We start from the raw sequence: 72089 nt of genomic DNA on the forward strand, positions 1-72089 counted from the left end.
CCTGAAGAAGGGCTCATGCCCGAAATGTTGATTCTCCTGCTCCTTGGATGCTGCCTGACCTGCTGCGCTTTTCCAGCAACACATTTTCAGCCCTGTTCCCTGTAAAAACACCACCCCATACTCCCAATTCCTTCATCTCCGCTGCATCTGCTCCCAGGAGGACCAGTTCCAATACCGTACAACCCAGATGGACTCCTTTTTCAAAGAACGCAATTTCCCCCCAGGCGTGATCGACGATGCCCTTCACCACTTCTCCTCCACTTCCCGCTCCTCCGCCCTTGAGCCCCACCCCTCCAATCATCACCAGGACAGAACCCCACTCGTCCTCACCTACCACCTCACCAACCTCCATATACAGCATATCATCCACCGTCATTTCTGTCACCTCCAAATGGACGCCACCACCAGGGATATATTTCCCTCCCCTCCCTTATCAGCGTTCCGGAAAGACCACTCCCTCTGTGACTTCCTCGTCAGGTCCACATGCCCCACCAACCCAACCTCCACTCCCGGCACCTTCCCCTGCAACCGCAAGAAATGCAAAACTTGCGCCCACACCTCCCCCCTTACTTCCCTCCAAGGCCCCAAGGGATCCTTCCATATCCGCCACAAATTCACCTGCACCTCCACACACATCATTTACTGCATCCGCTGCACCCGATGTGGCCTCCTCTATATTGGGGAGACAGGCCACTTACTTGCGAAACGTTTCAGTGAACACCTCTGGGATACCCGGACCAACCAACCCAACCACCCCGTGGCTCAACACTTCAACTCCCCCTCCCACTCCACCAAGGACATGCAGGTCCTTGGACTCGTCCATCGCCAGACCATAGCAACACGACAGTTGGAGGAAGAACGCCTCATCTTCCGCCTAGGAACCCTCCAACCACAAGGGATGAACTCAGATTTCTCCAGTTTCCTCATTTCCCCTCCCCCCACCTTGTCTCAGTCAAATCCCTCGAACTCAGCACCGCCTTCCTCACCTGCAATCTTCTTCCTGACCTCTCCACCCCCACCTCCACTCCGGCCTATCACCCGCACCTTGACCTCCTTCCACCTATCGTATTTCCAACGCCCCTCCCCCAAGTCCCTCCTCCCTACTTTTTATCTTAGCCTGCTGGACACACTTTCCTCATTCCTGAAGAAGGGCTCATGCTCCTTGGATGCTGCCTGACCTGCTGCGCTTTTCCAGCTACATATTTTCAGCTATATACAGGTCTGTACAATTACTATCCACATATTTAGCTGAAGGGTAAGCAGAGCCCAAATGACTGCGTGGGCCGCCTGTTCTTAGGCAGGCAGACATAACACAGTAGCCTTTCCCCATCAAACCTTGGCAGCAGCTACTCCAAGCTTCAGCCTATTCCTCAACACGTAGTGCTGGACTGTGAAATGTGCCAGTCTCCAACACTCAGTCGGGGTCAACTCCTTCAGCTGGAAGATCAACAGGTCCTTCACTGAGCTGATGTTCCTCCAGGCACAGTTGATGTTCGTCTCGGTGTGTGTCCCAGGGAACAGGCCATAGAGCACGGAGTCCCGTGTCACTGCATTCCTTTCCAGACTTCTTCTGAATAGGCACATTCCAGAAGGAGGTGTGTGACAGTCTCGTCCCCCCCGCAGCCGCTTTGAGGGCAGTGTGCGGTGCGGGAGAGAGTCCGGGCGCGCATAAAGGATCTCACAGGCAGAGCCCTTCTCACCACCAGCCAAGCCAAGTCTTGGTGCTTGTTGGAAAGTTCTGGCGATGAGGCATTCTGCCAAATGACTTTGACAGTCTGCGCAGGGAACCGCTCGATAGGATCCGCCCTCTCCTTTTCCTGAAGGATCTCAAGAACACGACATACTGACCACTTCCTGATGGACTTGTGGTCAAAGGTGTTTTTCTTCATAAACTTCTCCATGAAGGACAAGTGGTATGGAACAGTCCAACTACTCGGAGCGTTCCGCGGCAGCGAGGCCAGGCCCATCCTTCGCAACACCAGGGACAGGTTGAACCTCAGTACATAGTGACGCTTGGTGTTTGCGTACCAGGATTCCACGCCCAGCTTGATGCAGCCACACACGAAGGTGGCCATCAGGGTGAGGGTGGCATTCGGCATGTTTTTTTCCCCATTGCCCAGGTCTTTGAACATTGTGTCTGTACGGACCCGTTCCATCTTTGATCTCCACATGAAGTGGAAGATGGCCCAGGGACTGCGGCGGAACAGGTTCTGGGGATAGGCCAGACCTGTGCCACATATAACAATACTGAGAGTACCTCACACCTGATGACCAGGTTTTTCCCGGCGATGGAGAGCGACCGTTGCTCCCATCTGCCCAGTTTCTGCCTCATCTTCCTGATCCGCTCCTCCCAGGTCTTGGCGCACGCCCCAGCCCCCCCGAACCAAATACCCAGCACCTTCAGGTGGTCGGTCCTGACGGAGAAGGGGATCGAGGATTGGTCAGTCCAGTTCCTGAAGAGCATTGCCTCGCTCTTGCCTCGGTTTACCTTGGCCCCCGAGGCCCGTTCGAACTGGTCACAAATGCACATGAGTGTGCGCGGACAGCGGATCTGAGCAGAAAACGGCGACGTCATCCATATACAGGGAGGCCTTAACCTGCAAGTTCCCGCTGCCAGGAATAGTCACCCTCTCAGACTCACATCCTTTCTGATGGACTCAGCAAATGGCTCTATGCAACACACAAACAAGGCAGGAGAAAGAGGACAGCCCTGCCTGACTCTAGATCTGACTGGGAAGCTATCTGATTCCCACCCATTGATTGAGACTGCACTGACAATGTTGGCGTAGAGCAGTCTGATCCAATTTCCAATTCCCTCCCCAAAGCCCATTTTGGAGAGGACATCCCTCATATATGTATGCAATATCCTGTCAAAGGCTTTCTCCTGGTCCAGGCTGATCAGGCAGGTGTCCAACCCTCTGTCCTGCACGTAGGCGATCGTATCCCTGAGGAGTGCGAGACTCTCAGCGATCCTCCTGCCCAGTACAGCACAGGTTTGATCGGGGTGGATCACCAATCCCAGAGCAGTCCTGACCCGGTTGGCGATGACCTTTGACAAGATTTTGTCGTCTGTTTTTAACAGTGAGATTGGTCTCCAATTTCTAATTTCCTCCCTCTCCCCCTTCCGCTTGTAGATGAGGGTGATGATGCCTTTTCTCACTCATGGTACCTGCCCGAAGCATACTGACATACACCTCCAGCAGGTCCTGGCCAATCAAGTCCCAAAGAAGAGAATAGAGCTCGACCGGTAAGCCGTCACTTCCGGGAGTTTTATTCTTTTTGAAGAAATCGAGGGTCTTGGTCAGCTCATCCAGAGATAGCGGCTGGTCCAGCCTCTCCCGTGTTCTGTCGTCTAAGACCTCCGTGATAGAGAACAGGAACGACTGGGAAGCTGCACTGTCAGTTAGCTTCACGTCATACAGACTGGCATAGAAGGATTTGCTGATCCTCATGACATCAGCCTGAGATGACGTCATCAAACCATCTTCTACCATCAGGCTGCTGAGCACTGAGCTCTCTTTGTGCACCTTCTGGAAGAAGAAACGTGAGCACGTCTTGTCCTGCTCCACCGAGCGGACTCTGCACTAGAAGATTATCTTGGAGGCCTCCGAGGAAAGAGGGAGGTTTACTGGCCCTTCACCTCCTTGAGGTCCTCTGTGACATCCACCCCCATCGTCTGCAGAAGGAACAGGTTCTGATACTTTCCTAGAGCTGAGACCGCCTCTGTCTCACCTCCTGAACACCTTTGAGGATGAAGAACCTCTTGATGTTCCCTTTTACTGTTTCCCACCAGTCCGCTGGGGACTCAAAGAGGGGCTTCACAGTTCTCCAACCTGTGTAGTCCCTCTTCAGCTCTTCAATGTTTCCCGGGGTCAACGGCTTTGTGTTCAGCTTCCCCCTTCCCTTACCCGCCCGCTGCTCGTCCTGTAGGTGACAGTCAGCCAGCAGGAGGCAGTGCTCAGAGAAGAACACCGGCTTGACGTCGGTGGATCTGACCGAGAGTGTTCGGGACACAAACAGGTAATCTATCCTTGAGCGGATAGACCCGCCTGCTTGTGACCTGGTGTATCTTATGCTGCGCTCCATCTGCAGGGGCGCTGAAGACGTCGTGCAGCTTTTCATCTTTTACCGTGTCCATCGGGGCTCTGGACGTGGCGTCCAGTTTACTGTCCCCCCCGCTGGATCGTCCATCTGCATCAATGATACAGTTGAAGTCTCCAGCCAGAATGACCAGCCTGGACATAGCCAGTAACAGTGGAAGCTGCTGCAGGACGGCCAACCGTTCATTCTTACCTGCTGGGGCATACATGTTGATTAGTCTTGCGGGAGTGTTTCTGTATGTAGGAAGGCCAACGTGGAAACAGATTGCGCAGCAGATTTTATGCTGTGCACATTAATGTTTGCAATTCTTATCCCCATTTTTAACAGGTTGTGAGGTTACCCATGTCCATTCGCCGCTGGTCCTGCCCATCTGCAGTAGCTGTCTGCATCCCCATGGTGAACACGAACTGCTGGACCCTCGCAGGGCTGAGGTCACTGTCCAGCTCCTCACTGGGGCCCATTTGCCCACTCCGGTGTCATCGGGCCGGGACCAGGGTCCACGCAGTCCAGTACTATATCTGACAGCGGGGCTGTCAGAGAGTCACTGTTCCCAGTAACCTGGAGCTGTGTGGTGGTGGGGCCCTCCTGGCTTTCACCTGGTGAGGGGTGGTCATTTCCCATTGCCTCAGGAGGTTCGTCCTTTCTTGTTTGGCAGGTGCTGCCCTCCTTTCTCCCCGCAGTGCTCTGTCTCTTCTTTTGGTGATGACCCTCCTTGCGCCCGTCCTTACCCTCCGAAGAGCTGTCTGTGTCTTCCCCATGCAGCTGCCGTTTCCCCCTTTTCTGGTCGGTTTTGGCGGCCTGGCGGGTTTTCTTCCTCCTGTTTTGTACAGGAATCCATTCCTCTGCCTCCTTCGTTCCCTCCTCCTCCTCCCTCCTCCTCCTCCGTCTGTCCTGTAGGAGCTTTGATCGGCAGCTGTATCTCTCTGGTGACTGTCATCTGCTCCACTCCTGCCTGTCCTTCCTTTTGCGTGCCCCCAGACACCATTTCCGTTCACCCCCGGCCATCTGCGCATCGGTAGCGGCCCCCCCTGTCTTGGGCAGGCCTTGTACATGTGGCCCACATCCCCGCACAGACTACAGTTCTTGGCCTCCTTGCATTCTTTGGTCGGGTGACCTCCTTCTTGCAGTTTCAACAGATCGTGACCTTGCAGTCCGCTGCCATGTGGCCTCACCCCCCGCAGGTTTGGCACACTTTAGGCTGCCCTGCGTACGTCAGATACCCTCTGCTCCCTCCGATAGCAAAGCTGGAGTGTGGGTGGAGGATGTTCCCACTGACATCAACTCTCAGGGTTACCCTGACCTGTCATTTGTTGGTCCAGATCCTGAAAGTGTCAACCACTTCGGTGCTTTCTCCCTCAACCTGCACGTATCTTCTCAGGAACGCCAGGACATCGGTTGCTGGAACATTTGGGTTGTTCATATGGAGCGTAACAACCTGACTCCTCTGTGCAGGAAGCACACACAACGAGACCTCTGACAAGATGGAGAACAGCGGCTCCCCTTCCTTCTCCTTGAAGACCTTCAGGAGCTGCCCGCATTGCTTCACGCTCCTGAATGTGACGTCAAAGTAGCCTGCCCGAGGGAAATCCTGCAGCTGTACACATCCGCTGCAGCAAACCTACAGCACTCGAGCAACATCTCCTTGATGAACACCGTCCGATCGACTGGTGTACGCTCCTCCACCTTCTTGACAGTCACCCTGACTGTGCTGCGAATGCCCTGGATGAGGGGTGGGCAGCTGCTGAGGCCATCGCTCTGAGGTTGGCTGGTCCCTGAATTGGCGTTAGGCGAAAGCCAGCATGAAGATCCACCAAGGGCAGGTCAGCACAACCAGACGATCTTCCAACATCTGATCACAATCTGGTGATGATCTCCACTAGCTCTGATGACTCGCAACTCGACCTCTGTCCTGATAAGAACAGACACTTGATCTTAGCCAAAAGGCCGAGAAGTCAACACTCCATCTACAATGGCTCCAGGTAGCATGGTCACTCAGTTGTTAACACCGCTGCCTCACAGAGCCAGGGATCCGGATTCAATTCCACTCTTAGGTGATTGTGTGAATGAAGTTTGAACATTGATCTGTGTCTGCGTGGGTTCCCTCCAGGTACTCCAGCGTTCTCCCAAATCTAAAGACATGCAAGTTATGTGGATTGGCCGTGCTCAATTATACATAGTGCCCGTGGTGTGCAGGCTAGGTGGATTAGCATGAGAAATGTAGGCTTAGAGGGATGGGATTGGTCTGGGCAGGATGCTCTTCAGAGGGTCAGTGTGAAATCGATGGGCCAAATGGCCTTCTTCCAAACTGTAGGGATTCTATGATCTATGACCTTCCTCGTCTTTTGCTATCGTTGTGTCTAACTTTGTGATTCATGTCCCAGGACACTCAGATCCCTCTGCGCCTGCATAGAGAAAGGGGATAAAAATAAAATGCTTGCTCAGGGTCTTTGTGCTGGTCAGGGGTTAGGACTTGACAAGAGGACACTTGCTAAAGGGAGCTCTTGCTGGGAGAGAAAGTCAGGAGAAAGCAGTTTCCAGTGAGTTACTCATCAACAGGTAGTTGTGGTTAGTGAAGGATTTGCGCTATGAAAATGCAGAAATAGGTACAGGCCTCAAGAGGAAGGGACACGAAAACGTGGTTGCTCAGAAACTGCTTTGAGCAGAGAGCAGTCAGCAGGTACTGTGCTCACAGCAGCTAAGGCAGACTGGGAATGTTCAACTCGAATGTCTCAAAGCTACAAAAGTATCACCTGAATGTGAGACTGAAGATGAAACCTCAGAGTGTGTCATCAGTGACAGGAAACCAGGAAGTCGGGCCCCAGCAAGGTGCAGCTGCTCTAGGATGGTCACTCACTGACATTAAGAAAGGAATGAGAGACAAACCCCACACTCAAACCCTGAAACACCCAGCCACCCGATGCACCATTCGGTTCAACCCAATCTGCTCAGTGTCCATCTCCCAGGAAGTAGGCAGCAGGTCACGGTGTCTGTATCTGTCTGTGTTCTGAAATGATGGCACTTGATCTGCAGACTTCACATTCCGCTTCCTCTAACTCCCTGTGAGAAACCTCCCTAATCTACAACAGTGGGAAAGCAAACTCAGAACGAGAGGCTCAACAGCATCAAACAATAACCACACGGACCATACCACTACCTCCCCCCTCCACCCCCCCAGGGTAAGCGTGTCCTCCCCCACCTCTCCTTGCCCTCTCACTCCCTGAGTTGACTCCTCCTCCTCCAGTCTCCTTTTCCCATCTTCAGTCCCCACAAGCCTCTGTTTGGTTTGGAGGAGCTCATTGGTGAGGACATCAGCCTTTTCCTCAACCAGAGTGGGCAAGATGGACACAGTGTGAGGGACCGCCTGGATCTCCCCCTCACTCCCCAGTCACAGAACCTGGGCCCTGGGTCTCCCCTCACTCTCCAGTCACAGAACCTGGGCTCTGGGTCTCCCCTCACTCCCCAGTCACTGAGCCAGGTCCCTCGGTCTCCCCCTCGCTCCCCAGTCACGGAGCCTGTGCCTGGGTCTCCCCCTCACTCCCCAGTCACGGAGCCTGTGCCTGGGTCTCCCCTCACTCCCCAGTCATGGAGCCTGGGCCTGGATCTCCTCCTCACTCCCCAATCACGGAGCCTGGATCTTCCTCTGTTCCCACCCCCTCCTCCTGTCACAGAGTCTGGGAGCGAGTCATGAAGTAACTCTCTCTCTCGAGTGTGCCATCACTGGACAACAAGGCAAATCCTGGTTGAAGGAGGGGATGACATGCTGGGCTACGTTGTCTCGAGGAAGCTGTTCAATATTGAATGGAACCAGCAGGAAAGGGCTGGACAACCAAGTCTCTGGGCTGTAAGCAAATGGGAATGGGACATGGTACAGGCAGATACACAGAGACAGACAATTACGAAAAGAAGACCAAACAGAAATAAGACAGCACTCATACACAGCAGATGGAGTTTAAATTTGGAAAGTATAAGGTCATGCACTTTGGTCGTAATAATCAAATGGCAGATTATTATTAAAATGGAGACAGATTCCAACAAAGTGCAATGCAGAGGGATCTGGATGTTATTGTGTATGAAACATAGAAAGTTAGTGCAGGTGCAGCTAGTAATTGTGAAGGCGAATTGAATAGGAGCCTTTATTGCTGGGAGTTGGAATGTTAACGTAGAGAAATACTGTTATAACTGTAGAGGATGTTAGTGAGTCTGCACGTGGAGTACAGTGTGCAGTATTAATCCCTGTGTTTAACAAAGAATGTACTGGCATTGGAGTCCTCCTCCTGCTTCTATTTTCCATGTCCTTGTGTTCTCCAGTCTCGTTCTCTCACAGCCGAACTGGTTTGGAGCCTGCCTGCAGTAACAGCCTCCAGCCTCTGGGTGGTGCCTTGCCCAGCCTCCCAATTCCTCTCCCCAGTCTCCTGCTGCAGCAGGTGGGGAGGTGATATAATGGACCACTCGGTTATCCTCAATCCCTCCCCCATCTCCCAAACTCTCCAACCTAGCCTTCCCCCTCATGCCTTCAGTCGCCCAGCCCTCAGCACAGGGATTTCCTCCACAAACCCCTCTCACTTCTTTGTCTCCTTCTCGTCATCATCACAAAAACTGTGTGATGGTTCCTACATTAAAAATGCTAGATCAATACAAGTTGTTGTTGTTGCTGTTACTGACCAGGAGTTAATCATCGACACGTTTCACTGATATAAAAGGAAAGGGAATGACCACTGACTGTGGAGAGGTGATCATTTTTAGCCAGCTGTACCACCACTACCTGCTGTACCATCACTACCTGCTGTACCATCACTACCCGCTGTACCATCACTACCAACTCACCAAGGTTCCTTAAGGTATTACCTTTCAAACCAATGACCACTACCATCTAGAAGGACAAGGGCAACAGATACGTGGGACACCATCCTCTGCAAGTGTCCATCCAGGCCACTCCCCATCCTGACTTGGAAATACATCACAGCTCCTTCACTGTCGCTGGGTCAAAATTCTGGAATTTCCTCCCTTAGTATTATGTGGGGAGGCCTACAGCACATGGAATGCAGCGGTTCAAGAAGGCAGTTCACCACCAACTTCAGCACGGCAACAAGTGACAGGTAATAAATTCTGGCCGAGGCAGTGACCCCCCACATACCATGAAAGAATTTTAAGAAGTCCCTTTACTTTGGCTTCTCCATCCCACCCAGCCCAATACTCAGGCCTCACTGGTTACTTGGGGTTTATTTGCCAGCCTGTCCCATTCTCCACTCCGGTGTCCTACCCCCCGATATCCTGGTCAATGACTTGCTGTTATTGTGGGAGCCTGCTGAGCGTAAATGAGCTGTCACAGCTCCCACATTACAACAATGTCTAGACTTTGAAAATATTCCATTGTTTGGAAAACATCTTTGAATATTCTCAGCTCATGAACGGTGTAACAGAAATACAATTCACTCTCCTTTTTGTTTCCCTTCCATGTCTTCCCATCTGTTTCCTCACAACATCCCTCTCTTGTTTAAAATCTAGAATGAATTATGAATCTCTGGGAAAACTTATCCTGTGGCAACATTTGAGACTAACAACCACATCCTCGATGGGCTTTGAGTGTGAAGGTCAATAACACTCTCATTGGGACTTGATCTGGGTTATCTCCAGTCAGTCAGTGTTATTGTTCTGGGGCCAGACAGTACTGACCAACCTTAGACCCTGTGATCTGATTGAGATGAAGAGTGAGCTGTGCCGGGTATTAACACATGGATCAGTATAGTGAAGCAGGGATTACCCATTTCACAAGAGAGTAAATTGAACTAACAAACTGGGTGGCTGTGACGCCCTCATGCCGATACCGAGAGTGTTTTTTTTAGATTAGATTACTTACAGTGTGGAAACAGGCCCTTCGGCCCAACAGGTCCACACCGACCCGCCGAAGCGAAACCCACCCATACCCCTACATTTACCCCTCACCTAACACTACGGGCAATTTAGCACGGCCAATTCACCTGACCCGCACATCTTTGGACTGTGGGAGGAAACCGGAGCACCCGGAGGAAACCCACGCAGACACGGGGAGAACGTGCAAACTCCACACAGTCAGTCGCCTGAGTCGGGAATTGAACCCGGGTCTCAGGCGCTGTGAGGCAGCAGTGCTAACCACTGTGCCACCGTGCCGCCCACAGAGAGACAGGAATAGTAACATCCTCAGACAGAAAGGATGGTCAAAAAGGTATGGCCCCCAATGAGGGAGGGGACAGGAACAGCTACACTCCCCTGAGAGAGAGGGGACAGTTACAGTGACACTCGTGAGAGACAGGGGACAGTCACTGCCTGTTCTCCATTTTCTTCCTGTGTTGTGATGTATGACCTGGGAAATTGGTTTGGTTTATATATTCTCAGTTGTAATTGGGTTTGATGAGTTGATTCAGTAATAAGTATTCCAATTCTACATTTCCTGTAGCAGCAGATCCACTGAAGGTCATCCTTTCATTTGGAGGTTGCCCAGGTTTCTGTCCAGGCTGATACAGCATGATCTCCCAGTGCTGCTCCTATTGGGCTAAACCATCACAGACCAGGGAATCTGATGGTCACTTTCTCTTTGTGCTGGCAAAGGGAGAGATTTGCTTTTGCTGCAATGGCGGCCAAAGAGATGGGTCAGTGGAGGTAGTTTTCCTTGAAAGTTGGAGATAGTAGGATGAGAATTCAAACACCCACCACTCCATCACATGGTGTTGAAGACACACTTTCCTCATCAAAACATGTTTGCAAAGCTCTTCGTAACACGTAAGGGGAGGGAAACATTGCAAACTGTGTTATCACGTGTGAGGGTCCACGAAAAACTAGGACCAAGATGTTAAATGATCCCAGCCATAAACAACACTGATGGATTTACATCATTAGCTTGTCAAACAAAATTAGAAAGTCTGTGATCAGAAAGAGGAAAAGGACAATGTGCAGATTGTTGAACAGGCCCCTACACCTGGGCCTGAAGCAGAAATCCAAGCTCCAACACACTGGCCTCACTTGACACCAACCTTCACACAGTGCGGGGTCATGAACTCTGGCCATCAATTCCTCTGGGATCGGGATGGAGTGAGGGAACAGGGACAATTATAGAAGAGTCAATGAGGAGTAAAGCAAGATGAAGAGGGTGTTTTAGAAAGGGTTTAGAGGAGAAAATATACTTTGCGTCACTCAATACTGACATAGTCTACATGAATCACAGAATGAACAAAACTGCACACTGTGAAGACAATCATATCCCAGGGGACATTTTCACTGCTGTGTGATAAGTATCCCGGTTCAAAAGCTGTTCTCCCTCTCTCTCTCCACATTTCTACAGATTGAACTGGTTTGACCCGAGCAGGGCCCCAGTTCATTTGTTCTGTTCAGGGACAGTGAAACAGCTGCCCTCTAGTGGCTATAGAGTGCTGGTACTGCTGCTGAGAACCACGCGTCAAGTCCCGGGCCATGAGCATCTGAACGAAACAGCGGCCATTCCAGTGGATTCCGGTGGGAATGAGTTATCAGTTGTTTCGGTCTGGTTCACCAGTCAGTCAATCAGCCCATGGCTGACCTATGTAAATATATATGTGAAAAACTTACCTGGAAACTAAATTGTCGAGTCTGAGGGGCGTGTCCTCGATGCTCGGAGGTCACGTGGTCCTCTGATGCACGCGCAGAGGATGATCACGTGATGCTCCGAGATGCGGGCGCGGTCACGTGGTCTCCCTGTTTCGCGCTCCGGGAGGTCACGTGATCGGCCGTTTCGCGCCCCGGAAGTGGGCGAGACTGCCGTTTCGCGCTCGAAAGGAGGCCACATGGTGGTCCTTTGTCTCCGAAAAGGGAAGGTCACGTGAGGTCGGACAGCCGGAAATGCGAGGAGGCGGGGAATGGAGTCGGAGCAACAGCCAATTAGAAGACAACTTCACTTGAGTGATGGTATGATGTTTTCTATGGTATAAAAGACTGTGTCAGGGACAGATATAGGTTTTTTTGTTCTTTCTGAACTGACTGACTGAGTAGTTTGTCAGGGACAGGAAGGTTTAGACCCAGAGCTCTGTATACTTTATCCACTTACTGATAGAATAAAACTAAAACTGTAAGATTAGATATTTTTCATATTGCTTTATTTAAAGAGCACGCAGGACTTGGCTCACACATAAAAGATAATAAATTTGTAGATTGAGCCTAAAGTCCGTCACCTAGAACACATTCCCGCTTAATTCTGTAACCCTTACCTTGTTGAGCGAATGAACATTGAACCCCGACCTTGACAGTTTTGTCAGACCTAGAGTTCCAGATTTCCACCACTCTTTGTCACAAAGACTTCTTCCTGAAATCATTCCCAATTCTAATTTTATCAATCCCCTTGTTTTGGACTCGACAATGGAAAAAATATGGACATTAACATTGTTAATTATTTTCCGTGGAAATGCCTCGCTTTTGCAACCTGTTCTCTCTCATTAACAGTTTCTGATCTGAAGGTGACATGACAGGCTGGATACTGAGAGGGTGGATCCTGTTATAGGGCAGACGAGAACTGGAGGGACAGTTTAACACAAAACAGTCTCCCGTTTAAAAGGAAGGAGGGGTTTTCATGCTGAGGTTTGACAGTCTGTGGAATTCTCTTCTCTACGTGGGAATGGAGGTTGGGTAATTAAGTATACTCAAGGTTGAGGTAGACAGGTTTTTGATGAATAAGGCAGTTTAGGATAACTGCAGAAAGTGCAGGTGAGACCATAACCAGATGAGCAGTGATCTTCTCCATTGGCACAGCAGCTCCCAAAAGGCCTGCTCCTGCTCCTGGGTCCGATGTTCTGGCAGAGGCTGCAGCAACCCTGGACCCCCATCTTTCCTTTGTCACTCACTGACAGAAATACAATTTCAAAACAAACATTATTTTCTTTAACAAGACCAAGTCAATTATGGTTGATGTCGTTTTCTCAGCTCTCTTTTCATCTCAACAGGGTTTTAGAAACATGTTTTTTGTGTTACGTTGGAGAGGAGACAGATACAAGACAGAGTGAGGCCTCAGAGAACACAGGGAGCTCTCACTCTGCACAGCGAGGCTGTCACGGGAAACATCTGGAGAAAGGCTTGGAGGGAGGTGGAGAGGAGAGAGGCGTGGGAAAAGAGACCTGACAGTTCAAAACAAAAACACTTCACATGTTGCTATCATCTAGTTAATAAAGTTGAGAGGATTAGAAACCCATAACAGTGAGAATGTGGTGTCTCAGAACCTCAAAGGCAGACAGCAAATAGCTGCATTAGTCCTCCTCAGGGTGTTCATGTCATTGGGAAGCTTCAAATTTATTGCCCATCTTCAACTGCTCGGACTGAGATACTTTCTGAGCCAGATCGTGGGGACGTGAAGAATGAATCATGTCACTGTGGTCAAAACTCTAGTGTGGCCGCAATTGCATACTGTATTGCATACAGTTGTGGTCACGGCATTTAAAAAAAGGATGTGGGAAGTTAAGGGTTCAGAGGAAATATACTAGGATGTTGCCTGGCATGGAGGGAAGGCCTTATGAGGAAAGGATGAGGGACTTGTGGCTGTTTTGTTAGAGAGAAGAAGGTTGAGAGTTGTCTTAATTGAGACATACTAAGATAATCACAAGGTTAGATAGGGTGGATAGTGAGAGCCTTTTTCCTCAGATGCTGAGGGGACATAGGTTTAAATTGAGGGGTGATAGATATAGGAGAGATGTCAGAAGTAGTTATTTACTCAGAGACTAGTAGGGGCATGGAATGCACAACCTGCAACAGTAGCAGACTCACCAACACTAAGGGCATTTAAATGGTCACGGGATAAACATATGGATGAAAATGGAATAGTATAGGATAGTTGGGCTTTAGATTGGTTCCATAGGGCGGCACAACATCGAGGGCTGAAGGGCCTGTACTGCGCTGTCATGGTCTATGTTCTATGTTCTATGTTCTGGATCTGACATTGCTCACCACCGCCCTCTCCAGGACAATTAGGGAAGGACAACAAATAGCAGACAAATCAATGATTGCCCCATCCCAGGAGAAATCAAAATAAATGACGTACAATTCAAATGATTAAGCTGTTGAGGCTTGAACTCATCTCTTTGAAAGACTGGAGCCTCGGCCATGACATGGGTGAACCTGCATTTTTAAATTGCAAGGTGGAGTGCCCTACGGATCAGGCACAAAATGAATTACACAAAGACCGAACAAACGGCTACCAAAGTGTGTCACCAAACTGCAATAAATAGCAATTTGTCAGGAAGAACTCAAGAGAAAGCCATTAGTGGGTGTAAGAGGATAAGACAGACAAGTGTCAGATGTCATTGAATGCACCATAAATACATTGAAGCTGTTGGGATAGAGCAGGGCAATGGGATTAATTGAATTTTTCTATTGAGAGCTTTCCTGGTTGTAATGACTCAGAACGTTAAAGGATGAAGTGTAGCTCATATTGTAAACAATGTACTGCAGTGGGCAAGAAAGGATGTTGAGCAACATAAATGCTTAAAATTGGGAAAGAAAGTCCTATAAAAGAAATGAGAAAGGCCAATGGGACTTTGGAATGAATATTGAGAGTGAGGAGATGGAGGGGAGAGTGGCCAGGACAGCTGTACTGAAGAATGGTTAGGTCACATCTGGGATATGGTGGATAGTTATGGGCTTCCACGAGGGGCAATGCAGAATGGGACAGGGACAGGGGATCTAGGTTATAGGGAAACACCAGAACAGGATCTTGAGGTGGGAGGGAGGGTATTCTGATAACAAAACTTCTTTATGAAATCGACACAGTAAATGTAGATTTACTGTCAACACCGACAAACAGAAAGGCAAAATGACACATTTTCCGGTCATTCACCAAGTCCAGGAAGGAGATCAGGAAAACTATTTTGATGCAGAGATTGGCGTTTAGTAAGTTCTGGTAAATTGGGTCCTCCATTTACAATGGGACAGAATTACTTTTTGGAATTTGAACAGGTCTGAAGCAAAAGAGCAAATTATGACCAAATGGTCATTTGAGAATATTGAACTGGCCTGAAAATGCCAGGTTTTTAGCAGCTTTTCACTTTGCCCTCATCAGGACGGTTGTAAAAGTACCAATCAAAGGAGAAAAACATGACATTGATATTGCAAGTGAGGAAAGTGCTGACAGGCTGAGGTGTTGTCACTATGAACACGCCAGTTTAAATATTGTTTCCCTTTGTTGTGGCATTTCTTGTAAATTGTCCTGATGTATGCAGGACAAAAAGCTTCAACATAATGTTTTGTTTTTTGCAACATTCAAATGAGGATCAGTTTGGAGAGAAAGAATGAAGATGGAAATGAACATGAAAATTGGTCTAAATTCAGCAGAGACCAGGATAGCTTCAGCTTGAACTTAATACAGGAATTACCAGGTGAAATTTAATCACTGGAATGATTGAACCACCTTCCACCAGTTTGATTGTTTGAATTGTCCATCAGTTATTTTGATTACTCCTGGGATGGGGAGGACATTGATATGTCTGCTGTTTATTGCCCTTCCCTAACTATCCTGGAGAGGGCGATGGTTAGCTTTCTCCTGAATGCACTATCTCTAGCTGGGAAACTAGAGATGGTCTCATTCCTCCAAGTGTGGGCTGGGATGGGGAAGCAAGGCAGGCTATTGGACCGGGAGTTGTCAGCCTAGTCTCAGTGGGGAGCACTCTCCCCTCAGACTCACAATGTTGCAGACTGGGTGGATGAGCCATTGGGAAATGCAGGGTTACAGGCATAGTGTCGTGGTTTGGATCTAGGTGGGATGTTCCTTGGAGGATTGGTGTGAACTTATTTGGGTGAATGGCCTGCTTCAACATGGTAGAGATTCCATCTTTACATGATCCTATCACTGAAGAAAATTATCCAGGCTGAGAGTGCAGTGCAGCGCTGACGGGATGCAGCACTGTCAGAGGGCCAGTACTGAGGGACTGCCACACTGTCAGAGGGTCAGTACTGAGGGAGTTCCACACTATTGTAGGTTCAGTACTGAGGGAGTGTTGCACTAATGTTGGGTCAGTACTGAGGGAGTGCTGCACTGTCAGAGGGTGATTACTGAGGGAGAGCTGCACTGTCAGAGGGTGAGTACTGAGGGAGTACTGCACTGCCAGAGGGTTCGTACTGAGGGAATGCCACACTGTCAGAAAGTCAATACTGTGGGAGTGCCATCCTGTCAGATAGTTCATGCTGAGGGAGTGCTGCACTGCTGTTGTGTCAATACTGAGGGAGTGCAACACTGTTAGAGGTTTAGTGCTCAGGGACCATTTTTCAGACTGAATGTTCTGATGTCTGCCCTCTCAGGGGCCAATAGAAGATGCCATGACACTATGAGAAGAGCAGAGCAGATCCCCATGGTGTCCTGGTCAATATTTTAAAAATATATCTTTTAAAAAATACCTGGATGAGCGCCTGAAATATCCGAACATTCAATACCTTGGGCCCAGTTCTGGAAAGTGGATGGAGAGTAGATTTAGTTTTGCCTTTGTGGGACAGACATGATCAGATGAGGGACCTCTTCTACACTGTATGATTCTCTGATTCTGTGAAACCTCTGGCTGATGACCATGTTCTGTCCTCCCTCGACTGATGAGTCAGTCTCTCCTCCATGTTGAACAGCACTTGGATGAAGCTCTGAGGGTGGTCAGGGCACAGAATGTACTCTGGGTGGGGGACTTCAATGTCCACAATCAAAAAGGAATTTAAAAAACATCCGGTTTGTTGGGTATTGGATACAAATGTTCAAAATTATACTTTTGCCAGTCCAACGCTCATTTCTCCTGTGCCCTCACCCATGTGACCCTCTCCTCTCCCCTCAGCAAGAGCATCAGGAGATCAGAATGTGTGTAGAGTGTTTGAGACAGTCCACAGAGGAGACACAACTTTAAATAGAACAGGGCTGAGCTGGAAGGACACAGGTCATTGTCAGCACTGAATTTCAACTCTCTTCCTTCTTGAGACTGGCCTCTGGGAGACTCTGTGGTTCAACGGTTAAGGCAGGTTACTGTGACACTTTGAGAACCCAGTACTGTCCCTGTCCTGGGAGTATTGACGAGGACAGTGTGGAGACAGCTTTATTCTGTTTCTTATCCTGTCCCTGTCATAGGTGTCTTTGGTGGGAACAGTATGGATAGAGATTTACTCTGCATATAACCCTATTCTGTCCCCGTCCAGGAGACTGTTTGTTGGGGACAGTGTTGACTTGCAACAACAAGTATAACCTTTCAAAGATATTGAAAACTGTGAGCTGTATAAAAACAATGTGAACCTCAGAAGTCTCTGCTTCAGTAAACCAGATCTCCTTCCTGCTCAGCCACCAGCTCCACCTAAAGGTTTTGTCACTGTTTCTCATGCTATTGAGAAAATCTCCACAAGCGTTTTCCTCAAGCTCCATTGTGGCTGTGAATTTGTGCAGCTTCCTCTGTCTGGGCTGTTAATTGCTGACTGTTTTCTGTCAATGTCAATCTGGAAAAGGGAATAAAGATGAAGAAGATTCAGTCTCTGTCTGGTGTGTGCTTTGGAGATGGCCCGAGCTGAAGCCTCTGGGAAAGGGTGTGTGAATTGAAACCCTCCACCATCAAGGCACGGAACAGGAGGGGGAGAATAGAGAGGGCAATGGGGTCCTGGGAGCAGGAGGGCAATACGACAGCTAGGGACAGAAGGGGCACTTTCAGCAGGAATGCAGGGCCCTGAGAAAATCTTCCCCAATAAATGGGGAAAGAAGGAAGGTGTGTTGGAGTTCAGAAAGATCAAAGAATGAAGCCGAGAGTGAGCTGAACTCAGAGTGTAGATGGGAAAGATCCAACCCAGAGTGGGGAGGGTACCTTTCACTCGATAACCACCCATACACCATGGTGATGCTCTGAAGGGGCAGTACCCATCCTGAATAGCTGTGCCTGATAGTGTATGATGAATGGGGAAGAGTCTGTGTCCATACGTGTGTGGGTGGGGAACAGGGAATATATCAAGCTATATATATATTATATATATGTATATATCTCATTATATCTCACTCACAGATGCATCCATCAAAACCACTGGGACCAGCCCTCACTAGTGGAGAGCAAACTGAAGAGATTCATGGGAGGACTCTGTGGTGGGAGGGCTATCAAAACCTTGGAGTGTAAGGGTGGGCTCTCTGGCAGTCTAACCGAACATAATGGAGTGCGCCAACTCAGGGAGTATTCAGAGCAGATTGGCTCATTGCTGATGGACTGGCAATGGGTCTTTACACAGTTGGTCATTTTGAATGTGCCCTGGTCCAGGGAGGGCTGAGGACCAGGACAAGTTCACATTCACATTTAATGAACAACAATATTGGTGGAACTGTCTGCCCCTAGGGTTCCCCAGTAGTCCCTCCATCTTTCAGCAGAGCATGGCACAGGGCTGTGAGAGTTCAGGTCAGTTCCCCCAACCAGTTTGGACAGAGTGTGCTTGACTTGCTGCTGTTTGTGTGAACTGAGGAGGAGGAGGTGTCCGTTTGGGATGACAGAATTCTCAGGAGTTGCTTGGAAGGATCCAGATGTTGATCCCTTCCCTGGACTAGCAGGCTCCTTGATGCCACACACCATCAAAGAGGCCTTGATGTCAAGTGCTGTCACTCTGCCCTCACCTCACTCACATGGTCAGGGAGAGCTCACTGACTCACATTTATCGGAATGAATTCCATTTGTTACTGATCAGCCCATCTGACCCTCCCAGCCCATCTATATCCTCATGTCATCTTGTACTGCTTCGGGATACCCCCATTCGAGAAGGTCAATAAATCAAAAGCACGAAAATTTAAATTCAGATACTGAAGACAATTACTGGATTAATAGAGGAAGCCGTATCTTCCATTTGTAAGTGGGATCTATATTTCTTTATTAAATTAAAATGACTCAGATTAAATACATCTGCAGTGAATGTATAAATTACAACAACTCCCACACAGGGTGTTTGGACTGGAGGCTGTGTTGAAATAATTGGTGACACATCAGGGAGGTGCAGAGATACCTGGAGATCTTGTTCCAGAAGGAAGTCATAATCCTCAGGACCAGGCTGTCCCATTCCATATGTAGGAAGGGGCAGGAGGGTATGACAATGAGGAGGGCAGGTAAGGATTTGGAGCGCACTGTAGGACAGGAAAACCCCTCACTCTTGCTGTAGTTGTGGGTATGCTCACCGAGCTGGGAAGTTGATTTGTAGACATTTTGTCCCCTGTCTCAGTGACACCTTCAGAGCTTTGGAGCTTCCTGTGAAGCGCTGTTGTGCTGTGTCTTCTGGAATTTATTTGGTTCCATCCCTGCTGTTTCTGGTTGCTGGTTTGGGAATGTTCATTTCAGTGGTCGGTCTACTGGGTCTCGGTCAATGTGTTTATTGATGGAGCCCATGGTTCTAGAAATTCTCTGGCTGCCCTCTGTTGAGCTTGTCCTATGATCATAGTGTTGGCCCAATTGAATTTGTGGTCCTTGTCATCTGTGTGTATAGCTACTCGGGACAGCTGCTCATGGGGTTTAGTGGCTCGTTGGTGTTCATGGATGTGGGTGGCTAGTTGTCTGGCTGTGTGTCCTGTGTGTTTCATGCAGGCTTTGCATGGAATCTTGTAAACTACATTTGTCTTTCACATGATTGGTTTTGGGTCTTTTGTTCTCACGCACTGTTGTCTGAGTGTGGCTGGCAGTTTCTGGGCAGTTTATGAGTGATTAGATTCCCTACAGTATGGAAACAGGCCCTCCGGCCCAACAAGTCCACACCGATCCTCCAAAGATAACCCACCCAGACACAGTCCCCTACCCAATACTGACCTCAACTGATGCACCTAGCACTAGGGGCAATTTAGCATGGCCAATTCACCTGACCTGCACATCTTTGGATTGTTGGAGGAAACCGGAGCACCCGGAGGAAATCATTGCAGACACGGGGAGAATATGCAAACTCCAGACAGACAGTTGCTTGATGAGGGAATTGAAATCGGATCCATGCCACTGTGAGGCAACAGTGTTAACTACTGAGCCACCGTTCCATGATTGGACAAGTCTGGCTGTCAGTTCGGTGGCGTTTCTTTATATACGGTAGCGTGGCTAGGAGTTAGGTTGTAGCATGTCCTCATCGTGTTGTTTGTCTGTTAGGTATCTGCGGATAAAGTTGCAGGAAAATCTGTTCTTGGTAAAGACTTTGTAGAAGTGTTCTTCTCTTCGCAGGTCGGGAGTGCTGCAGTGTGTTGTAGCCCTATTGAACAGGGGCCTAATGCAGCTTCTCCTGTGTGTGTTTGGGTGGTTGCTGTTGTAGTTCAGGATCTGGCTTTTCTGTCCACTTTTGTTATACATTCACCATTCTGTGATGGATGAGAATGTGACATTGGAAGCAAAATCACATCAGCCATGGTCCTATTCATTGGTCGAGAATTTTGAAGGATTGAATGACCTAATTCAGCCACTAATTTGTAAGTTCAAAACAATTGAATGGTCTTTTCTCTGTACCCACTCGTACACACTCTCTGTGTGAAAGATTTCTTCAACGCTTCACCCTTTCTCATTCGTGTCTTAACCCTGAGCTCTCATTGTTGCTGGGAAATTTGAGAAGCAGATACATTCACTTGCTCATTCATTCCCTCCTCAGCCTCTCTTTATCTCCTGAAACTCCACTCAACACCAATCTGTTGGGTCAGGAGCAAGGCTCTCAGCTCAATGAATAAAGGAACCTTTTCTAGCACCAAGCTGGTGACAGTCAGCTGGAGAATAATGTTCCATTGCACATGCCTTCTTCAAAAACCAAGGTGTTCAGCTATTCTGTACATCCACGTTCACTCCTGAAGGGATCTGGCAGAGAGGAAGAGTCACTGCAGCCATTGTGCAACATCGAGTGTCGAGTTGTCCCATTTCCAATCCCACTGCAATGTCATTGTCTGCCCTGACACCAAGTAGATGCTCCCATCTCAAGAGGCTCCATGGCCCTGAGGACTGTGAGAGTAAGCCCTGTCAATTCAGCTCGATCATCAAGCTCCAGCCTTCCTGATGTGGTGGCAGCCAGGAGAACCCTGCCCATGGGAGATTCCACACACACTCCCTCCCTCCCTGCAGGGAAAGATGATTCCAAGGCCCTGCTTTCTCTCCAGACTGATCTGGATTTGAGTGTTGCTGAAAAAAAGAGACATTTTGTCGAAGCTTTTGTCTTGCACACATCAGGGCAATTTGCGAGAAATAGCACAGCAAAGGCAAACACCATGTAGACTGGAGACCCCAGCGGGTCAGGCATCATCCATGGAGAGAAAGCAAGGCAAAATGAAATGTTTTCATAAAAAGGACTTTCTCTCACTCAAGTTCCAGATTCTCAAATGACTGTTTGATCCTGATTTCCTCTTTTGCTTTAGACCTGTTGAAATTCTAAAAATCATTCTGTCCTTTTTTGAATGGAGCATTCAGTTTATACATCATTCATCATTAAATTCCGTAACTGCATCAAAATATTTTTCCTGATTTCCTTTCTGTACTTGGTATATGACTGGAGAATGTGTCATTTTGCCGCTCAGTTTGTATGCTCTGATGGTTAATATGTATTTTTTGTGTTCCTTTCTATAAGAATTTTTGAACATCAGAATACCCCCTCTCCACTGTCGAGATCCTGTTCTGTCCTTCATAGAATCATAGAATCATAGAATTGAGGAATCCCTTCAGTGTGGAAGCAGGCCACACAGCCCAGCAAGCTCATACCGACCCTTTGAAGACTATCCCACCCAGACCCACACCTCCCCTACCCAATCCCTGTAACCCTGCGTTTTCCATGGCATTTTCCATTTGCTAGCCTGCACATCTCTTGGACATAATGAGTAATTTAGCACGGCCAATCCCCAACCTACACATCTTCTCTCAGTTTTGCAAATGAAACATCAGTTTTGATTTTTACGCTTTGGGCTAGATTTAGTACAGTTGGAAACATGACTCTAGGCAAACTTAATCATTCCAGTGGCCCATTTCAATGCCCCCAATGGCAGCAAATCTCTCCCAATGAATATCAGGATAGAAGTAATGAACTGAAATTCTCAGCTACCATCAGACGATATCAACTTGACTGAGGAGCCAATTGACCCCTAAATTCTTGAATCTATCCTGATTATATGGCAGCTCAGGGATTAAATCGGCTTGGCTGTCCCACAATTTGTCTAATCAATGGACCAAGCTTCAGATGATGTCCTCATGTTAAACTGCCACCCCTCTCATGACCCACATCTGCTTTTAGTTGCATTTGATCAGGGATTCCATAATAAGCCAAGGTCTCCAGTGAGAGCCTTGTCTCCAACAAGCATTGCTCTGCTCGCTCCCAACTGGGGACCTCCCCAGGAACCAAAAGGAGCTCCCCGGCAGTTCTGTCACTGATGGGTGAGATTGTTGTTGACTCACCTTAGAGTGGACTGAAGCCAAACCTTTCTGACTCCATGGAAGGAGTTCTAACAACTTAGCCAAGGCTGATACTTTAAAAAATCATAAAATATGTCAATAATTCATACTGTCTTTGTGCAAGGTCAGAGTTTTGAGGTTTTAACGTGTTCTTTTGGAATGCAATGAAGTGTTACCATGGAGAATGTTGCTGCAGGACAAGAACAGCCAACTCTGCCCAAAACGTCACCGCAATAATTAATCCATTACCATCCAGTCGAATGCTTTCTCACATTACTTTCCCTTTATTATTCCTCTTTTTCAGGTTATTAAATGCCTTTTAAAATAGTACACACATGGAAACACCATCACCTGCAGGGTTTTCCCCAAACCATTCATCATCCTGACTAAGAAATATATCCCTGTTCCTTCACTGTCACTGGGTTATTATCAAGAAACAAGTACCTTGTTTATTTTGATTTCTCCTGGGATGGGCGGGCACAAAAGTGGCAGTTATTTGTTGCCCTTCCCAAATTGTCCTGGAGAGGGCAGTAGTGAGCCATGTAATATCTGGGAAGGAAGGCGCTGGGATCTGAACCAAGAAAAACCCATGCAACTCAATGTCATGTTCATGAATGTAGTTTGGACAAGGGAACCCAGTCATCACCCGGTCTGTGACTCCAGTCCCATAGTGACGTGATTCATTCTTAACGGCCCCATAATCTGGCTCAGAACTCAGTCCGAGTAACTAGAGATGGGCAATAAATTTGAGGTTTAATTTACAATAGTTTATAAAATAGTTCACTTTAAAAACTATTTAAATAGTTAAATCTATGTTAACCTGAGTGTACAAGGCATAATTTCAAAATTTGCTGAGGGTATGAAACTTGGATGTATTATGGCTCATGAAGAAGATAGTGTCTAACTTCTATATATATATATAAGTGATTGGGATGAGCAGATGGTTGTGGATAGAATTTCATGGAAAGAGCTGTCACTGATTCATTTTGGAAGGAAAACGTGGAGAGACAAACAAAATAATGGGTACAAATATGGTTGGGTGTAGAGGCAGTAGGACCTGGATGTTTATGTGCATCAGTCACTGAAGGTGGCAGGATAGGCAGCTGTTCTCATGGGAGAGCAGCTGATTAAAGCAGATGCCATATCAACATGAGCACAGAATACAGCGTGGATGTGAAAAGAATGCTTCCTTTTCAGGGAGACTATAAAACTAAAATAAGTTCCCTCATTTAAGACCGTGATAAGCAGGTTTTCTTTCTTTCTTAAGGTCATAGATCTTTGGAAATCTTCTTCAAACATAGAAATGAAACCTCTGAATGCTGGTAGTGAAGAAGTAGATAGCTATTGTTTATCATAAATCTATTGGAGTGAGGCAAAAATGTGGAATAATCAGGTCAGCCATGGGGAGCAGGCTCAAGAGGATGAATCTCCTTCATTTTTGTCCCTAATTCGTATGATCGTGTGTCCAGTTCCACCGTTGAAAGAACAATGCCTTAAAGTTTGTGGTTTTCAATAAAGCAGCTGAAGTGGCTGCTGGTTTGTGTGGGCGCGAATGGAAGGGGACTTTACCCATAATCCTCAGCAGCAGTGCAAGCGCTCTCTCGCCACTAGAGGGCAGCTGCTTCAATGTCCCTGATCAGTAAAGTGGGACTCTGCTTGGAACTAACAGGCTCAATCTGTAGAGACACATGAAGTTCCTGAAGAAGGCAACGTCGATTCTCCTGCTCATTAGATGCTGCCTGACCTGCTGCGCTTTTCCAGCAACACATTTTCAGCTCTGATCTCCAGCATCTGCAGTCCTCACTTTCTCCTCCAGACACATAGAGTGTACAGCTCTAGAAGCAGGGTACTTATCACACCACAATGGAAATATCCCCTGTGAGAAGAAAAGTACTTTGATGTGACTTTTGTTTGTCTTCACAGTGTGCTGTTTTGCTCATTCTGTGATACACATAGACAATGTCAGTACTGAGTGGCACAAAGTATATTTCCTCCTCTAACCCCTTTCCAACACACCCTCTCCATCTTGCTTTACTCTCTATTGACTCTTCTACAATTACCCCTGCTCCCTCCGTCCCAGTCTCAGAATTGATGGTTGGAGTTCATGACCCCGCACTGTGTGAAGGTTGGTGTGAAGTGAGGCCAGTGTGTTGGAGCTTGGGCTCCTGCCTCAGGCCCAGGTGTAGGGGCCTGTTCAACAATCTGTACATTGTCCTTTTTCTCTTTCTGACCGTACTGGAGTTTTCAAGCTGCAGTAACTTGCTGGCAACAAGGTGTCTTGTCTAAAATGTTCCCAGCACTGGACAGATCTCTGCTGTTGATTTTTTTTCTCTCTCTCAGGAGCCTGCTCTGTATTCAATGCCTGTTATCATGAGTTTGTTGGAGTTCATATGTCAACTGCTGCTTCCTTGCATAGAACTGAAAAAAAGTCATCAATACCTCTTGAGTTTTAAATACTCCATCTTCATGAAAGTGGTTGGCAGACTTTTTAACATCATTTAACCCTCTAATTATGTGAATGCATCAGTGTTATTTATGGCTGGGAGCATTTAACATCATGGTCCTAGTTTTTAATGGATCCTCACTCGTGTTAATACAGTTTGCAATGTTTCGCTCCCCTTTTGGGTTATTAAGAAGCTTGCAAACTTATTATGATGAGGACAATGCAACTTCAACACTGTTTGAGGGAGTGGGTGGCTGTTTGAATTCTCATCTCATTATCATACAGCTTTCGAAGAAAATGCTGTAGTCTCTGAAATTAGATTGTACTCAGGTTTTATTGCATATTGTGTTTTTATTTAATTTTGGAATGCCAATTTGTCATAAAAATATCCTGTTCAGTTTTGTAGCTCAATAGTTGTGTTTGTTCCCGAGACACTGGAAGTTTACACAACACTCCATTTGCCTGTGACCCAGTTACTGGCCAAAGCCTCTGGTTGTTCGGTGAGTCCAAGCCATTGCCTTGCTCTCTGCAGTTATACCATCAACTTGGTTTCTCAGTGTGAGCCAGGAGACCACTGCATGGTGACTTCCTGTTCCACTGTCGGGGTAAAGGCAAGTGGGAACTGTCGAGGTTAATCCCATCATGAACATCAGAACATTATAGTCAGCTGGAACAACATCCACTGACTAATTTCTTTGGCTGCCATTGCAGGAAAAGCAAATCCTTCCCTTTTCTGGCACAAAGAGAAAGTGCCCATCAGACTCCCTGGTGTGTGATGGTTTAGCCCAATAGGAGCAGCTCTGGTAGATCATGCTGTATCAGCCTGGACAGAAACCTGGGCAAACTCCAAATGAAAACATGTCCTTCAGTAGATCTGCTGCTACACAAAATATTGAATTGGAATCCTTGTTCCCGAATCACCTCATCAAACCTAAATACAATTGAGAAAATATAAACCAAACCAATTTCCCAACGACATATGTCACAACAAGAAAGTGGGGAGCACACAGTTACTGTTCGCCTGTCTCTGGGGAGCGTCACTTTTCCTGTCTCCTCTCTCTTTGTGGGTTATCATTTTTACCATCCTTTTTTGTATGAGAATATTACTGTTCCTGTCCCCACTCTCTTGGAGACAGTGTGTGGGTCTCATTTACCCTCATGAAATGTGTAATCCCTGCTTCACTATGTATGTGAGCCATGTGTGAAAGCCCAGCACAGCTAATCCTTCACTTCAATCAGATTACAGGGTCCGAGGTTGGTCTGTACTATCTGGACCCAGACAAAAACACTGACTGACTGGATCACGATCAAGATAACCCAAATCAAGTTCCAGTGAGACTGCTGTTGACCTTCCCCCTCATAGCCCACTCAGGAGGTGGTCATTAATCCCAGTGTTGTCATAGATTAAGTTCTCCCAGAGATTCATGATCCATTCTAGATTTTACACAAGTGTGTAATGTTTTCAGGCGACAGCTGGGAGACATGGAGATAAAATATAAAAGGAGAGAGAATTATATGTGAGTTATACGTTCCTTGAACTTAGGATGTTTGGAAATATTTTACAGCCAATGGAATACTTCCGAAGTCCAGACATTGTTTTGATGTGGGAACTGTGACAGCCTGGGCAAGGCAGATCATTTGGCAGCACCACCCAGAGACTGGAGGCTGTTACTGCAGGCATGCTCCAACCAGCTCTGCTGTGAGGGAAGGACACTGGAGCACACAAGGCCATGAGAAATAGGAGCAGGATGAAGCCTCAAATAGCTGACCATCCTTTCTTAAATACAGGGACCAAAATTGCACACAATACTCCAAATGCAGGCTCACTAACACCCTTGATAGTTTTATCAGGATTTCTCTACTTTTAAATTCCAACCCCCAGCAATAAAGGTGAAAATTCAATTGCCTTCTCAATTCCTTGCTGTACCAGCACGAACTTTCTGTGTTTCATGCACAATACTACCCAGATCACTCTGTACTGCACTTTGTTGGAATCTCTCACATTTAAATAATAGTCAACCTTTAGATTATTCCGACCCAAGTGCATGGTCTCACACTTTCTTACATTAAATTCCGTCCACTGTGTATTAGTGTTTTATTTCCAGTTTGGTCTTCTCTTTGTGATTGGCTGTCTCAATGCAACTGTCTGTAGCATGCCCCATTCCCATTTGTTGATGGCCCTGACACTTGATGATCTAACCTTTTCCTGCTGGTTCCATTCATGACAGGCAGGAGGTTGGAAGAACACAGCAAGTAGGCAGCATGAGGCAGTGTAGAAGTTGATGTTTCGGGTGTAAACCTTATTCAGGAATGGGGTTAGGTGACGAGAAAGCTGCAGACAAAGGGGGTAGTGGGGACAGTATGATGAAGTGAGGATAGGTGATGACAGGTAGATGGTACAACATGGATGGTCAATGGGAGGAATGAATCTGGTTGGTGGCACGCAGGAATGGAAGGGAGGGAGAGGGGCTGGGAAGGGAATCGGGGGAAGGGAATAGTAGTTATTTGAAATTGGAGAACTTAATGTTGAGTCATCTGGGCTGTAGGCTGCCCAGATGGAAGATGAGGTATTGTTCCTCCAATTTGTGATTTGGTTCATTGTGACAATGGAGGAGGCTAATGATGGTCATCTCGGAAAGGGAATGGGAAGGGGAATTGAAATGGGTGGGGACTGAGAGGTCTCGTCGGCCCCTGCAAGCCTGGCTGAGATGCTCGGTGAAACATTCCCTAAGATTATATTTAGTCTTCCCAATGTAGAGAAGACCACATCGCAGGCACCTGATGCAGTGAAATAGGTTGGAGGAGAAGCAGGTGTACCTCTGTCTCACCTGGAAGGACTGTTTAGAGCCTGGATGGAGGGGAGGGATTGGTGTACCAGCAGGCTTTGCATTGTTTTGGGTTGCAGGAGGGTAGGTGGGCAAGTGGCACAAACCAAGAATTGTCAAATGGAACAGTTATTGTGGAAGGCAGCCAGGGGTGGGGAGAGGAAGATGTTCTTGGTGGTGTGGTCTAGTTGGAGTTGGTGGAAGTGTTTAAGGATGATGCGGTGCATATGAAGATTGGTAATAGTTGAGGACAATGGAACTCTGACTTTATTGCGTTTGGAGAGGGGGTGGTTTGAGAGCAATAGAATGGGAAATGGAGGTGGTGCAGTGAATGACAGAACGAGGAAAAGCACGTTGTTCATAACAGGTGGACATCTGTGATCAGTGGAATGTCTCCTCATCCGAGCAGATCGAGCGGAAGCAGATGAATTGGGAGAATGGGATGGAGTTCTTGGATACTGGTTGAGAGGAGGTGTAGTCCAGGTAGTAATGGGAGTCTGTGGGTTAGTAGTAAATGTCTGTCTGAAGATTATCGCCAGAATTGGAAATGGAGAGGTAAAGAAAGGGCAGGGAGGTGTCTGAGATGGATGAAGTGAAGTTGAGGACAGGGTGGAGATTGTGGGGAAATTGTATAGTCACTGAAGAGGGACTGGTGAACATAGCTCAACCGGGTGCCCATGGGCACCCCCTGGACCAGTTTGGCAAAGCTGAGGAATGGATTGGTGGAAGGGGACTGGACGGGTCTGTTGCAGAGGTAAAGGTGTTGGGCCTGGAGGCCATCCTTGTGGGGTATGGACATATGTAAGGGCTGCACATCCATCGTGGAGATAAAGCACTTAGGGCTGTGGAACTAGAGGTTACTGAAGAGATGGAGGGCATGGTTGGTGTAGCCGATGTAGGTGGGCAGTGCCTGAACCAAGGAGGAGAGTTGAGGTAGGATGAGAGGAGTTCGGTGGGGCAGGGGCATGCTGAGACGATGGGTCAGCTGGATAGTTGGGCTTGTGGATCTTAGGGAGCAGATAGAACTGGGCAATGCAGGGCTGGGGGACTATGAGGTTGCAGACAGTGGAGGGGAGATCACTGGAGGCAATGGGGGCACTGACAGTGCGAGTGATTTTGGCCTGATGGGTCACCGCGGGGTTATGGGCAAGGGGGAGGTAGGATATGGTGTCTGAGAATTGGGGCTTGGTCTCTGTGACATTTAGGTCAGTTCTCCAGACTAACACCACCCCACCTTTTTCAGTGGGTTTGATGATGAACCAAGGGTTGGCGCAGAGAGAGTGGAGTGCTCGATCGGAGGGGGTGTGGTTGTAGTGGGTGAGGGGAGAAATTGAGGCGACTGATGGCACATCAATAGTCAGCAATGATGAGGTCTAGGGTGTGTACACAGCTGGTGGTGGGAGGTTGGGGGGGTGACCAATTGGAGGAAGAAGGTTGGAGGTGAGCGAAGGGGTCCTCAGAGGGAGTTTGGGAGTTTTTATTAAAGAAGAAGACACGGAAGTCGAGGCTGCGGAAGAAGAGCTCCGCATCGTGGTGGGTGTGGGACTTTTTGAGGTGGGGTCGGGCGGGAATGACTGTGAGCCCTTTCCTGAGGATAGACCTTTTGGCCTCAGAAAGTTCGAGGTCAGGGGGGATAGTAAATGTGGTGCAGGGCTCAGGGGTGAGGTTTTTGGGGGGGTCAAAGTTGGCTGAAGGAGGGGAGGGGAGAAGGATGATTGCATGTGGTGGGTGAGGGTTGGTTGTGATGTTGCATGGGGAATGGGTGTGGGAGAGAAAGGAGTTTGGGACGGAGGTGGGTTGTGGAGTGAGGTGGGGGAGTGGGGAGGTGGGGATGAGGTGAAGAGGGAGTAGTAGAGGGATAGGGTGCACTGTGGGGGTGGATAGGTGAGGAGGGAGAGCGAGTGTGCTGGATGGCTGCAGGTAGACAGTTGGACTCAGGCTGTCTCTGCGAAATGCAGTCTGAGTCTTGGTTGCAGAGTGGGTGGGGCCAGAAGTGGAGGCAGAAGCTGGAGCGAAGTCAAGGCCAGTCTGACCCAGGTTCAATTCCAGCCTCAGGCAACTGTATGTGTGGAGTTTTCATATTCTCCAAGTGTCTGTGTAGGTTTCCTCTGGGTGCTCTGGGTTTCCTTCCACAATCTAAAGTCGTGCAGCTTTTGTGAATTGGCTGTGCTAAGTTGCCCATAGTGATCAGGGATGTGTAGGTTAGGTTCATTAGTCAGGGCAAAAGTAGAGTAATGGGATAGGGGATTGGATCTTGGGTGGGTTACACTTCCAAGGATCAGTGTGGACTTGTTGGTGAAAATGGCCTGTTTCCTCACAGTAGGGATTCTATGACAGTCCATTCCAGATTCCCACCACCCGCTGAGTGAAAACATTCTTCCCCAAATCTTATTTGCGGTGTCCATGATGAAACCTTTCAAACTATTCATTTTGTCTCGTGTCGTTTAGCTCTTGAGCTCCATGTTCAATAAATGTTTATTCTTTTTGATAAAATATGAGTTCTCTGACAGGGACAGTTAAATTTGTCCAGTCAGGGAATCTTACCGACAGATAAAAAAGGGAGTGTCAGAAGGACTGATACTCTGGGACCTGACTCTGAATAACAACCTGCCAACCAACCCCCTCCTTCTGTCACCCTCAATCTCCCCATGCTTACTCTTGATGCCACTTCGATCCAGCCTGTGCTGGCTTTGGGAGAGGTTGGCCTTCCCTCCATCACCCAGGAATGTGGTCATCATCCCAGAGAAGTCACACTTTTAACCTGAGGGTCATCACAGCTGGCGCAGGGGGAGAGAAGGTGGCACCTTCATGGTGGTCATACCTGTCATTAATCCACCGCAACCTCTCTTGGGGCTGCAAGAATTCAACCTCCCTCCCTCACCAGCTCCCCTCCCTGGAAGGTAATATTGCTGCACCTTGTTTTGGGTTAATTAACCACTGAAATATGACTATGGGTAGCCAGCATTGGCTGGGCAGGCAGCCATGACTGCTCTGACCCTGGATCCAGTAATTCCTGAAGAAGGGTTTATGCTCGAAACGTCTATTCTCCTGTTCCTCGGATGCTGCCTGACCTGCTGCGCTTTTCCTGCAACACATTTTCAGCTCTGATCTCCAGCATCTGCAGTCCTCACTTTCTCCTCCAGAAAATCCCCTCGGACTTCGGCAACACATATGAGAGCACAGTGCCCACTGCCTCTGAAATCCCTCCCTTACTGAGAATACACTCTCAGAATTCACTTTTTTCAGCTGCTATCTGAATTTGCTATAAATTCTGTGCCCAATGATCCTGCCCCTCCAGCTACCTAATGAAGGGGCAGCACTCTGAATGCTTTTACTTCCAAATAAACCTGCTGACTATAACCTGATGTTGTATGTTTTTTTAACTTTGGCTATCTGAATGAGCTGCCTCTCAGTCTGAATCAGATTAACCTTTTTTCATTCATGATTTGAGAAGATTAAAGCCTGATCTTCAATCCCCAGCACAAAGCCCATTCTCAATCCATCGCTTGGAGACACAGACCTCAGAGAGACACCTACAGGCAGCACAGAGTAACACACTCACACTGAGAGAGACACCTACAGGCAGCACAGAGTAACACACGCACTCTGAGAGACAGGCTGCACTGAGTCACATGCTCACACTCCATGCTGCCTGAAGGTGTCTCCGAATGTGGGTGCGTTACTGAGCGCTGCCTGTGAGTGTGTCTCTGAGTAACACGCCCACGCCCAGAGAGACACCTACAGGTAGCATTAAGTTGAACAATCACACCAAGAGAGACAGAGCCGGCAATGTCTGTGAATGGCTGATGATTGTTTCATCGGCTGTCTGACATACAGCAGAGATTGCACAGTTCGATCCCATCAGCTGGGCCGGGACCAACCGAGTGAAGAGGGAATGCATCAGATTGTACTTATTGAGTCCCAACAACTTTCAGTTTCTGTTCTTTTTGGAATCTTGTAACCTACACAAATCCCTGATCAAAGGGATCATTTGAAAACGATTGATGATTGAAATTGATTGACAGGCCAAGTAACCAATTGTGACAAGGATCTGCTGAAATACAGCCAATCAACTGAGGGGTTTGGGGGTGGGGTAGAGGTCTGTTATTTCCAAAGCAGACAGAGACAGAGACTGAATCTTCACCTTTATTCCCTTTTCCACATTCACATTGACAGAAAAAGAAACAACTGCAATTAACAGCCCAGACAGAGGAAGCTGTTGAAATTCACAGCCACAATGGAGCTTGAGGAAAACATTTGGAGAGATTTTCTCAATAACACGAGAATCCTGTCCCTTCAAACAGTGACAAAACCTTAAATTGGAACTGGTGGCTGAGCAGGAAGGAGATCTGGTTTACTGAAGCAGAGACTTCTGAGGTTCACATTGTTTTTTGCAGCTAACATCACAAGGCAATCCTGTCCCCATCAAACACTTCCAGGACAGTATGAGTTTTGACATGGTGTAAAGTTCTCTCACCACTATCCCAATGACATGCTTTAACATCCAAACCTCAGATGTTTCTCTGAGCAATCCTGAGAAGGAAGGAAGAGAAATTCAGTGCTGACAATGACCTTTGTCCTGCCAGCTCAGCCCTGTCCTATTTAAAGTTGTGTCTCCTCTGTGGACTGTCTCCAACACTCTACACACATTCTGATCTCCTGATGCTCTTGCTGAGGGGAGAGGGGAGGGTCACGTGGGTGAGGGCACAGGAGAAGCGAGCGTTGGACTCCCAGTCAGACCCAGAGAGGGTCAGCAGGCTGCTGACACTGTAGGTGCTGTCCGAAGCTCGCAGGTAGTTGCTGGTCTGAACCCCGTCTGAAATGACTGCACCATCCTTCTTCCACTGCACCTCCAGCTCATCGGGATAGAAGTGATTGGCAAGGCACACCAGGGTGGCAGTGCCCTTGGCATTGACCTGCTCCAGGGAGGGGGGCAGCAGTGTCAGCTTGGGCTGTGAGTTGTCATGGCCTGAAAGACAAGAGAAACAATTTTAATTCCTACCACTGAAAGGGAATTCAAACTTCCCAATATTCACTGGCCATTCAATCTTTTTGAACATTTGTAGTCAATACAGAATAAACCCCATAAAAGGACAGGGCCTTTTAAAATTGTTTCTTGGGATGTGAGTGTCACTGGCAGGGCCAGCACTTATTACCCATCCCTAGTTGCCCCTGAGAAGGTGATGGTGAATCAGCAGAGAGAGAAGGGACAGTTTTGGATCATTGTTTATAGAATAAATGTGGGCAGCTGGAAAGGCTATCAATGGGGGAGCATTTCAGTGGCAGTGATCAGAACACAGTGAGCCTGAGAGTAGGGATGGAAATAAAGAAGCATGGAGCAAGTGTAGAAGTTTTCATTTTACTAAACTGTGTGGTGCTTTGGTAAAAGTGGACTGGAAGCAGTGACATGATGGGAAATCAGTGTCAGGGCAGTGGGAGCCCTCGAAGGATGAGACAGAGATCGTTCAGAATCTGCTCCCACAATGAGTAAGGGTGGGACTTCCAGGTCTAGACTGAATGAACAAGAGGATTGGGGGTCATGTACTGACATGGATTGGGAACTGGTTGGCAGACAGGACAGAAGGAGTGAATCTTTTTCTGAATGACAGGTAGTTACAACTTCGTGTACCACACGTGTCAGTCCTTGGTACTCAGTTATTCATAATATAATACAATCGAGTCATAGAGTCAGAGAGACCCAAAGGCCGATTGTGTCCATACTGGTCAAAAAACCACAACTCAATAATTCTCATCCATTTTACCAGCATGGTGGAATTAGATGCAGTATGTGTTCAATCAAGAATTAGATATAGTTCTTTGGATTAAAGGGATCAAAGAATGTGGGGAGAAAGCAGGAACAGGGGATTGTGTTGGATGATCAGCCATGATCATATTGAATGGTGGAACATGCTGGACCGGCCGAATGGCTTACTGCTACTCCTGTGTTTGATGTTTCTATCTGTTTCTCAGATAATGAAGGAATGTCTCTCATCAGTTTGAAGCTGGAAGTCAAATGTGTGTGGAGGTGGAAGATGTGGCCACGGTGATTACTGAATACAGATCAATGAGGTGGTAAGAAGACACATGGGATAAACTGTTCTTCATTTTCCCTTGATGGAATGAGGGCATTGCTGGATCAGCAGCATTTATTGCCCATCCCTAATCACCCAGAGGGCAGTTTAGAGTCAACCACATTGCTGTGGGCATGGAGTCACATGGTAAGGATGGCAGTTTCTTTACCGAAAGGACATTAGGGAACAGATGGCTTTTTTCCTGACAATCAACAATGGTTTCATGGTCGTCATTAGACTCTAAATTGCAGATTTTTAAAATTGAATTTGAATGCCACCATCTGCTGGATTCTAACCCTGGTCCCAAGAACATTACCTGGATCTCTGGATTAACAGCTCAGCAATAACACCATTAGACCATCACCTCCCTTATCTCATTTTTGGTTGACTGTGAAAGCAAAGAGTTTGTTTATTCTGGAACTGTATAAAACCCCAGTTAGAGCACAGTGAGAGAACTGTGTACGGTTCTGGTCACCACATTACAGAAAGGATGCGATTCCATTAGAGACGGGGACAGAGGAGGAGTTTGTCTGGAATGGGGACTTTGAGCTTTGCGGAATGATTGGTTTGGCTGGGAGTGTTTTCTTTGGAACAGAGGAGGCTGAGGGAAGATTTGATGGTGGCGTGTAAAATGATGAGGGGCCTGGACAGAGTGGGTAGGAAGGACTGATTTCCACCAGCACAGAGGGCAATAACCATGGGGAGAGATTGAAATCAGTTGGGGGCAGGATTAGAGGGGAGTTGAGGGTATTTGTTTTCACCCAGAGGCTGGTGGGATGTGGGACTCACTGTCTGAAAGAATGGGAGAGGCAGAAACACTCATCACATTGAAAAAACACTTGGATATTCATTTGAAACAGTGAACCCTCTAAAGCTATGGAGCAAGAGCTGGAAAGTAGGATGGAGCTCGATAGCTCTTTAACAAATCTCCGATCACCCACAGATCAGGAGAACTTTGTCCAAGAACGTTGGAGCAGACTCGGATCCACACACTTTGGGAAAGAGTCACATTGGGGTGTCTGTGTAGAAGGTTCTAGATTACAATTCAAACCTTGCTGCACACTGCTGGGCTGAGGGTCAAGGGTTCGGCTGCAAAGAGTCTCAATGTCCTGGGGTCAGACAGGGTCACTGCTCCTCATGACCCCATGACTCCTGGAGGGTGAGAGTGCGCAGGCAATGGATGAGGACCCGGATCAGGAGACTCCAACCTTAAAGAAAGACTTGCATTTGTGTAGCACCTGTCCCCAACTCAGGATGTCCCACTGGATCTTTCCAGCAGGCTGTGCACAGAGAGATTCCAAACACAGTATGACAATTAGCAGCGAAATAGATTTTTAGTGATTTTGCCTGGGGGATAAATATTGATCAGGGACAACAGGGGGAACTGCCTGCTCTTCAACCAATCGTGCCATGGAATGGCACCTTTCACAACTGAAAGACTCTCAGTTCATCCAAAAAACGAAGAAAAGTTCCCTGAAAGTGGAGTTGCAGGTAGGTAGCGGGATGACGAAGTCATTTGGTTTGCTTTCCTTTATTGGTCAGTGCATTGAGTATTGGAGTTGGGAGCTGTTGCAGCTGTACATGACATCGGTTCGGCCATTTTTGGAATTCTGTCTGTAATTCTGGTCTCCCTGCTGTATGAAAAATGTTGTGAATCTTAAAATGGTTCAGAAAAGGTTTACAATGATGTTGCCAAGGTTGGAGGGTTTGCGCAAAAGGGAGAGACTGAATTAGGCTGAGGCTGTTTTCCCTGGATCATTGCAGGTTGATGGGTGACCGTATAGAGGTTTATAAAATCATGAGCGGGATAGATAGGGTGAATAGAGAAGATCTTTTCTCCAAAGTGGGGGAACTGGAGGGCATAGTCTGAAGGTGACAGGGGAAAGATTTAAAAGGGACCTAAGGGACAACGTTTTCATTCAGAGGGCGTTAAATGTATGAAATGAGCTGCCAGAAGAAATGTTGAAGGCTGGTACAATTACAACATTTAAAAGGCATGGATATGTGAATAGGAAGATGTTAGAGGGATATGGGCATCAATCCAGCCCTTAACATTTCAGGCTCTTCCAAATACATTTACAGACAGCTTTGTTTGACAAGCTACACTGTCGCAATGTCAGGAACGTGGCAGCCAGTTTCTACACTGCAAGATCCAAGTAGAAGCACTGAGATCAAAGAGCAATAATGATGTTGGATTAATGATAAATATTGCCCTGATTAGATTCCCTCTAGTGTAGAAACAGGCAGTTCAGCCTGACAAGTCCACACCAACCCTCCGAACAGCAGCCCACCCAGGAACATTCCATACAGCTACTCCTGAGCTATTTCACCTAACACTGTAGGAAATTTATAACAGCCAATTCACCTAGTCTGCACATCTTTGAACAGTGGGAGTAAACTAGAGCAACTGGGGGAAACCCAGGGACACAGAGAGAATGTGAAAACACTACACTAACAGTTTCCCAAGGACAGGAATTGAAGCCAGGTCCTTGATGCTGTGAGGTAGCAGTGCTAACCACTGAGCCACCGTGCCTGAAGGTAACCCAAAGCGAAAGTAATTTGGTTCAGTTGGATGGAAAATGAGAAAACGGAAGGTGAAGAAGAAGGTAGGATTGTGGTTAGTGATGGGATTGATTGTTACCAGAAAATAAAAGGTGGGGACGGAAATTTCAAAATCAAAGGAACCAAAGAAGTGCCGGGAAAATCAATAATAGAATAAACTTAAAGAGTTTGTAACGAAATGCACGAAGCATTCCGAGTAAGGTAGACAAAGTGATGCCACAGATCCAGGTAAATTAAGTTTCCAAGGAATTTAAACTAGCTAAAGTGGAGGAGGGCTCAGGGGAGATTATTGAAGTTTCTCGAAGATGTAAAAGGACAGAGAGGGTGGAAAGGACCGGGTATCGAACGTAAAGCACAGCAGATAAGAGAACAATGATGAGAAGGAGGGCAGTCAATGCAGGACTGAGGGTGTTGTACTTTAATGCACACAGTGTACACAACGAGCTTGTAGTGCAGATTGAAACTGGCAGGAACGATGTTATGGGTATCACAGAGACATGGCTGTAAGGGAATTCGGGCTGGGAACTAAATATCCAAGGATACATGTCCCATCAAAAGGACGGGCAGATGGGCAGAGGGGGAAGAGTTGCCTTGTTATGTGAGAAATGAAATTAAATCAATAGCAAGAAGTGATGTGGAGTAAGAAGGTGTAGAATCTGGGTGGGTAGAGTTGAGGAACTGCAAGAAATAAAGAATCTGATGCAAGTTATGTCCAGGTCTCCAAGCAGTAATCAGAGTGTGGGGAAGGAAATCAATCAGGAGACAGAGAAGCCTGACACAAAATGTCAGGGCAGACCTCAATGAATAGGTGGACTGGGTAGTGCGTCTCAAGGAAAGGATTTCATGGAATTCAAGGAGATGTTTTTTTGGAGCAGCTTGTGGTTGAGCCATGATGGAACAGGCAGGTCTAGATTCAGTGATGTCTAATGAGGCAAACTTGACTAGTGAGTTTAAGGTGAAAGTATTCCTGTGGATAAATGACCATAATATGATCGAATTCCCCCTATAGTTTGAGAAGGAGAAACTGTAATCAGATGGAACAGTATTTCAGTTGAGTAAAGGTAACTGCAAAGACATGAGGAAGGAGCTGGCCAGAGTTGGTTGTAAGGGGAGCCGAACAGGTAAGATGGTGGGGCAGCAAACAGCAGAGTTTCTGGGGGTAATTCAGGAAGCAGAGCAGGAACTCATCCCAAAAAAGAAGAAACATACCAAGGGGAGAACAAGGCAACCATGGCTGATGGGGAAGGTCAAGGACAGCATAAAAGCAAAAGAAAAGGCAGACAATATGGTGGAGAATAGTGGGAAGCCAGAAGGTGAGGAAGTCTTGAAAAACCTGCAGAAGACAATGATAGAAGCATTAAGGATGGGGAAGGTGAAATGTGGGGGTAAGCGCACCAGTAATACAAAAGAAGATCGTCAGTTTTATCAGATATATGAAAAGGAAGAGGGAGGCAAAAATAGACATTGGATCACTGGAAAATGAGGTTGGAGAAAGAATAATAGAAATAACAAAGGAATTGAATAGATACTTTGCATCAGTCTGCACCATGGAAAACACCAGCAGTGTACCAGTAATTCAAGACTATCGGGGGCAGAGGAGAGTGTAGTGGCCATCACTAAGGAGGAGGTACTGGGGAAGCTGGAAGGTCTGAATGTGGATAACTCACCCAGACTGGATAAACCTCATCACTGTGTTCTGAAGGAGATCGCTGAGGAGATTGTGGAGGCATTGGTGATGATCCTTCAGGAATCAATGGAGTCGGGGTGTGACGGTGGAGAGGGATTTGGTGGGGGCAAGGAAATAGAAAATGGCTCCAGTAACAGCCCTGTTTCAGAAGGGAGGGAGTTGGAAGATGGGAAATTATAGGCCAGTTAGCCTGGACTGTTGTTGGTAAGGTTTTAGACTTCAATTTAAGGATGAAATTGCAGAAGACTTGGAAGTGCAATGGTAAACTAGGGCTGAGTCAACACGGCTTCATCAAGGGGAGGTCATGCCTGGCAAATCTGTTAGAATTCTTTGAGCAGGCAATGAGCCAGTCAGAAAAAGGAGTGTCTGAGGAAGTAATCTATTTGGATTTTCCAGAAGGCCTTTGACATAAATTAAGTGCCCATAGTGTTAGGGGCAATGTACTGGCATGGACTGAGGACGGACAGGTTGGCATAAAGCCGAGAATGATGAAAGATGGCTGCTGGTGACTAGTAGATTGCTGCAGGTGTCAATGTTGGGACCATAACTATTCACGTTATACATGAACAATCTGGATGAAGGAAGTGAAGACATTGTTGCTAAGTTTGCAGGTGACATGGGGTAGGTGGAGGGACAGGTAGTGTTGACGAAGTGGGAAGGCTGTAAAAGCTCCTGGATAGGTTCGGAGAGTGGGCAAAGAAGTGGCAGATAGAATACAATGTGTGACAGTGTGAGGGTATGTACTTTGGTAAGAAGAAGAAATATAAAGACTGTTTGCTAAATGAGGAAAGCCTCTGGAAATCTAAAGCACAAACCTCATTCAGGTTTCCCTTCAGGTGAACAGGCAGGTCCAGTTTGTGCTTGAGAAGGCAAATGAAATGTTCGCATTCATTTCAATAGGGCCAGAATACAAGAGCAGAGATGTACTGCTGAGGCTGTGTAAGGCTCTGGTCAGACTGCATTTGGAATGTTGTGAACAGATTTGGGTCCCAAATTCTAAGAAACAATGTGCTGTCATTGGAAGAGTTTACAAGAATGATCCTGGGGATGAAAGGCTTGTCATATGAGGCGTGTTTGAGGACTCTGGGTCTGTACTCGATGGAGTTTAGAAGGATGAGGAGGGTTCTTATTGAAATTTACAGAATACTGATCAGCCTGGATAGAGTGGATGCAGAGAAGATTTTTCCAATAAGAGGAGAGACTCGATAACCAAGGCACAGCCTCAGAATGAAGGGCCGACCATTTGGAGTTGAGATGAGGAGGAATTTCTTCAGCCAGAGGGTGGCGAATCTGTGGAACACGTTGTTACAGAGGGCAGTGGAGGCCAAGTCACTGAGTGTATTTAAGACAGAGATAGATAGGTTTGTGATTATTAAGGGGATCAAAGGTTCCTGTGGAGTAGGCAGGAGAATGGGGGTGAGAAGCATATTTGCCAAGATCAAATGGCAGAGCAGATTCAATGGGCGGAATGGCTGATTTCTGCTCCTATTTCTTAAAGTCTTCTGGAGAGTTTCCCCAAAACCCTGGAACACTGAATCCACTGGACTGTGAGCCCTGCTAGAGCTGTTTGTCATCAGAACTTTGCCAAGAGATAACCAAAGAGTGAAGAGAGTTTTAGGATTTTAGGATACTTTGCAGTTCCTGGAATGCCATGATTACAGGAAGTGTGGTCAGTGACAGCAGTTGGAGCTCCGGGTTTCGGAGCTTGAGCAGCAGCTGGTGTCAGTGCGGAGCGTCCGTGAAGCTGAGAGCTCCGTGGAGAGCACGTTTCTAGATGTGGTCATCTGCAGCTTCAGAGTATGCAGGGAGAGAGGGAATGGGGGAGCAGCAGACAGTCCAAAAGAATCAGGCAGCTAGTACAGAAATCCCCTGAGTGCATCCCACTCTCCAACCAGGATTCAGTTCAGAATCCTAATGAGAATGATGGTTAATCTGGGGAGTGCAGCCAGAGCTAAGTCCCTGGCAGCATGTGTGGGTCAGATGAAGGGGGGGGGGGGCACAAGAAGACTGGAAGAGTGAGAGGAGAGGAGATTCGAGAGTGAGGGCAATCGATAGGTGTTTCTGCAGCTGCAGATGGGAATCCAGGATGGTGTGTTGTCTCCCTGGTGCCAGGATCAAGGATGTCACTGAGTGGCTGCAGAGCACATTGAGGGGAGGGGGGAACAGGCAGCAGTCATGGTCCACATCGGTCCCAGTGACAGTGGGAGGAAAGGGATGTGATCCTCCAGTCAGAATTTAGGGAGCTTGGGAGGAAATTAGGAGTAGGAGCTAAAAGGTAGGAATCTTCAGATTACTCCCATTACCCCATGCAAGTGAGAAGACGAACAGAAGGGGAACACAGGTGACTGTGGAGCTGGAGACAGGGTCCAGGAGGGAGGGCTTTACATTCTTGGGACATTGGGAATAAGTCTGGGGGAGATGGCACCTGGACAGACCAGACAGTGTTGCTCCTGAACAGAGCTGGGACTGAGTTCCTTTGGGGTGATTTACTAGTGCTGTTGAAGAGGATTTAAACTAACTTGGCAGGGCTGTGGGAGCCAGGGGGAATATCAGAGAGGGACATCAAGGTCCACAGAATTCTCAGTGCAGTCAATAAGTCACCACCCAGTGGGAAGGATGTGGAAGAATACAAATGCCAGGAATTTACAGAAACCTGCAAATATGATAAAATGGTTATAAATGCGGGGAAGGGATCTTTAATTTCTGTATATAAACTGGGATAGTAGCAATGTAACGGGCAGAGAGGGGCCAGAGCTGTGAGACTGTGTTCAGGTGAATTTTCAGGTGGCATCGTGGCCAGTGAAAAAGGCTGTCTAAGAGTACAATGGGATCTTGACCAACTGGGCCAGTGGGCTGAGGAATGGCAGATGGAGTTTAATTCAGATAAATGTGAGTGCTGTATTTTGGTAAGACACAGGAGATGGGTGAGATCCTAAACAAATATTTCAGGTCAGTATTTATTGTGGAGAAGGACATGAATGCGACGGAATTTGGAAAAAATAGTGATGCTTTCAACAAGTCCACAATACAAATGAGGAGATGCAAAAGGTCTTAAAACATATAAAGGTAGATAAATCCCTAGGACCTGATCAGGTATATCCCAGAACATTGTGGGAAACGAGGGAAGAGATTGCTGGGCCCCTTGCTGAGATATGTTTATGATCGACAGCTACAGGTAAGATGTTGGAGAACCAGAGAGGTTGGCTAATGTTGTACCATTATTTCAGAATGGCTATAAGGGAAAAAACAGGGAACTATAGACCAGTGAGCATGATGTCAGTGCTGGGTAAGATGTTGGAGTGGATTCTGAGGGACAGGATTTCCATCCATTTGGATAATCAATGTGGTTTTGTGCGTGGAAAATTGTGTCTCCCTGATTTAATTGAGGAGGTGACAAAGAAGATTGATGAAAGCAGAACAGTAGACACTGTCTGTATGGACTTCAGTAAAGTATTTGATAAAGTTCCACATGATAGACTGGTTAGTAAGGTTAGACCACATGGGATCCAGGGGGAGCCAGCCATTTGGGTAAAAAAATTAGCTTGAAGATATGAGAGAGGGTGTGGTGGTAAAGGGTTGATTTTCAGATCGGAGATCTGTGAATAGCTGTGTGCCGCAAGGAGTGGTGCTGGGTCCGCTGCTTTTGGTCATTTAAATAAATGATTTCACTGTGAATATAGGAGTTAACATAAGTTTGCAAATGACATCAAAATTGGTGGGACGGTGGATAGTGAAGAACACTATCTCAGGGTACAGTGGGACCTTGATCAGATGGGGCAATGGGCAGAGGAGTGGGAAATGGTGTTCAGTTTACATAAATGTGAGATGTTGCACCTTGGAAAGGCAAACCAGGGCACAAGTTATACAGTTAATTGTAGGGCCTTGTGGAGTGTTGCTGGACAAAGAGGGTGAGGGGTGAGGGGTGAGGGGTGAGGGGTGAGGGGTGGGGGTGAGGGAAATGTACATTATTTCTTAAAACTGGATCACAGGGTGATAAAGAAGGTTTTGGGAACGTTTGCCTTTATTGGTCACTGTATTGAGTATCGATGTTAGGACATCATGTTGCAGCTGTACAGGAGATTGGTGAGGCCACTTTGGGAATAATGTGAAGAATTCTGATCATTCTGTGATTGGAAGGATGTTGTTAAACTTTTAAAGGGTGCACAAAACGATTTACAAAGATTTTGCTAGGAATTGGAGGGTTTGAACGATAGGGAGAGGATGAATTGGAACATCGGAGGCTGAGAAATTTATAAAATCATGAGGGACACAGATAATGTGACTAATTCAGGAAGCATGTGAATGTTTTGGATAGATGACAAATTATATTCCCAAAGGTCATTCCAGGGAATGAGGAACATCAGTTATGAAGATCTACTGGAGAATTTGGGACCGTCTTCTTTGGAGAAGGCTGGAAGGAGATTTATTTGAGGAATTCAAAATCAGAAGGGGCCTGAACAGAATAAATAGGGAGAAAATGTTCCCAATTGAGAAAGGATTGAGACCGAGAGAACACAGATTGAAAGTAATTGGGAAAAGTAACAAAAATGAGATGAGGAAAATCATTTTCAGCCAGTGAGTGGTTAAGGTGTGGAATGCGCTGCCTGAGAGTGTGGTGGAGGCAGCTTCAATTGAAACATTCTGAAGGGAATGAGACTGTTATTTGAAAAGGAACAATGTGCAGGGTGACAGGGAGAAGGCAGGAGAATGACACTCAGTGAATTGCTCATTCAGAGAGCCAGTACAGACAGGATGGGTGGAATGGCCTCCTTGTGCACTGTAACAATTCTGTGATTGTGTGATTGAGCAGAGTTAAAGCTGGGGGAGGTGGGAGCTCGGTGTCTCACTGTGCTGCTGCTGCTGCTGCTGAGGTCAGTGAGATCAGAGACTGGGACAGGGAGCCAGAGCTCACATCAAACTCTGCCTGTGTCTGTCACACTGAGACTGGCAGGAGGCTACTCACTGATTTCACTCCATGCTGCAGGAATGGGACCACAGGCTGCAAATGGACAGAGCTCCTCCACACGGTGAGTAAAACTTACTGACTTATATCTTGCATTTTTTAAAGAGGGCATGAAAGTAAAGAAATACAGCTGGACACCCTGTTAGACACAGTGCTCCTCAATCAACCATTTCATTCACTGCAGCTCCCCACTAACACCTTCAACAATTCAGCAACTGTATTTTAGAAAGTGTGTTTCAGTATTGACAGGGTTAATAACAGAGGATTGAGGTTTACTTACTCAGTCTGAGCTTGGTTCCTGGACCGAACGTGAACCACAGTGAGAGCTCCCAGTGCAGGGGCTGTACAAAAACCTCTAATCTCTGCTTCCTTCTGTCACTTTCAACCTCTCCCTCATTTATGTCTTTCTTCATCTCTGTTTCTCTCATTCTGTTTCTCTCTCTCAGATGACATCTTTTTCGATGTTAAATCATGCAGCCATTCTTCACATGTGGCCATGGAGTGTAAGAGGGAAACTTGAGGCTTTCAGTGAGCGGTGGACACCACAGGGACTGGAGTGTGTAGGGGACAGTGACAATTCCGGCATGGGGTAATTTGTTCAGTTTCATTTGTATATCACTGTGTTGGTATCAGTGACAGAGGTAGGGCTGTGTCTCTATTATTATGTATAACATATAATTATGAATGTATCAGTATAGGAGGTGGTGCTGTGTGTATTGAGGTTTTTGGACGGCTCTGTATCACTGTGAAGGCCAGCTGTTACGTTGCTGACAGTAATAGTCAGCGACATCCTCATTCTGAACGTTGCTGATTGTCAGGGTGAAACTGGTCCCTGATCCACTGCCGGTGAATCGCTCGGAGACTCCTGTGAATCGATTTGTTGCATCATAGATCAGGAGAGAGGGTTTCTGACCTTCTCGCTGCTGGTACCAAGCAAGGTAGCTGCTAATGCTTTGACTGGCCTTACAGGTGAGTGTTGCGGTCTGGCCCAGTCCCACTGACAGCACCGGGGGAGACTGAGTCATGATGATGTCCCCACTGATACCTGAGGGGTCAGAGAGAAACACAGTGAAGTCAGAACTGTCACAGAAAGAGCCTGTCAAATGAGAGATTGTTGGAGACACTGAGCATTCCTCTGGTTTCAACATTTTCCCTTCAATCACAAGTCAGTGGAATTGGAGTGAAATGGAGAGCAACTAAAGATCAAGGTGGAAGGAGAGAGATTTGTACCTGCGACACAGAATGCCAGGGGCCAGATCAGCTGGATGTGTGAAATCATGGTGTGTGCTCCTGTCCCTGTGCCTGGTTCCTAATAAACTCTCCCTTCACTGGGCTCTGCTTTATAAAGCTGCAGCCTGTGAGAGTCTGACTGGGTGTTCCTCAGTATGTAAATGGCATCAGGCAGAGAGAGCCACGTCAGCCCCTCACACTTCCTCTTCTCTCTCTCTCTGTCTCCCCATTCTCCCTCTCTCTCTCTGTCTGTCTATCCTAGAGAGACATTGATGTGAACTGTGCTGAATTAGACCATTTGTCCCATTGTGTCTGTGCTGGACAACAAAGACCTTGACAAACTAATCCCATTTTCCCGCTCTTGGTCCATAGGCCTGGAAGCTACAGCAACACAAATGTATATCTAAACACTGCTCCAATGTCACGAGAGTTTGTGACTCAAACAGCCTTTCAGGCAGTGAGTTCCAGACTCCCACCACCCTCTGGGTGAAAACATTTCTCCTCAACTCACCTCTCACTCTCTAAGTCGACTGGGCCTGAACTCACTTGAGTTCAGTAGGATAAGAGAGGATCAGATTGAAATGTATAAATTTCTAACAGGGCTGGGCAGGGAGGAGGTTTCCCCTGGTTGGGAATTCTGGAACCAGGGGACCCAGTCTTGGGGGATACAAAGTTGACCATTTAGGACTGAGATGAGGAAACATTTCTTCACTCAGAGGCTAGTCAACCTGTTGAACTCTGTACCTACGATCCTGACAGCTATGGAGGAGAGAGAATTGAATATGTTCAAGATTATTGTTCTGCCTTTTCACACCATGAATGGAATGGGGAGAAAGCAGGAATATGGCTTTGAGATGGAGGATCAGCCATGATCATACTGAATGACAGAGCAGAGTCAAAGGGCTGAGTGGGCTACTCCTGTTTCTGTGTTTCTGTGTTTCTGTTACCCTCAGTTTCTGACCCTAGTTTCTGACACCTTTATCCATGTAAAAAGTGCCTTCCTGTCGAATTTAAATGTGCCCCTCATAATCTTACAGTCCTCTGTCAGGTTTCCTCTCAACTTTCACTGCTCCAAGGAAAACAACCCCAGTCTTTCCAATCTTTCCTCATCACTCAGACCCTACAGCCCAGGCAGCATCCTGGGAAATCTCTGCACCCTTCCGAGTACAACCACTTCCTTCCCACAATGTGGTGACCAGATCCTGTCTCTCTCTCTCTCTTTATCACTTTCTCTCTTTATCACTCCCATTCTGTCTCACATCTGCCAACTCTTTCTCTCTATCTCTCTCTTTGGCACTCCTAATCTCTCCCATTCTCTCTCTCTCGCACTCTGTCCCATCATCACTCTCTGCAACTCACTCACACTTTCTCACTCTGTCTCATAATCTCTATTTCTCCATCTCTCACTGTTTCCCTCACTTCCTCCCTTTCTTGTTTCTTATCTATTCTTTCTTCTTTCTCCATCCTTCCTCTCCACCTATCTGGTCTCTCTCTCTCTCTCTCTCTCTCTCTCCGTCCCCCTTAGTCACACTATCTCACACCCTATTTCTTTCCCCATTTCCCTCAACCTCACCATCTCTACTTCCATCTGCATCTCTCTCGCTCCCTGTACACATCTCACACTATCGCAGACACACCTCCCTCTCTCTCACACACACATGCTCTCCCTCCAACTCTCATTCTGTATCTCTTCCCTCTCTTTCCCACAGTATCCCAAGTGGTGACAGTTAATTGCAGGTCAAATCTCCCTCTGCTCTGGCCCACTAATGGATGTTTGACTGGGACAGCACTACTATTATAGGACAAGCCAAACAGAGAACAGCCAGGGAATTCCTAGAGGCATGGCACTCATCCACAGATTCAATCAATAAGCACATCGACCTGGACCCAATATACCAGCCACTGCAGTGGACAGCTGGAACTGACAACTGGAAGCAGCAGAGACAAATCACTATAAATGCCGGAGGAAAGATCACAGAAGCGCTTCACAGGAGGCTCCCAAGCACTGAGGGTGTCACTTAGACAGGGGACGAAACGTCTGCAACACAAATTCCCAGGTCGGCGAACAGAACCACAACAGTGGATATTAACTCTTAACCTCAGAAGCATGTCTTCTCCTGAAGTAAGGCCCCATTTCCCACATTGACCAGGCATTAGCCTGTCTCAAGATGATGGACAGATTCTTGTTAAACGAAGACAGTTCTGTGCTGTTGGCCTATTCTCACTGGGGACTGGTTTGGACACTCATTCCATGAAATCCCAGCAGAGAGAGGAGATCCTCAGGCCATCAGTGTGAGCTGGAGGGACAGGACAGGCTCTGACCCACTGACCCATCCTGTCCATTCACAACATGTTCCAATCCCTTCCCCTCTCCTTCCCCTTCCACAGTCAGGCTCTGAGTCAAGGTGTTTTACTGGGATGAGGTCAGGGCCATCACACAATTACACCAGAAAGGAACTGAACCCCACACCCACCATGATATCCATGACCCACTGGGACTCTCCAATGGAGACCAGTAAACATAGGCCTCCTTCCCAATGGATGTCCAGCAGAGACCAGTATATATGGATCTCCATACCATTGGATCATCCAATACATATCAGTAAACATGGACCTCCATTACACTGGGCCTTTCAATAGACACCAGTAATCACAGGCCCACAGCCCACTGGATGCTCCAATAGACTCCAGTAAACATGGGTCACCATCTCACAAGATACTTCAGTTGAGGCCAGTAAACTAGGGCCTTCTTTCCCCTGAACTTTACAATAGAGACCAGTAGGCATGCATCCTGTTCCCACTGATCCTCCAATAGAGACCAGTCAACATGGGCTTCCATGCCACTGCACCCTTCAGTATCTGAGCTTCAAACCGCACATCCTCTCCATCACGTGGGCCTCTTTTCTATCTCCACAACATTGTCTCTCTGCACTACGTCAGCCCCTTGTTTCTTATCTATTCTTTCTTCTTTCTCCATCCTTCCTGTACACATTCCTGTTCATTATTCCTGTTCATCCCACCTCCTAACTCCATAATCCTGATGTCCTCTCCCACCTTCCTTCCACCCGCTCCATAAAGCCCAACTGTCTGAAATGGAGTGGTCCCTTCCCTGTCTCACACCAAGGAGGAGATGAACAGATATTTAATGAGTAATGGGTTAAAGGATGATGGAGAGTGAGCAGGAAAGTGGAGTTGAGTCTGAGATGGGATCAGCCATGATTGTATTAAATGGTGGAGTGGGCTTGAGGGGCTGAATTGCCTGCTCCTGCTCCTAGTTCTTATGTTCCTCCACCCTCTCCCCCATCCCTCTTACTGCAACTTTGTGAACCATCTTGGAATGTTTTGGATATTGAAGGTGCGATGTGAATTCAACATTTGTGTTGAATTAATGTGGGGACAGAATTGTCCAGAGGCTGTGAAAGCTCCTGTAGTTGAATATCCTGCTGGCAGGCTTCAGCCTTCCACATACAGAATGGGAAAGTCGGGGAGGTCAGAATGTGATGTTGGGATCCTTGGCACTGTCCCCCAGCAATGTGGTTGACTCTCTATTGCCCTGTGAAATGGCCCAGCAAGGCTCTCAATTGTATCAATTGTGACGACCTCTCAACAAAGAAATGAAACCGGACGGACCACAGGCATCGATGCAGAGACAGTAAAGGTATTGACATACCTGCTCCATCCTCCTTACTGACATCTGGGAGGAAGTGCCAAATTCAGGAGAGCTGTCTCACAGACTAGTCAAGCAACAGCTTGACACAGCCATACTCACAGAACCATACCTTACAGACAATGTCCCAGACACCACCATTACTGTCCCTGCATGTATCCTGTCCCACAGAAAGGCAAACCCAGCAGAGCTAATGACACAGTGGTCTACAGCCAGGAGGGAGTTACAGTGAGAGGCCTCAAAGTTGATTCCAGACCCCATGAAGTCTCATGACTCCAGCCTAAACATGGGCGAGGAAACCTCCTGGTGATTACAAGATATCTTGCTCCCTCGGCTGATGAATCAGTCTCTCCTCCATGTTGAACAACATTTGGAGGAAGCACTGAGGGTGATGACAGCACAGAATGTACTTTGGGTGGTGGGGGCGGTTTCAATGTCCACCACTGAGAGTGGCTTGGCAGCAGCATTACTGATCGAGTTGGTTGGTTCCTAATGGGTGTAGCTGAGGGACTGGCTCTGCAGCTGGTGGTGAAGGAACCAAACAGATGGAAAAACGTACTTGACCCCCATCCTCACCAATCTTGTGGCTGTAGATGCATCTGTCCTTGACAGTATTGGTAAGAGTGACCATAACACAGTCCTTGTAGAAACAAAGTTTGACCTTCACATTGAGAATACCCTCCATTGTGTTGTGTGGTACTATCACCGTGCTAAATAGGACAGACTCCAAACAGATATTGCAACTCAAGGCAATGATCATGAATAGGGAGCATTGCCAATGAGTGCACAATCTCAACATCTCATATACTGAGACAGTCCATGTTCGATTGCAGCAATATCTGCACAATATCCAATTTCATCTGAGAAGCAATATTTTCGATTGGTGCCTTGCAAATACCAGCCAATGACCATCACCAATAATAGACAATCTAGCCATCGTCCCTTGACAGTCAATGCTATTACCATCACTGAATCCCCACTATCAACATTCTGAGGTACTATTGACCAGAAACTCAACTGGACTCACCCCAGAAACACAGTGATTACATGAGCAGGTTAGAGGCGAGGAATACTGTATCGAGTAACTCACCTCCTGATTCCTCCAAAGCCTGTCAACCAAGTCAGGAGTGTGATCGAATACTCCCCACCTGCCTGGATAGGTACAGCTCCAACAACATTCATAGAATAATGGTGTCACAGCATCATGCAGCACAGAAACAAACCCTTAAGCCAAACTTCTATATTCTGACCAGGTTTTCTGAAGTGAACGAGTCTCATTTGCCTGCATTTGGCCCATATCCCCCTAATCCATTCCTGTCTATGTCTATCATATCCTATGTCATTCTTATCCACTCAGAAAGCTTGATACCATCCAGAGCCAAGCAGCCTCCTTGATTGGCATCACATCCACAAAGCATCCACTCCCACCAGTGCTCCATAGCAGCAGTGTGTATTATTGATCAGATGCTCAGCAGAAACTCACCAAAGATCCTCAGATAGCACCTTCCAAACCCATATGGGAAAATAGAAATTGCACAAAAAGCTCAGCAGATCTGGCAGCATCTGTGGAGAGAAATCAGAGCACAAAATGTTAACATTGATTTCTCTTCACAGATGCTGCCAGACCTGCTGAGCTTTTCCAGCAATTTCTATTTTTGTCTCAGATTTACAGTCCTTATGCTTCCCTCCTAAACCCACGTCCACGTCCATTTAGAACAAGAGCAGCAGATACATGGGAACACTTCCCATGAGTGAATACTTAAAACCAAATGAAGTGTTCCTCAGGAGGGGAGAGGGAATGTTCAAGATCCTGAGCTCCATTTCCCAGCCCAGGCAGTTTGTCTCCCAATGAATGTATGAGATGCCAATTTGAAGCCCAGCTTCAGAGCAGTATCACTCTGTGGACATGAGGTCCATAAGAGGGAATTGGAGATTGAGCTGTAAAGGAAAGATTTGCTGAGTTATGGGGAGAGAGCAATGGGGCTAATTGAGTAATTCCAAGGCATGATGGGCTGAATGGCCGCCTCCTGTGCTGTCAGATTCCAGGGAGAGCAGATGGTTCACAGTTTTCTCCCATCTCAGTAACAAATACCCAGCTGCTCCGAGCTCCTTCTTTCACTTCCTCTCTTGGTGAAGTTTCAACCTTGCGATCTGACAGTCTTTGCAGTTATTTTTTACACTGGGGCTTTCTGCTGTGGTCAGAATCTCTAATAATTTGTGTCCGATCAGTGACAATCACAGCAGCTAAGAGCAGTCAGGACTGAGGAGCCAGGCTCACTGGGAAACACATTAGGAAGATCAAAGCCATCCTCTTCAGCTCCTGGTACAAGCTCCATCCCTCTCCCTGAGCACTGTCTGCTGCTCAACCAGGCTCTTTATAACTTTGGCCTCATCTTTGAGGCTGATTTGAGGCCCAAGTCCTCCACATCACAATTATCAGCCACTGAAAATCTCAACCATGTTTTTGAGACTCCAAATGTGACAATTCCAATGTTATCCAGGCCCACGTCACAGCCACTGCCTTCCGTAAATATCAGCTCATCCCAAACTCTGCTATCGTTGTTCCAACTCACACCAAGTCCACCCCACACCCCCGTCCCTATCTTCCGTCCCACCATGACCACCACAATCCTCACTGACCGACATCAGCTCCTGGTCCAGCAACACCTTGATTTTCAAATTCTCATCCTTGTTCTTAAACCGCTCCCTGTCCTTCCATCCTCCCTATCTCTGTGACCTCCTCCAAGCCACCTCAGTGTGGTTAGCAATCTTGGATATATGGCTCTCTGTTTCTTCATCCAAGTCATTGAGAAATATCGTGAAAAGATGAGATCCCAGCACAGATCCCTGGCAACACCACTACTCACATCTGGCTCATTGGAACACATACACATTATCCTTCCTCTCTGTCTCCTAGACGGACCCATTTCTGACACAAGGTAAATACATTTCTCAAATTCCAACCGATTCCATGATTTGGAGGTGCCAGTGTTGGACTGTCGTGTACAAAGTTAAAAATCACAGAACACCAGATTGTAGTCCAACAGGTTTATTTGGAAACACCAGCTTTCTGAGCGGTGCTCCTTCATCAAGTAATTGTGGAGCGCAAGATCTGATTCCATGTTTCTTTTGTGGAATGTTCTTAAATGTCTTCTGGAATTCCCTATGGTCAATAGCCATCGACATTCCCTTAAATCCCACATTAGGGACCTCCTAACAATGTGTAACCTCGTTAGTTAAAGATTCGATCAGATTCCCTACAGTGTGGAAACAGACCCTGTGGACCAACAAGTCCACGCTGACCCTCCGAAGAGAAACCCACCCAGACCCATTTCCCTCGGAACTAATGCACCTAACACGGTGGGCAATTTAGAATGGCCAATTCACCTGACCTGCACATTTTTACACTGTGGGAGGAAACCCACGCAGACACAGGGAGAATGTATAAGCTCTACACACATCCGAGGCTGGAATTGAACCTGGGCCCCTGGTGCTGTGAGGCAGCAGTGCTAACCACTGAGCCACTATATTGAACCTTCAATGTCTGAACCTTTGTAAATCCATGCTGATTCTCTCAGACCAGTTCATATTTGTCCGTTATTCTGTCTCTAAAACCAGACTCAATCACTTCCTGACAACAAACATTCAACGGAGATGTTCATTGTGAATGAGGTTACTAAACCGCTAGCACTGACATGAGTGGCTGAAGAGCCTCCTTCTGAGCTGGAGCCTTCTCTGTCTCATTGATGGGAATATTTTACAGATTAAAAATTAAAGACTAACAGCAATTTTTTAAAAAACATTAAAAACTCCTCAAATAATTCCCACATACAGGGCCGGGCGATGTGTAGTAATTGTACGATGGGGAAGCTGGTGGAGCCCATTGTAGCTCAGAGTGACCACATCTACAGCAAGTGTTGGTTGCTCAAGGCACTCCAGCTCAGAGTTGATGAGCTGGAATCTGAGCTTCAAACACTGCGACACATAGGGGAGGAGGCGAGTTACCTGGACACTGTGTTTGGGGAGGCAGTCATACCTTGTAGGTTAAATACTTCAAATTATAGTCAGTGGTTAGGGACAGGAGGGTGTGACGATAAGTGAGCAGGTCGATGCAGCCTGAATGTAGTATTGCAGGAGTCTCAGCTCATTCTCCAACAGGAATGAGGTACATGCTCCCTGTGTCAGTGAGGGAAATGTTTGTTTGGAGAATGGGCAAACCTAGTGTAAGCATTTTGGTGATAATGACCATAACTCTGTAAGTTTCAAAGTCATCATGTAAAGAGATAAAGATGAAGCAAAAATTAAACGTGTAAACTGGGGGATATCCGATTTCAACTAGGCAAAAGTGAGGACTGCAGATGCTGGAAACCAGAGTTTAAATCAGAGTGGTATTGGAAAAGCATTGCAGGTCACGCAGCATCTGAGGGCAAGAAAATTGACATTTTGAGCAAAAGCCCTTCATCAGGAATAGAGGCAGGGACTCTCCAGTGTGGAGAGATAAATGGAGGTGGTGGGTGGGGAGGGGCGTGTTTAGGGAGAAGGTAGCAAAAAGTACAATAGGTGAATGGGGTGGGGATGGAGGTGATAGGTCAGAGGGGAGGGTGCAGCAGATAGGTGGGAAGGGAGATTGGCAGGTAGGACAAGTCATGAGGACAATGCTGATCTGGAAGGTTGGAACTGGGGTAAGGTGGAGGGAGGGAAATGAGCTCTTCAACCATGTACTGAAAGAGACGCGACTTCACCAGTTTCCTCATTTCCCCTATGATTGTACGATTCCATGTGGTTGTCTGTTAACTGCCCTATGGGCAGTAAATATTGGCTTGGTCAGAGATGCCCATATCCTATGAATGAATGAATGAAAACATGCATCATGGTCCAGGAGGCCATTCAGACTGGGGGAGCACAAAGGAAAGAGGAGGATTTGATAATGAGGGGGACTGATAGCATCCTTTGTGAGCAGGATTGAGAGTCCCACATGGTGTGTTGCCTGCCTGGTGCTCAGGTAAGGGGCATCTCGAACCAGCTTGAAAGGATATTGGAGTGGGGGCGGGGAGGAGGATCCAGTTGTTGTCGTGTTGAGACCAACAACATTGGCAACATAGGCTAAAGGTCCTATTTGGGCAATATCAGGAAAGCTATCAGAAGGATATTGATTAAACGGATGGAGAGAAATAAGAAAGAGATGAATACAGTATCAGTGCTGAGGAACAGATTCCAGTGAATGGACCAAATGAGAGTTCTATATATGAATGCACGGAGCGTAAGGAATAAATACAATAATCTGCGGGCACAAATTCAAATTTAAGATTATGCTGTAGGATCAATTACTGAGACATATTTGCAGAATAGTTAAGATTGGGAACTAAATATATCGGGTTAGAAGGTTCACAGGATGGGCTTGGGGAAATGACAGAAGAGGTGGAGCAGCTTTATTCATTAGAAACAAAATTACTTCAATGGTGAGGGAGGTTAAAATGAGGGGAAAGCATTCAGTGGAACTGAGAAGCAGGAAAGGATCTAAAACTGTAATAGATGTTGGATACAGACCCCCCCTGGCAGCAGCTCTGAGGTGCTGGATTGTATAAATGTAGGAATTAGGCAAGTGTGCAGCAAAGCCAGTGTATTATTAATGGGGAAGTTTAATTTTAACTTAGATTAGGAGAGAGACAAGCCCTCTGTCAGAAAGGTAGTGAATTTCTGGAGGGTATCCGGAATAGTTACCAAAAGCAATAGGTCCTGGATACAACAAGGGGACAAACAATATTGGAATTAGTAATGAATAATGAACCAGATTTAGTTGGTAACTACTTGTACATGAACATTTATCAAATAGTGATCATAACATGATCGAGTTCAGTGTCACATTTGAAAGTAAACAGCATGAATCAGCTGCTAGAGTTTGAGATTAAGGTAAGGGCCGACTTTAACGAGATGCGACAGAGACTGTCCACAGTAAACTGGGAAAATCTGCTCATGGGTAAAACAACTGAAGAACAGTGGGGGATGTTTAAAGAAACATTCAACATAAAACAAAACCAGTTTATACCTGAGACGGGAAAGCTCCACTTCTTCGAACAAACAGCAATGGACAATAAAGGAGATTAGGGAAAGAATAAAACTAAAACAAGGGCTTACAAAAAAGCAAGTAAAATGACATCATCTGCTGAATGGGAAAGATACAAAGGGCCACAAAGCAGCTTCGAAGAGCTACCAAAAGGGATTCTGAAAGGAAACACGTAAGGGATATCAAAATCAATAAGGAGAAATGTTTCAGTTCCATAAAAGGGAATCTGGGAGGTCAGGAGCAATGTTGGTATTAAAGACTGAAAGTGGGGGATATTGTCAGTGACAATGGGGAAATGACAGCCATGTTAAATAAATACTTTACCTCAAGATTTGCAGTAGAAAAGGAGGAGGACTTGCCTGAAGTCCCAAAAGAATTAACGGGGATTAGGGACAGGGACTGAATAAAATTAATGCCAGAAAAACATCTGTAATGAGGAAAATAATGAAAATGAAGAGTGACAATCCCTCAGGATCTGATATTCTCCATCTGAGGGTGATAAAGGTAGCAACAGACCACATTGTAGACACTCTGACTATAATCTTTCAGAGTTCCCTGGATACAGGAGTCGTACCTTTGGCTTGGAAATTTGCAAACGTCACTTCACGTTTAACAAGGATTTGAGAGAAAATCCAGGGAATTACAGGTCACTCAGCCAGCGTTTGTAATGTGGAAATTGTTGAAGTCTATAATCAAGGATGGGGGTAACTGAAGACTTTGAAAATGGTCAGTTATTCAGGGAGAGTCAGCATGGATTCATGACAAGGTGGTCATGGTGAAAAACCTCATTGAACTTTTTTGAAGAGGAGACTAACGTATTGGACACAGTAATGTCAATGGATGTTGTTTATTGGGACTTCCAGAAGACATTTGATAGTGTCCTATGTAAGAAAACGTCAACTTCGATAAATGTCCACAGAATTGAGGCTAAAATACTGGCACATTGGAATGCTGGTTGAGTGACAGGTGACCGAAAATAGGGATAATGGGTAAGTGCTGAAATCGGCAGGATGTGACGTGTCCAATAGGAATGTGTGCTCACAACTCAGTTAGTTACATTATTTATCAATGACTTGGATAATGGCACAGAAAGTCAGATATTTCAGTTTGCTTATAACACAAAGTTTGGCAGCATTGTAGACAGTGTCGACAGAGTCAGAGAGTCATACAGCATTCAACCAGGGCAGTCTTTAACAGAGTATAATTTATCTTTGATATACAACTCCTTGAACTCCATCTCTCTCTCTCTCGCTGTATCCTCCTCCTCCCTCTCTACCTCAGCTGCATGGATCTTACTCTGATTTTAATCCCTCTTTTCTCTCTACAAGCTCCATCTCCCTCTCTCTCAAAGCTCCCATCTCTCTCTCTCTCTCTCTCTCTCTCTTTCTGAGCTCCATCCCTCCCTCATTCAGAGCTGCTGGGTGCCCAATCTGAGCCAATGCCAGTGAATCCCACAGAGAACAATGATGGGATATTTGGCGTGTAAGCTTGATGATGTAAATGTGAACCATTGCAGCAAAGACATTACAGATGGTTTGTACAGACAGCAAAGCCCAAACCAGAGCATTGTGTCAATCAACACAGAACTAATGAAAGCTTCAATAAAAACAATTATTAATGTGATTCTCAGAGATGTGTCATTATTCTCATTACAAATGGCTGTTTCCCAGTGAAGGTCCATCCTGCTGAATATTAGATACAGCTGGGCTTTGAAGTGTAATGTGGGGAAGTGTGACCTTGTTCACTTTCACGAAAATCATTCAAATGTGACTGGCGCACACTTAAGTTCAAATGGCAATTGGGTATAATCCTGAAGGTGTAAGAGAGGCAGAAACTCACATAGTTCTAGTTATCAATGAGGTCTTATCAACACCCGTTTCACAAATCAATTTTAGGAAAGAATAATACACTTCCAATCTTATCTATGCAATCTTCTCGTCTGTGAATAGGGAATGAATCTGGCTTTGGGACTATATTCACTTTCTTAGAGTCTACACAGAATCAAATTGAACAGTTTGGTTCAGGAACCAATGTTACAGGAGATCTCCAATTACTCTGACTTGGTTCAATCAACTGATTCTCCAACATGGAAGCCCTTTGTTATGTTGGCCTGTTTCTGTTGGTTTTTTTTTTATTGTGTCAGTCCCAGAAACATACAGACAGATGTTTCAGAACTTACAGAAACAGCCTGGACAAACATCTACTGAGTTTGAGACGGTGAGGTAGCAGTGCTAACCACTGAGCCCCCGTGCCACCATGGTTAGCTTCAGAACAGAGTGCTGATGAGGAAGTGGAGACCGCCTCATGGACCCCTAGATGAAGAATGGTTGGTTAGACATTGGCTAGTGGTCCCACCCAGCTATCAGAGGGAACTAGTTCAAGGAGCACATGAGACTCCCATGGCAGATCACATGGGGATTTGGAAAACATTGGCATCCAGAAACAGGCATTTTACTGAGCTACAATTGGATAAAGATGTGGTGCAGTTTTATAAAACCTGTCCTACTTGTCAAGTTGTAGGTAAACCTCAATACAAAACAAGTATCCTTAATTCCTCTCCCAGTATTTGAGGAACCATCGTGTCATGTACAGATTTGTCAAGTAGTGAGTATAATGGAGATGGGGATGACCCTTCCTCCTTTCCATAATAACTATGAATCTTACGGACGTATGTTCACTATCTCCAAAATGCTCACCCACTGACTCTTCAACCATTTGACTGGCTTCATTACCAAGGATTGAGTCCAGCACTGCCCATGTTTAGAGGGACTACCGATGTACTGGCACCAAAAGCTCTCCTGTGGGCTTTAAAATTTCTACCATTCACACAAAGGCAATCCCAGTTCATGCTAGAGAAGTTGAAATTCCCCACTAATATAACCCTATTCCTCTCACACCTCTCTGTGATTTACCAACATATCTGCTCCTTTCTCTCCATCTGACAATTGGGAGGCCTGTAGTATAATCTCAGCAAAGTGATTGTCCTTTTGTTATTTCTACCTTTACCCAGATGGCCTCATTTGAAGAGCCTTCCAAGAAATGCTCCTTCAATCTTGCAGTGATGGTCTCCTTTATCAATAATGCAATACACACACCACTCTTGCATTCCCTCTATCCCACCTGAGACTTCTCTACCCTGGAATGTTGAGCTGCCAGTCCTATCTTTCTTCAATCATGTCTCAGCAATTGCAACAATTGCAGACATTCCCACGTGCTGGTCAATGCTTTCAGTTCAACCATCTTACGAGTCAAGCTCCTTACATTAAAATAGATACAGTTCAGCTTTCTGGTCTTCATGTGTTCCTGATCCTGTCCTAGTGGTTACCCAGTGGTTTTCTGTGTCGCCCTTACTCTCCCATGAAGGGAAACATCCAGCATTTCCCCTGTCAAGCCCCTTAAGGATTTGATACATTTCAATAAGATTCCCTCTTATTCTTCTAAATTCCAGGGATCAGATTCCTAACCTGTTTGACCTTTGCTCATAAGACAATCGCTCCATACCAGGAATCAGTCAAGGGAATCATCTCTGAACTACATCCAATGCAGCTCCTGTCCTTTCTTCAATAAGGAGCCTGATACTAGACACCATATTCCAGATGTGCTCTCACCAAACCCCTAACCCTAACAGCTGCAGTAAAATGTCCCTGCTTTTAGATTGCATTCCCTTTATAAGGAGCAACAACACTCCATCTGCCTCCGGATTCACTTGCGGTAGCTGCGTTCTAACTTTGTGATTCATATCCCCCACATTACACTCCATCTGCCCAATATTTCTCCAAAGCCCAGCTTTATCGAATACTCAGCAGGATGGACCCCATTCACTGGGAAAAAGTCATTTGTAACAATGCTCTGGTTTGGGTTTTGCTGTCTGTACAAACCATCTGTAATGTCTTTGCTGCAATGGTTCACATTTACATCATCAAACTCACACTCCAAATATCCCATCATTATTCTCCATGGCTGAAGAATATGGCCCTGGCTGATCCTTTCCCTGCAGCAAGGAACCCAGTGGAATGTCATCATTGGAATTGATATTTGAGAGGAACAGGTCCACTCCGGATCTGGATCTCAGGTTTGGGAATGTGCGGCGATGCTGGATCAGAGGATGGAGTCTCTTCCAGAACTGGGAAAATATAACAATGAGAATCCAATCAGACAGACCCTTGTCAGGGAGGGAGGGAGGGGGATGTCAGTGCTGGGCACAGTAAACCAGCTCATGGTGTCCAAGAGGTCGAGTGGTCAGTTTCTGGTTAGAAATTGAAGCTTCTGCAGCTTCTCCTGGCTTCCAGCTCCATCATTAAATCAGGAGCAGTTTCAGAGAGGAACTCCATTTCTCATCAGCACACACTGACACCATCAACAGAACAGAAGGAATCGGGTCAGCAGGAGGCCATTCAGTCCCTCCAACCTGCTCCACTAAACCCCAGGGAGTAATGTCAAATAGACTCCATTTGGCCTCATCAGAGTATCCCCTTATGCCAGGAATCAGCTTCACGAATCTTTGCTGCACTCCTTCCAGGTAGAGTCTGGGTGAGTCTATCCTTCCATCGGGAAGGAAATCAAAACTGGACCCAGTGCTGCAGGTGCGGCCTCACCAAGGTCTGACATAATTGGAATAAGACTCCTTCCCTCAGACATGGACAACAGCTGGCTCCCAATAATTGGCTCCCTCTCCGTCTCTCTCTTTCTCTCTCTCTTTTTTTTCTCTCTCTCTCCCCCTTTCCGTCTCTTTGTCTTCGCATCACCCCATCTCTCCCTCTTTCTCAGTCTCGATGCTGACTTCTACCTCTGAAGGGGTTCTCTGGTGGTCAGTGTTTAATAGAAGCGGCTGCGTGTCAGTATATTTTCGATGCTGTAGGGTTTATGAGCATGGGGGGAGGGGGTTCAGGCTCCGTTCTTTGATGTCAGGCAGTGATGCCTGTCCCAGTGGGTCAGACTGTGATGCTGCTGTTTGCTGGCACTGACACTATGATATGGATTGCAATGTCACTCAGTGTGACAGGAGGTTACATGGCTTGATCAGTGGCGGGGAGGAGCAGACTGAACAAGGAGCTGCAATCATCAGTCACTGCTGAAACCCTTCACACAGCCCTCACCGTTCAGAAACTTCATCACCAAAGATTCTTTCAGCTCCTTCATGACAGCCCTGGAGCTGAAAATGGAAACAGAGAAAGACATCTTTTCAAGATGCTCCTGGACACAATGTACACTGTGTATTCCCCACTAATGCATGCAAAATCATGTCTTACAAACTTGATTGAGTTTTTGAAGAAGTAACAAAGAGGATTGATGAGGACAGAGTATTAGACGGGATCTGTGTGGACTTCAATAAGGCATTCAACAAGGTTCCACATGGGAGACTGGTTAGCAAGGTTATGTCTTATGGAGTACAGGGAGAACTAGCCATTTGTATGCAGAACTGGCTGAAAAGTAGAAGACAGCAGATGGTGATGGAGGGTTGCTTTTCAGACTGGAGGTCTGTGACCAGTGGAGTGCCACAAGGGTTGGTGCTGAATCCACTATTTTTCGTCATTTATATAAATGATTTGGATGTGAATATAGGAGATATAGTTAGTAAGTTTACAGATGACAACAAAATTGGTGGTGTAGTGCACAGCGAAGAAGGTTTCCTCAGATAACAATGGGATCTTGATCAACAGGTCCAATGAGCTGAAGAGTGGCAGATGGAGTTTAATTTAGAGAAATGCGAGGTGCTGCATTTTAGCTAAGTAAATCTTAGCAGGATGTATGTACTTAATGGTCAGGTCCCAGAGAGTGCTGCTGAACAAAGACACTTTGGAGTGCAGTTTCATAGCTCCTTGAAAATAGAGTCACAGGTAGATAGGATAATGAAGAAGGCATTTGGTATGCTTTCCTTTATTGGTCAGAGCACTGAGTACAGGAGTTGGGAGGTCATATTGCGGCTATACAGGACATTGGATAGACCACTTTTGGAAAATTGTGCACAAGTGCGGTCTCCATCCTATCAGAAGAATGTTGTGAATCTTGAAAGGGTTCAGAATAGATTTACAAGGATGTTGCCAGGTTTGGAGGATTTGTGTTATAGGTAGAAGTTGAACAGGTTGGGGCTGTTTTCGCTGGAGCATCAGAGGCTAAGGGGTGACCCTATAGAGGTTTATAAAAGTATGAGGGGCATGCATAGGATAAAGAGATAAGATCTTTTCCCTGGGGTTGGGGAGTCCAAAACTAGAGGGCATAGGTTTAGGGTGAGAGGGGAAAAATATAAAAGAGACTTGAGGGGGCCAATGTTTCACGCAGAGGGTGGTGTGAGTGTGAAATGTGCTGCCAGAGGAAGTGGTGGAAGCTAGTACAATTACAACATTTAAAATGCATCTGGACAGGTATATGAATAGGAAGGGTTTCGATGGACATGGGCCGGGTGTTGGCAGGTGTACAAGATTGGGGTGGGATGTTTGGTCGGCATGGATGGGTTAGACTGAAGGGTCCGTTTCTGTGCTGAACATCTCTATGACTTAATGACTCCAGGAGGAGGTTGTTCAGCCCCTCGTGTCAGTGCTATCTGTTTACTAACCTCACTCACAATGAACATCTCTGATGAATGTCTGTTGTTGGGAATTGATTGAATCTAGTTTTAGAGACAAAATGTCTGACAAATCTAACCTGATCAGAGTAAGTCATCATGGATTTAAAAAGGTTCAGACATCTTCAACTAATCTGGTGACATACTATAAAGAGGTCACTAATGTGTGAGATAAGGGAATGTGTTGTTTATATGGAAGTTCAGATGACATTCAAGGAAGTTACACACAAATGTTATAATGTTATAATTGAAACAAAGAGATGACAGATAAACATATTCTGGATCTTTCTTCACAAATGAATTCTCAAATATATCTTAAAAATGTTGGTGAACCCAGGCTGTTATCAGAGGAAGGAACTAAAGGAATCAGTTTTTGTAGGGAAATGGTTCTGGGAAAATTAAAGTATGTTAAATCAGCAGGGACAAATAATCTATTTTCGGGAGTACTTCAGGAAGTGGTTGTAAAATACTGGAAACACTGACAGTTATCTGTTTGTCGGCTGTGGGATAGGTTCTAGAGAGTGGAGGGCAGCTAATTTAACACAACTATTGAAAAAGAGAGAGAGAGGGAAAATAAGGAATTTGAGACCAATTAACCGGACATTAGCAGTGGAGAAACTGTTCAAGATCAGTCTAAAATATTTTATAGCTTAGCACTTTGAAAACAGTGACAGAATTGGACAGAGTCAGCATGGATTGTCGAAAGGGAAATCATGCGTAACAAATCACCTGGAATTGTTCAAGGATGTAGCAAGTGGATGTGATCATGTGGATCCCACGGATATGGTTTATTTGGACTTTGTAAAGGGGGAAGGCAGATGATTCTGTGGTCAAAAATGAGACTTCTGAATAGCATGTTGCCTCCGAGGTGCACAGGTCAGGGATGTGTCAGATCAGCTACAGGACATTCTGAAAGGGGAGGTGAACAGCGAGCTGTGATGGTGAATGTAGGTACAAATGATATCAGTAATAAATGGGATAAGGTCCTACAAGCAGAATTTAGGAGGTAGGAACCACGTTAAAAAGTTGAACCTCAGAGGTAGTAATCTCAGGATTGCTACCAGTGCCACGTAGCAGAAATGAAAAAAAAAGGCAGGATGAATGCGTGACCTGAGAGATGGTGTAGGAGGGAGATGCTCAGATTTTTGGGACATGAGGACCAGTTCTGGGGGAGGTGGGACTATTACAAATCAGATGGTCTACACCTGGGCAGGACTGGAACTAATGTCCTCTGGGGTACTTTTGCTCATACTCTTGGGGAAGGTTCAAGATAAGGTAGCAGAGGGATGGCAAGATTAGGGAACCCTGGATGACAGATGAAATTGTGAGACTAGCTAAGAGGACAAAGGATGCGTACATAAGGTCTCGGTGGCTGTAAGCATATAAAGCTTTGGAAGAATATCGCAAAAGTAGAACAGATCTGAAATGAGGAATTAAAGGGGATAAAAGGGGTCATGAAATATCATTAGCAAACAGGGTTAAGGAAAATCCCAAAGCCTTTTATTTATATAAAAGAAGCAAGTGGGTGACCAGTGAAAGGGTTAGCCCACTCAAGCACAAAGGAGGAAAGTTAGGTGTAGAGTCAGAGAAAATGGGAGAGTTCTTAATGAGTACTTTGTTTCCGTATTCACCAAGAAGAGGGAAAAGATGGATGTTGAAATTGGGGATAGATCTTTGATTACTTTAGGTCAAGTCGGTTTAAGGGTGGAGGAAGTGTTGAGTATTCTAAAAGGCATGAAGGTGGACAAGTCCCCAGGTCAGGATGGGATCTATCCCAGGTTACTGAGGGAACCGAGAGAGGAAATAGCTGGGGCCTTAACAGATATCTTTGTAGCCGCCTTAAACGTGGCAGAGATCCCAGAGGACTAGAGAATTGCTAATGTTGTCCCCTTGTTTAAGAAGGGCAGCAAGGATAATCCAGGTTATTATCAACCGGTGAGCCTGACATCAGTGGTAGGGAAGATGCTGGAGAAGATACTGAGGGATTGGATCTATTTACATTTGGAAGAAAATTGACTTATCAGTGATAGGCAGTATGATTTTGTGCAGGGAATGTCATATCTTACTAACTTAATAGAATTCTTTGAAGAAGTGACAAAGTTGATTGATGAGGAAAGGGCTTTTTGTGTCATATACATGGACTTCAGTAAGGTGTTTCACAAAGTTCCCCATGATAGCCTGATGGAGAAATTAAAGTCACATAGGGTCCAGAGTGTACTCGCCAGATGGATAGAGAATAGGCTGAACAACAGGAGGCTGACAGTGGTAGAGGAAGGGAGTTTCTCAAAATTGAAAACTGTGACCTGTGGTGTTCCACAGGGATCCATGTTGTTTGCGATATACATAAATGATCTGGAGGAAGGTATAGGTGGTCTGGTTGGCAAGTTTGCAGATGACACTAAGATTGGTGGAGTAGCAGATAGTGAAGGGGACTGTCAGACAATGCAGCAGAATATAGATAGATTGGCGATTTGGACAGAGAATGGGACAGATGGAGTTCAATCTGGACAAATGCGAGCTGATGAATTTTGGAAGATCCAATTCTAGAGTGAACTATACAGTGAATGGAAAGTCCTGGAGAAAATAGATGCACAGAGAGATCTTGGTGTTCAGGTTCATTGTAACCTGAAGGTGGCAACACAGGTCGATAGAGTGGTCAAGAAGGTATGTGGCCTGCTTTCCTTCATCGGGTGGACAACTGAGTACAAAAGTTGGCAGGTCATGTTAGAATTGTATCGGACTTTGGTTTGGCCACATTTGGAATACTGCCCACAGTTCTGGTCGTCATATTACCAGAAGGATGTGGATGCTTTGGAGAGGGTGCAGAGGAGGTTCACCAGGATTGCCTGGTATGGAGGGCACTAGCTATGGAGAAAGGTTGTGTAGATCAGGATTATTTTCATGAGAAAGTTAAAGTTTGAGGGGAGACCTGCTTGAGATGTACAAAATCATGAGAGGGAGAGACAGAGTGGATAGCACAAAGCTTTTTCCCAGAGTGGGGGACTCAATTACTCAGGCTCATGAGGAAGGTTAGAGAGAAAAGTTTAAGGGAGAAATGCATGGAAAGTTCTTTACACAGAGTGTTGTTGGTACCTGGAACGTATTGCCAGCCAAGGTGATAGAGGCAGGCATGATCACACCATTAAAGATGTATCTAGACAGACACATGAATGGGCAGGGAGTAAAGGGATAAAGATCCTTGGAAAATTGATGACCAGTTTAGGTAGATGTTCTGGATTGGCGCAGACGTGGAGGCCCGAAGGGTCTGAGTCTGTGCTGTAATTTGTTTTGTTCTTTGAACTGACGAAGCTCAGTGGCACAGAGTGATCTTGGGGTACTTGCCCACTGATCTCTGAATGTGGCAAGACAGGTTAACAGAGCAGTTATGAAGGCACTTGCATTTGTCATTCAGGTAATTGCTATAAAAGCAGGAGGATATGTTGCAGTTAAGCAGAACATTGGTTAGGCCACAGCTGGAGTACTGTGTGCAGTTCAGGTCGCCACACTGTAGGAAGGATGTGATTGCACTGGATGGGGTGCAGAGGGGAATCACCAGGATGTTGTGTGGGATGGAACCTCTTAGTGATGAAGAGAAATTGGAACAGCTCGGTTTGTTTTCTTCAGAGCAGAGAAGGTGGAGGGGGGACCTGATCGAGGTGTATAAGGTTATGAGGGGAATGGACAGGGAGGAGAGAAAGCAGCTGTTCTCCTTTGTCGAGGGGGGTGGGTGGGTGGAGGCTCAATAACAAGTTGGTTCACATTCAGTGTGAAAGGTAACAGGTTTCAAGATGTTTTGAGGAAATTGTTTTTCACCCAGAGGATGATGTGGTTCTGGAATGCACACCGTGGGAAGGTAGTTGAAGTGGGAAACCTCATAAACCTTAAAAAGTACTTGGGTGAGTAGTTGAAATGTCATAACATTCAAGCAATGGGCCTTGTGTTGGAAAATGAGACTGGTGTAGGTTTAGTGTAAATTGGCTGGTACACAGTTAATGGGCCAAAGGGCCTCCTCTGTACGGTGTGATTTTATGATTCTATTGTGTGCAGTTTTGGGCTCAGTATCTGAGAAATGATGTTCTGGCTGTGGAGGGAGGGAAATGAAGGTTTACCAGACTGATCCCTGGGACGACAGCACTTATATCTGTTGAGAAACTGGATCAGTTAGGACTATATTCACTGGAGGTTAGAAGATTGAGAGGAACCGCACTGAAACCTTTAAAATCCGAACAGGACAAGACCGGAAAAACACAGGAAGGATGTTCCTAATGACTGGAGAATCCAGAACCAGGAATTAGTTTAAAGAAAAGGGAAAGGCCATTTTGGACTGAGATGAGGAGACATTTCTTTAGCCAGAGAGTGGGAAGTTGGTGGAATATTCTGTCACAGAAAGCAGTTGAGCCCAAACCATTAAATGTTTTCAAGAAGATGATAGGTACAGTTCTTGGGACTGAAGGGATTAAGAGTTATGGGGGAAAATGGGAACGGGGGCTAAGTTGAATAATCAACCCTGGTCATGTTGAATGGTGGAACTGACTCAAAGGACTGAATGGCCTCCTCCTGCTCTTAGTTCCTTTGCTTCTATGTTTGAGAGACTGTTCATAAACATGGAAACAATGGAATTATAGAGTCACAGAGTCATCGAGTCCTACAGCACAAAGACAGGTCCTTTGGCCCAAACTGGACCGTGCTGACCAAAATGTCCATCCACACTAACCCCATTTCCCTGCACTTGGTCCATATCCTTCAAATGTTTTCCTATCTATGTATTTGTCAAAATGCTTTTTAAATGTTGTTAATGTACCCCCCTCAATCATTTCCACTGCAGCTCATTCCATTTGCGGATGACCCTCTGTACAAATGCTGTCCCTCAGGTTCTCTTTTATTCTAACCTTAAACTGATGCCCTCTACTCCTTGATTCCCCAACTCTGGGAAAAAGACTGAATGCATTCACTCTATCCATGTCTCACATGATCTTTTCTACTTCTAAAAGATCCCCCTCAGTCTCCTCCGCTCTAAGAAATGAATCCTACTTTGTCCAACCTCTCCCTGTCACTCAGATCATTGAGTCCAGGCAACCTCCTTGTACATTTCCTCTGTACTCTTTGCGATTTAATAATATCCTTCCTTTAACAAAGTGAACAAAACTGAACACAATACTCCAAGTGAGACCTCACCAACGTCCTGTACAATTTAATATAACTTCCCAAATTCTATACCCAGTACCCTGACTGATGAAGGCCATGACACCGCTTCTTGTAGTGTCATCTGCAAACTTACTAATCATGCTTTGCAGATTCTCATCCAAATTATTGATAGAGATAACAAACAGTAATGGGTCCAGCACTGAACCCTGAGGCACTCCACAAGTCACTGGCCCCCAGTCAGACTAGCATCCTTCCACTATGATCCTCTGCTTCCTACCATTAAGCCAAAGAGAGAAAAAATATCTGTCTTTGGTGAGGAATTCATTTGGGTGTAGGCGGCTTTTGGATGTAGGGGACAGAGAAGAGGGATAATGTGTGTGCTCTCCAATAATGTGAATATTGGTGTCCCCAGGGATCTGCGCTGGGACCTCAGCATTTCATGATATTTCTCAATGACATGGATGAAGGAATAGCGAGCCATTAATCCAAGATTGCAGACCACACTGAGCAACACAGTTTGGAGGAGGTTACAGAGATAGGGAGAGTGAAGGACAGGGATGGATTTGAAAACAAGCATGAGAATTTGATGACCGAAGTGTTGCTGGTCCAGGAGCCAATGTAGACATGGTGTGCAGGGGATTGGGGGAACAGACGTTGGTGCAAGTCTGGACATGGGCAGCAGACTTTGGGAAGAGTGAGTGCAGTGGCTGTGATGTGTGCAAGCACAACATTAGAATGCCCATGTTTGGAGTCACAACAGGATGGCTGAGATTTTCAGTGGCTGATCTTTGTGATGTGGAAGATGTGGGACTCAGATCAGCAGGAAAGATGAGGCCCAGGTTGAAAAGAGTCTGGTTGAGCAGCAGACAGTGCTCAGGGAGAGGGATGGAGTTTGTACCGGGAGCTGAAGAGGATGGCTGTGACCTTCCCAATGTGTTTCCCAGTGAGCCTGACTCCTCAGTCCTTTAGCTGCTGTGATTGTCACTGATCGGACACTTATTATTAGAGATTCTGACCACAGCAGAAAGCCCCAGTGTAAAAAATAACTGCAAAGACTGTCAGATCGCAAGGTTGAAACTTCACCAAAAGAGGAAGTGAAAGAAGGAGCTCGGAGCAGCTCACAAACACACACACCTGCACTCGGAGATCAGAAACAAAATCCAGCAGCAGCTCTGTCTCCAAGCTGTGAAACCTGCACAGAATTGTTCCCTCATTCAGTTTTTAACTGGCGGGATAGACCAAGCAGGGGAGGCAACACAGTGGTGTGTACAGTCGGAAGGGAGTTGCCCTGGGAGTCCTCACCATTAACTATGGAACCCATGAAGCCTCATGACAGCAGGTCAAACATGGAGAAGGAAACCTCCTGCTGATTACCACATAGCACCGCCCATCCCTCCAGCCTCAACTGAGCAGTCAGTCCTCCTCCATGTTGAACAACACTTGGAGGTAGCACTGAGGGTGGGAAGGATGCAGGATATACTCTGAGTAAAGCACTTCAAAGTCCACCATCAAGAGCTTCTCAGAAGCATCACTACTGAGCAAGCTGGTCAAGTTCCACCTGATTCAGCTGCTAGACTGGACCTGGGGCAGGTGGTGAGGGAACCAACAAGAGGGAAAAACATACTCACTATCACCCTCACCAATCTGCCTGCTGCTGGTGTAGCTGTCCATGACAATATCAGTCAGAGTGACCACTGCACAGTCCGTGTGGAGACAAAATCCTGTCTTCACATTGAGAATACCTTGCATTTTGTTGGGCAAGAGATATGGGATATCAGGAAGGACTTTGTTTTTAGCAGCAATTGGCAACGACTTCAAAATTAGTGCCCATTCAGGTGAGGCAAGTGAAGACACTCAGGGATTGCAATGGCAGATTGGATGGGCTCTTGATGGAAATAAACCTGCAAGGCCCTGGGGGTCGAGTAGGGGAGGGGGTGGGACTGACTGGATTGCTCCATGAAATGACAGCATTTACCTGACAGGCTGAATGTTCTCCCCCTGTGCTGGAAATAGGTCTCACTCAATGAGGGGTTCACAAATAGAGAGTTTGGATGCAGTAAATACAGGAAAAAATGTTTCTCCAGGCAGGAGGGTCAGTAACCAGAGGGCACACATTTCAGAAAGGGTCTGAAGAACAAGAGCGAAGATAGGAACATTTTTTATCCAGCGAGTTCATGATGACTGTCTGCAAGGTGAGTGGAAGTGGATTCAACAGCAACTTTCAAAAGGGCATTTGGAGAAATAGCTGAAAAGGAAACCATTACAAGGTTATACAGGAAGGGCTGGGGAAATGGGACTCATTGAACTAATTTGACTAACAGTCACAATAGGCCCAGTGACCTCTGTCTGTGCTGTATAAGAGCTTACACACACTTAGTCTCACCTTTACACAAAACCTGGGAGAAACAGACAACCCAGTTTACAGACAAGTGTTTTCTCAAGCAAAACGCTCTTGAACAAACTCAGAAAACAGGCCAGACTAGATTTACTGGACTATATCAGCAAATCAATGGCAAGTGAACAGTGAACCAAAAGTAATGGCACTCAACAGTATATTCAATAGCACAACAATTGAGAGGGGAGGGATGAAGGGCAGGGGGTCAGAGAGCTCTAGGGGTCTGAAGGCTCTGCTGTCAATGGTGGGATGGAGGAAGCAGCAATGCGCAGGAGACCAGCGAGAGAAGATGGAAGGGGGAGGGAGAGAATGTGAGTCTGCAGCAGGGCACAGAGTGATGGAGGAGGGAGGCCATGGAGGCAATTGGCTGGCAGTGAGGTCAGGGTTCATTCTGGAACAACACATGGAAAGACAGGGAAGAGACCACGCCATATCAGACAAGCTGGCGTTTATGGAATTTGGCATCAGGAAGCTGGGAAAGGACATTGGAATCATATAGTTAGAAGGCAGGACAAACAGGAATTAGGGTTTCTGTGGTCAAGGGGCTGAGGTAGTGCAGAGATGGAAAATGCCGTTAAGACTGAAATAAGAGACCTACGTGATGGAGAGGATGTAGGGTTTGCAGCTCACGTATTGGACAGTCCCGAGGGAAAGAGGCCCATGTTTACTGGTCTCTTCTGAAGCATCCAGTGGGAAGGAGGTCCATGTTTACTGGTCCTATGGGAAGATGGACCATCATCATAGAGTTATGGAGGTTTACAGCATGGCATCAGGCCCTTCAGCTCTACTCATCCATGCCGACCAAGTTTCCAAAACTGAACCAGTCCCATTTGCCTGTGTTTGGCCCAAATCTCTCCGAATCCTTCCTATCCATGTTCCTGTAAAAATGTCCCGGAAATGTAGTAATTGTACTCACCTTTACCACTTCCTCTGGCAGTCATTGCACATACACGCCATCCTCTGTGTGAAAAGGTTGCCACTCAGGGCCCTTCTAACTCTTTCCCCTCTCAACTTAAATCTATTCCTTCTAGTATTGGACTCTCCTACTCTGGGGAAAAGACGTTGAATATTCATCTTATCAATGACCCTCATGATTCTATAAACCTCTATCTGGTCACCCCTCAATCTTCTGCATTCCCTGGAAGAACATCTCGGCCTATCCATCCTCGCCTTATAATTCAAACCCTCCAATCTTGGTAACATCCCTGTTAATCTTTATTTTATCCAAACCAGTGTAATAACTTCCTTCCTATAGCAGGGTGAGCAGAAATGTGCACAGTGTCCAAATGTGGCCAAATCAATGTCTTATACAGCTGTCACATGATGTCCCAGCTCCTGTACTCCCTGCTTTGACCAGTGAAGGTGAGCGTGTCAAATACCTTCTTCACCACCCTGTCTACCTGTGACATCACTATCAAGGAACTATGTACCTGTACCCCTCAGTCTCTCTGTTCAACAACACTCCCCATGGCTCTACCATGAATTGTGTAATTCCTGCCCTGGTTTGTCTTACCAAAAGGTAACTCCTTCCATTTATCGAAATTAAACTCCATCTGGATTTGTTGACCCACTGGCCCAGTTGATCAAGATGACATTGCACTCTTGGATAACCTTCTTCCCTGTCGACGATGCCAACAATTTTAATGTCAGCCACAAACTTACTGACCATTCCTGCTATTTTCTCATCCACATTGTTCATATAAATGAAGACCAACAGTGGATCCAGGATCATTTCTTGTGGCAGACGGCTGGTCACTAGCCTCCAGTCTGAAGAACAACTGTCTCTCACCAGCCTCGGCCTCCTACCATCAGGCCAATTTTATATCCAATTGGCTCGCTCTCCCTTGATCCTATGTGATATAATCTTACTGAGCATGGTGGGGGGAACCTTGTCTAAGGCCTTGCTAAAGTTCATGTAGAGAGAGTGTACTGCTCTACCTTTATCTACCTTCTTGATTAATTCTTCAAAAACTCAGCCATCCACTCATCTCTGTTGGAAAGTCCAGTTCTTCGGAGCCCCATGTTTACTGGTCTCAATTAGCAAGTTCAGTGGGAAGGAGGCCCATGTTTTCTGGTCTCAATTGGGAGGTTCAGTGGGAAGGAGGTCCATGTCTCTCCATTGGGCAGCCCCGTGAACTGAATTCAATGTTTGTTGGTCTCTGTTGGAGTGTCCATTATATCATGGACACCATGGTTGGTGTGGGGCCAGTTCCCTTCTGTTGTAACTGTGATGCTCTGAACATCATCCCAGTGAAACACGTTGACTCAGAGACTGATCATGGAATGGGAAGGAGAGGGGAAGGATTTGGAACATGTTGTGAATGGACAGGATGGGTCACTGGGTCACAACCTGTCCTGCCCCATCCCTCCAGCTCACACTGATGGCCTGAGGATCTCCTCTCTCTGCTGTGCCTTCATGGAATGAGGTTTGTGTCCAAATCAGTCCCCAGTGAGAATAGGCCAACAGCACAGAACTGCCCTTCATTTGACAAGAATCTGTCCATCTTCCTGAGAGATGCTAAACCTTGGCCACTGTGGGAAATGGGGCCTTACTCCAGGAAAAAAAAAATGCTTCTGGGGTCAAAGGTTAACATCCATTATCGGGGCAGAGCAGAAGGAGATTTATTCTGCATTCAACTGTCATCACCTGGGACACTGTGAGAAAGGGAGAGAAGCGAGACAGAGAGAGAGAGAGAGTTAGAGGGAGTGTGTGTGTGTAATCGAGGAATAGAGGGAGGAGCATCTGAGACAGATGTGAGATATGGCAGGGGACTGAGAGAGATAGAGGGAGGTAGAAATGGTGTGGTTGATGGAGAGAAAGAGAGAGAGAGAGAGAATATGAAAGAGAATATGAAAGAGATGAAAAGTGGGAGAGAGACAGAGAGGTAGAGAGAAAGAAGTGGCAAATGTGAGTCAAAAAGGAAGATAGAGAGAGAGGTGGACAGGTCGTGGTCACCACGTTCTGGGAAGGATTTGATTGTACTTAAGAGTGTGCAGAGATTTACCAGGATGCTGCCTGCAATAGAGAGTTAGTTATGAGGAAAGATTGGAAAGGTTGAGGTTGTTTTGCGTGGAGCAGTGAAGGTTGAGAAAGAACCTCATTGAGGGGTATAAGATTATTCAAGGCTGTGATATGGTGGGTAGGAAATAAAAGCATCAATAAAACAGTTATTAATGTGATTCTCAGAGATGTGTCATTATTCTAGTCACAAACAACTATTTCCCAGTGAAGGGGTCCATCCTGCTGAATATTAGATACAGCTGGGCTTTGGAGAAATATTGGCAGAATGGAGTGTAATGTGGGGGACAAGAATCACAAAGTTAGTACACAGCTACAGCAAGTGAATCCGGAGGCAGATGGAGTGTTGGTGCTCCTTGTAAAGGGAATGCAATCTAAAAGCAGGGACATTTTACTGCAGCTGTACAGGGGTTAGGGTTAGGGGCTTGGTGTGGGCACATCTGGAGTATGGTGTCCAGTATCAGGCTCCTTATTGAATAAAGGACAGGAGCTACATTGGATGTAGTTCAGTGATAGTTCCCTTGACTGATTCCTGGTACGGAGCGATTGTCTTATGGGCAAAGGTCAAACAGGTTTGGAATCTGATCCCTGGAGTTTAGAAGAATGAGAGGGAATCTCATTGAAATGTATAGAATTCTTAAGGGGATTGACAAGGGAAATGCTGGATGTTTCCCTTCTTGGGAGAATAAGGGCGACACAGAAAATCACTGGGTAACCACTAGGACAGGATCAGGAATGCAGGAGGACCAGAAAGCTGAACTGTATCTATTTTAATGTAAGGAGCTTGACGAGTAAGGAGGTTGAACTGAGAGCATTGACCAGCACGTGGGAATATCATATTGCTGCAAATGCTGAGACATGATTGAACAAAGATAGGACTGGCAGCTCAACATTCCAGGGTAGAGAAGTCTCAGGTGGGATAGAGGGAATGCAGGACAGGTGGTGTAATGTAGTATTGATAAAGGAGACCATCACTGCTGGATTTAAGGAGCATTCCTTGGA

General features: G+C 46.4%; 1 gene segment (V, D, J or C); it reads right to left on the reverse strand.

The window, feature by feature from the left end:
- Positions 1–5643: 5643 nt before the first annotated feature.
- LOC132818899 (immunoglobulin kappa variable 3-11-like) lies at positions 5644–44284 on the reverse strand. The segment is given in 4 exon segments: positions 5644–5873; positions 43286–43320; positions 43756–44050; positions 44236–44284. Coding segments are annotated over 4 exon segments (609 nt in total).
- Positions 44285–72089: the final 27805 nt, after the last annotated feature.

Source organism: Hemiscyllium ocellatum, chromosome 9 (assembly GCF_020745735.1).
Source record: "Hemiscyllium ocellatum isolate sHemOce1 chromosome 9, sHemOce1.pat.X.cur, whole genome shotgun sequence".
In the NCBI taxonomy this organism is placed as follows: domain Eukaryota; kingdom Metazoa; phylum Chordata; class Chondrichthyes; order Orectolobiformes; family Hemiscylliidae; genus Hemiscyllium; species Hemiscyllium ocellatum.